Source organism: Protopterus annectens, chromosome 6.part1 (genome assembly GCF_019279795.1).
Source record: "Protopterus annectens isolate FY-2018-M chromosome 6.part1, PAN1.0, whole genome shotgun sequence".
NCBI classification, from domain to species: domain Eukaryota; kingdom Metazoa; phylum Chordata; order Ceratodontiformes; family Protopteridae; genus Protopterus; species Protopterus annectens.
The window spans coordinates 249,547,197-249,619,285 of record NC_056738.1 but is presented as its reverse complement, the minus strand read 5'-3'; positions in this window follow the sequence as shown (position 1 = coordinate 249,619,285).

The following is a 72,089-nucleotide window of genomic DNA, read 5'->3' as shown; positions in this document are numbered from 1 at the left end:
ATGATGAGGTATGCCTACTCAAACTTATTGGGGAAGGCATGCATGCTTCAGGTGAATGATGAGGTGTGCCTGCTCAAACTTATTGGGGAAGGCATGCATGCTTCAGGTGAATGATGAGGTGTGCCTGCTCAAACTTATTGAGGAAGGCATGCATGCTTCAGGTGAATGATGAGGTGTGCCAACTCGAGATATTAGTACTTGTGGGAATGAAAATAATATTATGGCTTTAATTTCTACTTGATTTATGCTTACCCCATGCCTGTCTGAGGCAAGTTAATCTCTCCTTGTGCACCTCATGGTTTACAGCTATCTCTGCTGCAGCTGTAGAGAAAATAAAATGAATATATATATATATATATATATATATATATATATATATATATATATATATATATGAAAGCATAATGAGTAACTGCATTTGATGACTAGATAGTTACTGCCATATCATAGACAGGTTATGGGTCAGTATATTTACACAGCTGGGGGAGTTCCCAGTCCTAAATCCAGCCTCCCATCAGCTTAGGAAGCCCTAATTGTGCTTTTTAAGGTAATTATAGCAGCATCAACATTGTTCCCCATTGGGTGGAATGCCAGTTGCATTGGAGACAGCCTTGCCTCAGCTATTCCAAGGCTCAGTCTTATTCTGAGACCTGGTATAATTCTTCTGCAGTAACCTATGGCTGTAGTGCTTCATGAGGATTGCCACAAATATCCTGAATGCATCAACGCCCCACTTTTTTGCTCTGAATTTAGCACCATTATCTCTCTTGCCAGCCATTTCTGCAAAACTATAGCTAACAGAATAGGTCTGAATTGGCCCCTAATTCAGATCTTGCATATTTTTGGTATTGCACAAACACACACAGCTTTGCCAATTGCATTTGCATGATTAAAAGCAAATGGACTTCTTAGCAACATATTTCCATTACTTACAGCAGATAGCAGGAAAGATGTAAAACATGTCTTTGAGCTGTGTCATATGCGATGCTCCACCCATTATCACAGATTCCAATGTTCAACAATGGACTGCTTACCAGACTGGCTTATGAGGGTTGTAATTGGAAGGTGAGAGATGTTGAATTCTGACATATTAGCATGTTGGGGCTTACCAAACATTAAAAAATATTGTAACAGCAAAGGATAAAGGAGGCAAAAATGAAACTTAATGTATTAACTGCCACTGCCACAAGAAAATGAACTTTAACACTGTGGAAATTTGACATATAGTGATATATGAATGCATGGAGATACACTTCAAAGACACCTATATGTATTTGGTTGTAATTATGCCTTGGAATGCATTCCTATGTAAAAGTCATTCTCACTGCAATTAAATATGGTTCATATGGATGCAGCTGAATGTAATAATAAATACAGGTCAGTTAATTTTACATGCATACCTCAGAAGACATAATCGGCCTAAACACATAGGATATATGATGAGCTACGATGATTACAGCAAAAATATTGTGCCCATCATACGTACGCAAGTGATTTTTAAATGAAATATATTCATTGTCATGTCTAGGAAGATGGACATATATTAGCCTGTGTATATGGCAAACACGGAACCAAGAAAACAATTCTGTCCAAGTAAGCACCCAAATAAGAGATAGAACGCTGAGGAATGATGTAGGTGAACCAGAAATGAAATTTATTAACGCTGTCAATACAAATCTGCGTTTTTGTATATCCCACTTCATCAGCTAAAATACAAATAATGCAAATACTGTTTAAATAGCATGACGAACATCAAAAAACTGATCTCATTGGATATCCAACATTTAAAATTTAAAATGGTAGTAACATTTAAAACATATCAAGAATATAGATATAAATTAATAAAACATCTATAATAATACCCTAGATTCTTCTATCAGAACAGTATAAATATATATAAAACTCTTCTAATAATAAAAAGTATATAAATAAAAATATATTATAGAATATATTGTATTAAAAATACTCTTACATATACAAATTCGTATAGAAGGAAAATCTAAGTCAACATATGCCCTCTAGTGGTGCATGTTAAAATACCATAAATAATTATTATTACTACAGTTTAGCTGATACCAGTTTTAAAACTGGCATAATAGACAACATTTCATTTTAACCGGGATTCCTGTTGGCCTCAAGTGTAATTTGCAAAAACAGTTCCCTGTATTCCAGTTTTGTCTCCCACATACCTCCCCTAATTTCCCTGGGTACACGCAAATTGTAATAGTTCAGGTTTAGTTTATCTGGCTACATGCAAGGTTTGTAATTCATTTTACATAGGGAAAACTGAACGGAAACTCAGGACTAGGATTCATGAACATAATTACGAGATTAATAAGGCGAACCCTAGAAATGCACTATTTCGTCATAGGATGACCTGTCCACAATCTATATTTTCCTTTTTTGTTCTTGAAATGGTTCCCAGGGAAATCAGGGGAGGTATGTGGGAGGCAAAACTGGAATACAGGGAACTGTTTTGGCAAATTACACTTGAGGCCAACAGGAATCCCGGTTTAAATGAAATGTTGTCTATTATGCCAGTTTTAAAACTGAGATCAGCTAAACTGTAGTAATAATAATTATTTATGGTATTTTAACATGCACCACTAGAGGGCATATGTTGACTTAGATTTTCCTTCTATATGAATTTGTATATGTAAGAGTATTTTTAATACAATATATTCTATAATATATTTTTATTTATATATTTTTTATTATTAGAAGAGTTTTATATATATTTATACTGTTCTGATAGAAGAATCTAGGGTATTATTATAGATGTTTTATTAATTTATATCTATATTCTTGATATGTTTTAAATGTTACTACCATTTTAAATTTTAAATGTTGGATATCCAATGAGACCAGTTTTTTGATGTTCATGCTATTTAAACAGTATTTGCATTATTTGTATTTTATCTGATGAAGTGGGATATATGAAAACGCAGATTTGTATTGACAGCATTAATAAATTTATTTTCTGGTTCACCTACATCGTTCCTCAGCGTTCTATCTCTTATTTGGGTGCTTACTTGGACAGCCTCTGCATATATCTGAAACATTAATCATATATGCTAAACAGCATATTTTCAATATGCATAACTTACTGATACATTGCTTGCAAGGAACAGGTTTAACATTATCACATGTCTTTCCTGTTACAGTCCTATTAAAAGATTTATGAGAATTGTGCTTTTTATACTTTATTTAAAATTATATTGTAGTTGGATTTGAACCCTTAATAGGTTGTATTATTTATCAAAAGTCACTGCCCTTATAACTTGCGCCATAGAGAAAGATCTATGACAGGTGGGATTTCTCCTTTCAGTACTGTCCAGAGTGCTGAAAAAAATGCACTGTTGCGAAGCATGTTTGAGCTACCTAAGGCAGCCTGAACTAAAATTTTCCCCTTTTTCCTTAAGTAGTGAAACATGTTTGCTCACTGCCAAGCAAAGAGCAAATCTACCTTAAAATAGAAAAAAAAAAATGGAAAAGTAAATCTTGCGATTTAAGACAAAGTGTTCTGTAAACAGGATTTGAATAATGCTTCATGTACCTTATTTCTGTTGATTCACCTTCAGTTACATCCTATGCCACAGAGAAAGTTACCTGACCATTGTATTTTCTTACATGATTAATATCCAGAGTGCTGCTAGCCTTGCAAAGCTGCCAGGTGTGTTTGAGCTATTTAAGGTGGCCTAAACTCAAATTTCTCCTTTTTCCTTAAGTAGTGAACCATGTTTGCGTACAACCAAGCAGAGAGGAAATGTACCTTAAAATGGAAAAAAAGGTAAAGTAAATATTCTGAATAATGGTAAAGTGTTCTGTAAACAGGATTTGAACAATGCTTTGTGTGTTTTATTTCTCTTGATTCACATCAGTTACACTCTCCCTGTTGTGGGGACTGTGCAACAATGCCATGTGTGCTTGAGCTACCTGTGGCAGCCTAAAGTAATTTTTCCTTAGGTAGTGAACTCTGTTTGCAGGCTGACAAGCAAGGGTCAAATGGAAAAGACATTAGAAGAGTAATATATGTTAGATAAATTATAGACAGTGAATGGAATGCAAGCGTGGGCACATGTAGCAATTACTGGATCAAGAAGTGCATTCAAGTGAACAATTCTTGCTTCTCACATTTCCTTGCAACATCAGACATGTACTTTATGGAACACGTTATCAACATTATAGTTAATGACATATTATATTATGTGGACAGGCTAATTATCACATGTTGTTAGCAATAGTGACAACAGTTGATTTTTATGCAACACAGTGGTATCACATAATGTGATTATCTATTCAGCAATCCTTTGTAAAAGTATCTATGAATGGATTTGAATATTGCATCAGATATACATATTCATCAGTAAACTCACTGGTCTTACATCTTGCACCACAGATAAAGTTAACTGTCAGGTGCATTTTCTTCCCTGAGTACTATCTAGACTGCTGACAGCTGCGCAATGCCATCTGGCTGGTTTGCTCTACCTGTGGCAACCTAAACTAAGTTTTTCACCTTTTTCCATAAGCTGTGAAAGTGATTTTCATACTACCAAGCAGTGTGTAAATGATACAAGAAAAATATAAAGTAATATAGATAAATAATTTACATTTAACCAAATGCGTTGCATTGCAACAGGAGTTGTATGCATTTGAACCCTCAAACAACAGCATTGAAAGCAATGATTTCACAGTATTTCACAGAGTTGCCACTGACAAAGACATATTTTAACAAGGTGGTAAATAGTTTAGATCTAAGAATAATGTGATATTATATCAAGTCACATTGAAAATGTAGCATAAACAAGTTATGAAAGTTGTCATTTCACATATGACTGTGAAGTCTGGATGATTGGAATATTGCCAATAGTCAGCAGATGCTTTAACTCACGTATTAAAAAATGCAATCACTGCAGGTGTATCCCTTTTTTCTGTCTGTTGCATTCTTTCATTATCCATGCTTTCATAATAACAACTCTTTCTCTGTTTTCTTACCATATGCTAGCCTTATCAATACTTATAGTACTTCCTTTAATATGAACAATGCTTCCTACTAAGGGGGGAAGAAACGGTGATCATTTAAGCCAGAATCTGAATGTTTTGACTGTTGTTCCCCTAAATCAGTCAATGTACTTGCAGACCTTGTTTAAGTCTCTTCTCCTTGACACGCTTTTAGTATGTGCATGTCAAAGAAGGGAGAATGTGAAAGTTGATTGCTGCTCCAGTCAGGGTAATCAAAGACACCTGCAAACTATTAACGGGGAACACTTCTCGGTGCTGGTCCTTGCATTTTTAAGGACTGTGGATGTAACTGTGTAGGTCATTACACCATGTTTCATTCCCTACACCTAGTGTAGCTTTTGGTATTCAGGAAAGCTAATGGTGTGACACCTCATTTGCATAATTACAGTGCTCACAGAGGTTACTCTGTGCTATATATGAAGGTAATTGTGTAGCTTATGTCCTTGTATTGTACTGGGGAGAGTGTTCTGAAACACAGAGCCTGATACAGGTAGTGAAATAAGACTTTGCACGATTTATCTATTTTAAATAATGCTGTATTGTCAATGTGTGTTGCTATTTCCTAAGTAATGCATTTAGTTTAACATTAAAAGTTAAAGTGAATTGACCCCTGAAAAGCCTTTGTATAATTTTTGACTTATTTGCACTTATCTCTTCCTTTTGTTACAGTCATGTCTCCATTTCCAAAACTGTGCTACAAAATGCTACATGGCAAAATGTATTACTATTCTTAGTTTTTATTTTTTTGTTTTCACACATATTGCAGTTTATTGTATTCTAAGTATGTAGTAAGGTCTTATGTTTTTATCTGTGTTAGCATGGAAAGAAAAAAGTGTCCTGTTTTTGTATTCCTGCTGAACTGAACTCCACAGAGGTGGATTTTGCAGTTGCAACATTTTGGTGTTACTTTTCTAAAGCTGCATTTATAGGGGACTGGGGTTGATTGGGGGGGCTGATGGTGGATTGGGGCCTTGGGGAGGTCTAACTTGTGTGTAGTCATAAGTGAGCACTTCACATGTAGAAATTGTTTGTGTGCATATTGGTTGCATATAGTCACACAGAACTGAACTCACAGCCATCATGTCTATTCATTATATATGCAATTATGTGTGTCTGTTTTCTTTTCCTTCTCATACTGGGATACAGCACCAAAAAAGACATCTGTACCACATAAGCCACCAAATAGTGATGCAGAAAATGAGGTAATTATTTAGGCCTTACATCACCATGGAGCATTACTATTAGGCAGAGATAGAGGTGACCAATCTGCCCTAGACAGGATATGGCAGCAGGTCGTCAATGACATTAATGCAGTTGGAGGCAATAGGAAATTCTTCTTCTAGATAAGACACCAGGCAATTGACACAATAACCTCTGCCTGGTGCAGGACCACTGTAATGTTCCAGGAACAGGTGGCTACAGGGGATGGTCCTGTTACTGAACCACCACTAACTGAAACTGAGAAACTGCTGTCCACTATCAGAAATCAAGATAGATCATCAGTGGGTTCCACCAGAATCCTTGACATTGGTGCAGATGTGGATGACAGACCCAGAGTGCCACAAGATGACCTTTCAGATATACAAGAAGCAAAAGTGTCATTGTTATATCTTTATATGGATATCTCTCTGATTTCTGATATATATACACACACACATATATATATATATATATATATATATATATAGAGAGAGAGAGAGAGAAGGAGAGAGAGATAGAGATGACTGTGTGAGTCTGACAACATTCATACAGAAAGAGTGGAGTTTGCTTCGGGTTTGAGGATGGGGCAGCAAACTGTTCACTAACTTTTTTATAAGAACCTTTTCAATCTGCACTTGTGATGGGGACCATTGTATTTTTCATGCTTAATTTGCATTGTGATACTTAGCACACTTCTTTTTTTTCATTTATTTCATACATGCACTTCTGCGTTGCAGACTGCCAGCCAGTCTGCACATGGTAATTGTTTATTGGTAATACTGTATATAAGGTAGATTCAGGTGTATGAATGTAACATTTTTGGAGCTTTAGCATCTGTCATGTAGTTTAACATGCCCTTATTATAAGGAAAATATGCAATTAATGTTACTCTCCATTTTTCTCTTTGTTGGGTTTATTGCTTGTTATCACAGGCGATCCTGACAGTGGCACTGAGGAACTCCTACAACCTGATATTAGTAGCCTCTTATGATGATGGAGCTGATGAAAAGGCACAGTCTGGGGGTGCAGAGGGTCAGTCTGACACTGATGCATACCTAGGGCACAGAGACCTCTGATATAGAACAAGTTAAGGTTGACACAGGTGATCATGCTAATGTGGTTACTCTCGTTGCAGAGTCAGTTGCCTCTCCTGGTAGCCATTGTGAGGGTGTGTTGCCACACATGAGGGTTGGTAGGGGTGTTTGGAGGAGGCCTGCTTTCCAACATCCTCCTGATGCTGTCATTAGGTGCTGCCAGATGTATGTGTAGAAGCATAGAGGAGGCATAGGCATGTTCCACCAAGGCCTCAGAAGAGATAGTACAGCTACTAAATGTCATGCATTCTGACATGAGTGACTCTCTAAGCCATGTGGGAAACTCCTTAGATAGGATGAATGACACACTGGATCGGGCAGTTTCTGTGATGGAATGTCTTCTGAGAGAAGGTGGTAATCCACATGGCTGGAGAGCATATCCATATCCTGGTGTTAGCAGGCAGGGCCATTCAAGAACCCACTCTCACAGTGATACTGCATCCACTGCTCCATCAGTGACTGCAGTGTACAGACAAGACATAGGATGCCACGGGGTCATGGTTCTGGATGTAGTCCTGCTGAGACCTCATCCAGCAGACATTGCACACATTCAGGTACCAGGCCCGACTTCTAGTCAGGGCTATGGAAGTACCAGTGCAACTTATGGCAAAGGTGGGTCTTGTGATCAGGGGTGATGACATTGAACTACGTAGTCTGCTATGTATGGCTAACACTTACTTGTCCAAGATGCCATGATGTAGTGCAAGCATAGAGTTGATCATGTTCATGCAAACACACACACACACTCACACACACACACACACACACACACACACACACACACACACACACACACACACACACACACACACACACACACACACAAGCACACACTTACCTACCTCCCTCTTACACATACACACACACACACACACTTAAACACATACACACACAGACACACACACCCTTACACACACACACACACACACACACACACACACACACACACACACACACACACACACCTACCTCCCTCTTACACACACACACACACACACACACACACACACACACACACACACACACACACACACACACACACACACACACACACACACACACACACACACACACACACACACACACACACACACACACACACACACACACACACACACACACACACACTTACCTACCTCCCTCTTACACATACACACACACACACACACACACACACACACACACACACACACACACACACACACACACACACTATCTAAACAGTACTGGTGAGTGCTATACATCTGTTGTTACTGGCCCTGAACACTGTATACTCTGAGAGATACATGTGCTTCTTACTTGCACATGCTTATGTCTTTGGTGTCAGCCTTGACACTCAGCCCCCACTATGTGCAAGTGATGACAACTGTTCCCTGCCCTTTGTACATGTCTTTGTGACTTAGGGTTGCATATTAGTCTGATTCACATAGTAGATAGCTGATGCTTATTCACAACATCAGATTTATCAATATGCATTGCAGAGCTAAAGTTGTTTAGTTCGTGTTGTTGTTTGAATGGCTTACTGCTATATTTTTGTACTGCATCTTATTTCAGTTAGTATTGTCATTAAAGCACTGGAAGCATTAGGCACTTCATTCTTGTTTCTTGGTATAGTCGGGCAATTGAGGGTATAATTGACGTATTCCATGTTTTATGGACGGTGGTCAATTGAAATGCTTGATGCAAACTGTTGCTTCTAACATGTACCTGTTATATTGCAAACATCTTCCAGAGGATATATTAATGACATAATTGTATACTTCAGAGAAAAGAATTTGCTTAGAGCCATATATATATTGCCTTATGAGAGAAATCAGTTATATAACTTTTTTTAAGGTTCCACATTTACTTTGTCATTACTGCAGGTAACAATTGTGTCCTTGCTGGTTGCACCTGTCTGATGCTATCAGATGAGAACCATTATATGGTTAAGTAAAGGTTGTGGTGTCTGACAGGCATCAGTTTTCCTATATGTATGTGCATGGGATCTTAAGCTTTGAACTAACTAGTGGGTGTATGCTATCCTTTGCCTCTTAGCCAGAGCCAGGGCACTCTGTGCATGCCTCGTCTGTCAGCAGTATCTGCAGCTGGTGGTTCCTCTTCAGACTCCTCATCTGCACCTGCTGCAGCTGGCCCTGCCAGTTGTCCTGTAAACTGTGGTCCTGCCCCCTGCTGTCCTTGTTGGAGCTGTTTCCTGAGAATAATATTGTGTAACATGGTACAAACTGTAAGTATCTCACCATAGGTGCCCAAGTCATACTGCAGTGCACCTCTTGATGCCTCTAGACACTGGAACCTTAATTTAAGCAAACCAAACATATGTTCTGTGATACTCCTAGTTTGAGTGTGGGCCTTACTGTATTCTTGCTTGGTGGGATTGTGCAGGTTTCTCATGACTGTCATGAGTTGGGGCTCCAGTGCATAACCTGCATCTCCTACTAGATGCCCTTGAGAAATGTCACCCCTGGTAAACCTAGTGTAGAGCTTACAAGTGTGCAATATGTGTGAGCCATGAAAACTAACTGGGTTACTTACACAGACATTTTAGATGATTCCCTGGGCAGTGGTAGCCTTTTCTGTTGATATATGACCTTCCCAGTTCCCCAGGAGGGGCTTTTATTTCTATGTATGCACAATCTATGGCACCCAAACCTTCAGGGAAGTATGCTATTGAATGAATTGCTGAATGGTTCTTGCTCTCACTCCTGTGGTCTTCATGGGAAACATATATGCTCCCTTGCATGTAGTAGAATTGTATTTAGCAGCAGCACCAAGATTTAAAGCATGTTGCACATATAGCATTTTAAAAACAGCAGCAACTCCTAACATGTTTTTTTTTCTAAGTGTAATCATGCCTGTATTCCAAAAGGTTTTGGTGTTCATGGCAAAAGCCTACACCAAGTGTACTTGATTGCATTATAGCTTACTGAATAACTCCACCATATTGGATTGGTTAATTAGCATGTACTTCAGCTCTTTATGCTTTCATTAGCATATTCTGCCATTTCTCATTGTTTGGTGGCTCCACACATTGCATAGAGCCACTTAATGAATACAAAATAGCACTGAATTCAACACAGTCACTGTAGTTAGAGGTTTATAGGATTTTACTAGGGTAACGGCCCTAGAGCCCTTACAAGCCTAGCCATATTCATCTCAAGTTGCCCCAATTGTCAGTGGTTAGGTGAGTGAAGTTCACAAAGGTAAAGGTCTATGGTAGTTAATACCAACTTCCTCTGTCCAAGAGGGACATGGGCACCACACCAGGAATGAATTTGTGGTTACTCATCCATTAATCTATGATAGGTTTGAAGACAGCCAAGGAGCGGCTCTGTTTCACATGAATGGGAAGCTTGTTCCAGAGAAGTGTCAGTCTCTGAGAGATGTATCTATCTCTCCAGCGTTACCTGTTCAAGTCAGAGGCTAGGTTAAGATCCCTGTAGCGAGCGCCCTCCTGCAGTTTGATTTACAAATGTGTAGCATTTTCATCAGGGCTGGGTCAGAGACTGCCCTGTAAGCCAGGCACAGTTCACCCCTTAGCAAACTGTAGTAGTCAGAATACAATACAGTGACAGGGCTTTCAGTTTTTCTGCATAAGACTTGTTTTGTGTACCCTGTAATTTCTTGGTGGGAAACCTCTGTGGGCTCTCCAAGTGTTGCAGGTGTATGTTGAGGTACAGGCAAAAGGGAGCATTGTACTCAATTATTGGTCTGATAAGGGCTGAGTATAATGAAATGATAACATTCTTAGATCTAGATGCGATGCCTTTACTTATATGATGTGCCATATAGAAGGATTTCCTTACTACACTGGATATGTGGTGGTCAAAGTTCAGATTGCTATCAACCTGCATACCCAGATCGGGTACCACGGGTACCACTGGGTCTACACTTAAGGGGTTGCTGTCTATAATGTAATTTACAGGGATGTCAGTTTTCTCAAAGTGAACAATAATGCATTTTTTGCATTTAGATTTAATCTGTGGCTTTGGCACCAATCATTAGTCTGCGATCTGCAGTGTATTAACATTGGTGGGGGACTCAATGATAGCTCCCAATTTGTAATCATCAGTGAAGTTGGTCATTTACAGGCGTCCAGGTTTGCCTGGACTTCTGAAAAATAAATTCTGAACAGTAAGGGACCCAGCATAAAACCCTGGGGTACACCACTGGTGACTAGTTTTTTGTTAGAGGTGAAGTCATTCACTTTGACAGCATGTGTCCTGTCAGTGAGCCATTTGGATACCCTTCTGGTAATGTAGGGCTTAATTCCTAATTTGGAAAGTTCCTCTATAATACCATGAATGGAGGATTGTGTCAAATGCCTTGGCTAGGTCAAGATAGGTGGTATGCACTGTGTTTTCTCTCGTCCATGAAAGTGAACCATGTTTAACAGGCATGATCTACTTTTAACAAGTCCAAACTGGGTTAGGTCCAGAGTTTGGACATTACTTGTGTCCTTGTTAATAAGGTCCATAACAATTCCTTCCATAGACTTGCAGATGGGGCTAGTCAAGCTTATGGGTTTATAATTCCCAGATCCCCCTTTGTGAAGAAGGATTACTGTTGCTGTCCTCCATTCCACTGGAACATAGACAATTCTCAGGCTGTGGTTAAACAGGGATCCAAGTGGGTCTGCTAGGTCATGTTTTAAGTTGTTTAAAACTAAGGCAACCTGGGATGTTGCCTGCTCTCACTAATACCATGCTTTTGGCCTTGGAGAGTACTGAGATGACCTTCTCTTTTGAGACAATAGGTTGAGGAATGGTGGCAGGTATACTTTGGTGGATGACTGGAGGGGACAGGTGGTGAAATTTTCTCCAAATCTGTCAGCTAGCAGGTTGGCTATTGCCTCCAGTTGAGTATGGGGGGAGCCATCCCCAAACAGTTGAGCACATAGCTTGGTATTCCCTTTTAGATTTTGGACATAGTTAAAGAATGCCTTGTGATTATCCTTAGATAGGGAGGCTATTTTGCTGCATAATTAGCTTTGGAGGACTTGACAAGATATCTGATTTGGAACTCACTCAAAAGGGCTTAAAAATGTAGACAGCAAGCAGATTTGTAGCTAAAGTTCTAAATAAAGGTAGTCACATAATCTACCAAAAAAAAAAAACACTTTATTAAAATAGTCAAGCATTTTCTTCCCTGTAAAAGTGGAACTTCTTCAGAACAAAATCCCCAAACAAAATGCTACTTAAATACATTTCAAACCATACATGTGACTTCAATTAATCAATTAGTAAACACAATCCATTTTAAAGTTACATCACTCAAAGACAACATAATATAAAAACAAAACTGGCAAGAAAACTATACAATGGTCTTAATATTTTTTTTTAGTAAAAACTCAATGTCCCCATTAAGTCTACAGTTCTTGGGCTATTATTTATAGGTTTATAGATTCATAGGTTGGTACTAGGCTATTGGCCCTAGGGCCTATAGAAGTCTAGCCATAACAATTTCCTGGTTATTTCTTCCCACAATATTTACTTCCCTGGACCCCTGTCTAGCAGTGCGACTGATGTGATCCCCGGGGTGAATTTCCTATCTCCCATCCAATCGTCAATGTTCCTTTTGAAGAGGGCCGAAGAGGCACTCTGCTTGACATGTATGGGCAGTCTATTCCAGAGTCTGGGGAGTCTCTGGGTCAAGAACCTATCCCTCCAGCATGTTTTGTTCATTGTGATGACAAGGTTTAGATCCCTGGAGCATGTGGCTCTCAGGGATTGGGATTTCTTTAAGTGTAGCATGTCCAACAGCTCTGGGTTTGACAGGGCCTTGTATGTTAAGCAGAGATCACCTCTGAGTAGACGATATGCGACAGACTATAGCTGGAGTTTTTTTAGATGATCAGCATAGGGTATCTGCTTTAGGCCTGTGATTCTTTTAGTGAGGTATTTCTGCGGCCTTTCCAGTTGTTGCAGATGCCTTAAAAGGTACCATACCAAATGGGGAATTGTATTCTATAATGGGTCTAATGAGGGATGATTACAGTGGGATAATGACCTCCTTCTTTCTAGATGAAAAGACCTTAGCGATGAGGTGTGCCACATAGAAGGATTTCCTGACTGTTGTGGCGATGTGGTTATTGAAGGTGAGACCACTGTCCACCTGTGTCCCTAAGTCTTTTATCACACTTTCAGTATTTACTGTACTGCCACCTATGTGGTAATTCATGGGTACATGTTTTTTCCCAAAGGGGATAACTATACATTTCTTGGCATTGAACTTGAGCCCATGACTCTGGCACCAAACATCTGTTTCTGTAAGGCCCTTTTGTAGAATATCCACATCATTTGGGGATTTAATAATGGCTCCCAGTTTGCAGTCATCTGCGAACTTTGTTAGCCAGAGTCCCTTAGTGTTGGCCTGTACTTCAGAGAACTAGATGCCAAACAAGAGCAGTCCCAGGACTGAACCCTGAGGTACTCAACTTGTCACTTGTCTGGAGCTGGATTTGGAGTCTGCTCCTTTTACAGTGTGGTTTCTGTCAGTAAACCAAACCAAACATAGTTCTATGCACGGGGGAATGCACAGTCCAAACCATTTCCACGAAAAACAAAAGTAGACCAGCAGGAGCAGATTCAGATGAAAAATACAATCCTTTATTACAAACAGACCGGTTTCGGCATAACCTGCCTTCTTCAGTGTAGGACAAAACCAGTTGGCAACCCATCGAGTGATGTATGGATTAATGTCCAGCTTAGTAAGTTTATCTATGATTCCAGAGTGGGGGATGGTGTTGAAGGCCTTGGTGAGGTCCAGATAGGCTATGTGGATTGCCTTACCCTCGTCCACAGCTCTGGAGACTGATTCAAAGAGGTCAATCAGATTCAGGAGACAAGATCAGCCCTTCATGAACCCAAACTGGGTGGGGTCCAATGTTTGAAGGTTGCCAGTGTCTTCGTTTATACGTTCCATGATAGTATGTTCCATGGCCTTGCAGATCAGGCTTGCTAGACTGATAGGGTGGTAGTTCCCAGGATCCAAGGTGGATTCCCCCCTTGTGGAGTGGGATAACTGTAGCTGTGTGCCACTCAGTGGACATGAAGCCTGAGGTGAGACTATGATTAAACATGACACTTAGGTGAGGTGCCAGTTCATTTTGTAGGTCATGTAGTACACAGCCCGGGATGTCATCTGGTCCCATGGATGCTATATTCCTAGCTTTGGAGAGTGTGTTTTTTACCTGTGTGGTCATTATTACCAAATTTGTCAATCTTTCGGCATTGAGATGGGCCCTTTAAGGGGTGAGAGGGGGATGAAGTTGGCAATGAATCGATCTGCCAGGATATTGGCAATATCCTTGGGATCAATATATTTAATGCCATTCTGTTGTAGCTCAGAGCAGATCTGAGCATTGCCATTTAGATTCTTGACATAGCTATAGAATGCCTTGTGGTTGTATTTGGAATCTTTGGCAATTTTATTTTCGTAACTAGCTTTGGAGGATTTTATGAGAGATCTCAGCTTCTTACTGAGACTGGTAAGGGAATTTTTTGCATCCTGGGATTTTCCTCTTTTCTGCAACAGTTTCTTCCTTTTGTTGTAAAGTTTGTTTATGGCAGGGGGCCACCAGATTGGCTTCCTTTTTTTGGAGGAGACCATCTTGGTTCTATTTGGGATGGCATGATTCATGCACGAGTAGATGTGTTTGTACAATGCCTTAGTGTAGGATTCAGCAGTCGAACTTTCAGTTCCCGTCTGCATGGGTGTCATGACGTTTGTCACTTCTGATTTGAGTAACATGAAGTTGCCTTTGGAGAAGTTTTTTATGGAGGTTTCCTTACTGGGGGGTGGGGGAGGGATGTGGATGTCAAGGGTGATTAGCTTATGGTCAGACCTTACCAATGAGGGGGTGACCATAGGTGTGGAGAATCGATTTCCCATGTTGGTAGTGACCAGGTCTAGGATATTGGAGCCCCTGGAGGTACTATGGATTAGTTGATCCAGAGCATTGGAATTTATGAATTCCAATACCGTTGGGCAAAGGTGTTGTTACATGAGTAGTTTTCCCAGTTAATGGCAGGGTAGTTGAAATCACCCAGTATTAGGGTGTTTGGTTGCATCTTAATATTTTCCAGTATGTTTAGAAAGGTGTAGTGAGTATCTTGGGGCATGGTGGGGGATCTGTAGCAAGCTACAATTTGGATTGCAGTCTTACCTAGTTTTAATTGCGCCTGGAGAATTTCAGACGCATTGTGTTGGGCAACTAGCCTGGTGGTGTAAATATCCTTGGTGAATATGGACACTCCTCCACCTTTAGTGTTTTGGCTTGGTTTAGTGGCCAAAAAGTGTGGTAAGAGTTGTAGCTTGGTATTGCAGGGGTGCTCTCTGGAGCCTTGAACCAGGTCTCAGTTACTGCACAGATATCAATGTTCTCCATTTTTAGGAGTGCCTCGAGAGAGTGCATTTTGAAGTTTAGACTTCTGGCATTAAGTAGCATTACCTTCAGATTTTGCATGCTTGTACCTGTTATGGTGGTGGTTTTGTCCTTTGAACTTTGCCTAAAATAGGCACTATGGGGTGGCAAGAGCCTTAGCCAGTAACCTGAATCCCAGGGACAACAGGTGAAGACCATCTCTAGCAAAGCATTGTGGTCTGTTGATCATGTCATCCCAGGGAGATAGCTATTTGAATGACAACAGAAGCTTAGCCAATTGTTGAAGTCAATTATTTTATCCTTATACTGTGGTATCATTCTGGGTGAAGGTAGGATGCTACTCATGGCTAGGGTCATACCTGCCTGGGCCACATAATCTGAGAGCTCTTCCATGTCTCTTTTCATGTAGTCCAGGGAGGTATGTCTCAAGTCATTCACTCCAAGATGGACAATGACTGAGTCATATTTGTAGTTGTGGAGTGACTTGAGTGAATGCGTTCTGTGGCATTTCCTGGCACCCGACAGGCAGCTGACTGTAAGTTTCTCCTTGTTCAGCCTGGTGAGTGGGGCATTAGTGTGCCTGACTATAGAGTCACCTATGACTAAAGTGTTGGGTATGTTGTCTTGCCTTAGGGGCTGTTGTTGGGTGGCACACTGGTGTTGTGAGCTATATGACACTTTGGTTGTGATTGGTGTTTGTTTGTGTTTCAGCTTCAGAGGTCCTTGTTGCTTGTGCAGGTTACTGTTAAGGGCCTCTGCATATGAGGGTTTAGTGTTGCTATGTGAGGGTGTTGGTCATGTGGGTTTAGAAGGGCTAAGTGTTGCTTGAGGTGTAGTGTGGGTGTTAACCTTCTCCTCTTGACTGTCTAGCACAATCTTGGGTGGAGAGAGCTTTGCTTCCAGCTTGGCTATGTAAGTGCATCTCTCACAGGTTGCAGTGTTGGGTGGTAGGAGGAGAGGGTTGTCTGTGTACATGAGGCAATTGCTGCATTGCCCCAGTATCCCCAGATTCACCAGGTAGACAGGAAAAATTACTGGAAGTTGACCCTTGGACATGCCTGGTTTGGTGCTTTTTTTGTAAAGTACAAGATTCATAGGTTCATAGGTTGGTACTAAGCTATCGGTCCTAGGGCCTATACAAGCCAAGTCATAACAATTTGCTGGCTATTTCTTCCCATACTATTTACTACCCTGGACCCCTGTCTAGCAGAGCTGTTTTCCCTTACCTTAGCAAGGTTCTTTGCAATTATAAGCTGTTTAGTGCCTACAATTAATTTCTCCTTATTAACAAAGAGAGTTGAGTGTTTGTATCAGTTTAAGGCTTCCTAGTGCTTTCCAGCAGGTTTTAGAGCAAGTGCTAGTCACAGGGATGCTTAAAGGTAAGCTGAAAAAATGGTTTATCCTAAACACTACAGTGTGGACTAGAGGAGTTAGATGTGAAAGTAGGTAACTTAAGTTTTACCTGTCTAAAAAGTTAGGTTTTAGTGGAGAGTCACTATTTTTAAAACAGCAAGATAGATTGAAAGGGGGTAGTCACTTTTGTATTCTGGTACTATGGAATACAGTAGGATGGCAAGAGGGGTTATCTTTATTTTTCAAAGCAATTAAAAGTTTGAGTACATTAGACAGTACAATGTTGAATTTTGTTATGGAAGTTATGGAGATCATTTTAGACAACAACATTTTTACTTTTGAAGAAGAGTTTTTTAAACAGACTGAAGGGGTAGCAATGGGTGCTAGCTGACCCCAATTTATACTAACTTAGTGATGCATGAATGGGAAAATAAATATGTTTTTAATTCTGAGTTCAAAGACAAATGGGTGGTGTACTTCCATTATTTGGATGATATTTTTATTCTTTGGAGGGAGACATAACAGGGATCCATTCAGTTTGTGGAATACCTTAATATCATTTCTACAGTTTTAGATTCACAGGTTCCATACCTCTCAACCTGGAAACATCAACAATCTGGACAAAGGACCATGAAAAATAGGGACAAATCTGTACACTGATTAACATAAGATTTGCATACATAATTATGTAACCCCACCCACTCTAATGGAATTGTAGGATACCAGCTTTTACATGCAAACTGAAGAATGGGCAACCCAAATATGATCATGAAACACAAAATAAGCAGAAAATTAGGATACAGAAATGTAAACCTTAGATGTTAAATATAAAACATAACTAAGAATATCTGGGTAAGCATAATAAATGGTATAAATAATGTATTTGTAATATTTACTGGAATGATCTAGCAGAAGAAGAAAACATAATTCTTAACACTGATCGTGGAACTTTATTCCTTTGCTTGCATATTCAGATTAATAAGAAAATAGTAAGCGTACCCCTCTGATTTAAGTTGATTTTTTATACCATCATTATTTAGTGACTTAAATCCCTAGTAATTTGCCAGAAAACCACAAACTTTTTTTGTTGAACAGGCCAAAAGTATGAAGCAAAAATGTGGACATTCTGTGAAAATCTGTACAGTTGAGAGATATACCTATATACTGTTATATACATACTTTTTTGCCTTTCTTTTTGATTGTTTACACAGCAGCAGACTTGAGGAGGGCAGGGTTGTAGCACACATTTTCTATTTTGTGTTGTATTAAATGAGAATACTTCATCAGGTTTAAATCACATATTTTGGGCACTGTAACTAAAGGACTATTAAACCAGAAAAATTATCTGTCCCTCCACCCATTATAAATGCTGGGGAATTTTAACATCCACGTGTTTTATCAGACTATGCAAACAAAACCTGAGATTAACATTTCAATCCATCGAAGGACAACCCCATCACCTCTATACTGCAAAGCAAATGCTACAATAATAACAGAACTTTGTACTCCCATACTGTTTTACACTCGTTGCCGACATGCTCAGTATCAGCAGAAAATCATATTTTCCACCATTACTGTTAAATTCTACATAGCAGTAGTGTCTTAAAAAGTTAATAATATGCCTGCTCTGGCCAGTAAATATTATCATTCCTCAATCAAATGGAGCCAAAAGGCTAAATACTGACATCTCATAATGAATCCTGTTATGTCCGTTTCAATGAATGAACACACACACTTTGTCAGCTTCGTTTCAATGAACTGAATACAGAATACACCACTTTGACAGCTCCATTTCAATAAACTGAATACAGAATTCACCAGCTCCATTTCAATGAATGAAATGAATACACCAGCTCCTTTTCCAAACTGCACCAGCTTACTGCCGTTTCATACACAACCAGCTGGAATACTAATACACCAACTTAAATCTGCCATTTCAGTTGCTTGAATACACCAGCTCCAGTTTCTTGAATGAATTGAATACACAAGAAACACACACATTTTGAATAAGAATACACCGGCTCAGCTTGAATACATCAGATTAAATCTGCTGTTTCAATACACACCAGTTTAAAACTGCCATTTCAATGACTGAATACACCAGCTCTGGTTTCTGTTTCAAATTAATGAATTGAATACACAAGCAACATGCACAGTTTGAATATGAATACACCAGCTCACTCCACTCAGCTTAAATACACCAGCTTAAATCTGATGCCATTTCAATACACACCAGCTTAAAACTGCCGTTTCAATGAATACACTATCTCCAGTTTCTGATTCAATGAATGAATTGAATACAAGCAACATGCACAGTTTGAATATGAACACACCAGCTCACTCAACTCAGCTTGAATACACCAGCTGAAATACACACCAGCTTAAAACTGCTGTTTCAATGATTGAATACACCAGCTCCATTTCAATGAATAACTGCACCAGCTCCGTTTCTGTTTCAATGAATGAAATGAATACATACGCAACAGAGAATTAAGTATAACTGTTTCTCTAGCGCATATGATGGATGGTGAAATGGAAAAAATACACTTATTTCTTACCTGGAGGAGCAGGCTCTCTGTCTGCCTTGTGAAGCTGACGTCATTGCACATGCCCTGCATGTGATGACATCAGGAACAAATCTGTAAAAAAAAAAAAATATAGGAAATTCAGAAATTAAAGGGGGCACTTGGAAATTCATGGAACCCCAATATTTTGCTCTCAAAACTGGTATTTACCAAGGAATTTGGTATGGTTGAGAGGTATGACAGGTTCTCATTCTGAAAAGGGTATTGATTATTTGGACTTTACTTTGTATAAGGATGAGTTAAATGGTTGTTTTGCACCAACAATTTTTAGAAAGGATACTTTTTCTAATAGTTACTTAGATTATCAAAGTAACCACCCTGATCATACTAAGAGGAACATTTTGAAAGGGCAAATGGTACAGGCAGCCAGGGCATGCTCCAATTTTTTCAAAATTTAAAATTGAAATGGGTAAGATTGTGCAGATGTTCTTAGAAAGGGGGCACCCGAAAGATTTAATTGTTAGGATATGTGAGGAGGTTCTTAATGGATGGGGAACAAGGTTTAGACCTTTGTTAAGAAGTGATTTCCCTGTGGTTCAGTCAAACAGTGGCCAGAATATGGTAGCTCCATTTGGAGTTTGTTTTAAAGATATAAAAGATATTATCACCAAAGAAAATGGGTTATTTTTTAGATCAAACCCAGAACTGATTGCAGTGTTAGGGGAAACACCCTGATTTATACACAAAATGGGGAGGAATTTAACATTTATTTTTGAACATCCCCCACCAGAGACACCCCTGAACGTCAAAGGTATGACCCATTGTGGAGCCTGCCAGCAATGCCCCTTCATTTTTGAATGTTTAGCTCTGACCCTTCAAGGCATACCTTTTTTATTTATTTTTAAAAATGACAATTGTTCAACCAGAGGTATTGTGTATATTGCTGTCTGTGACAAGTGTCAATTTTTATGTGGGTAAAGCAGAGAGACAGTTGATAAAAATAATTTATGAACATTAATATGCAATTTCCATGGCAAAATTGAATAATGGACTTTACAAACACAGAAAAAGTTGCAAAGAATCTAAAAATTTTAGGTTTGGGATTTTAAATATTATTCCCAAAAGTCCTAGGGGTGGCTGGTGGGAAACAGAAATTGAAATGCGAGAATTGTTTTGGCAATTAAAACTAAATACCACAATGCCACCAGGTATAAATGAACAAATTTCAATTGTACCCATCCTAAAAATTAAAGAGATCAAGAACGTCAGGTTTTAGTGGGGACACTGAGTTTTTATTAAAACCATTTTATTAAGAACAGTTTATAGTTTTCCTGCCAGTTTTGTTTTTGTATTATGTTGTCTTTGAATGATGTAACTTTAAAATGGATTATGTTTACTAAATTATTAATTTAAGTCACATGTACAGTTTGAAATGTATTTAGTATTTTGTTTGGACATTTTGTTCTGAAGAAGTCCCAGTTTTACAGGGATGAAAGCGCTTGACTATTTTTATTTTAATAAAGTGTTTTTTTTTTTATCAATTCCGTGATTACTTTTATTTGGAACTTTAGTTACAACTCTGCTTGCTGTCCACATTTTTAAGCCCTTTTGAATGAGTTCCTAGTTTGATTTGTTGGGCTTTGAAGTGCTGTTCAAGACCTCAAATTTGTTTGTTTAAGCTACAGAGGGATTCCATCCTTTGCTGATCTGAGTTCCTTCTTGCTCTTGGGCATTATTTTCTTTCTCTTGTATAGCCTGTTTATAGTAGGGTCCACCAGGTTGGTTTGTTTTTTTTCGGTAAGTCATGGTTTTAATCCTGTCAGGTACAACAGATTCATGCAGCTCTTTATGAATCCAGCCCATACACTCTTAAAACTATGCTTTCTTTCTTTTTTATTTCTGGCACCATGCAATAATTGGATGTTCAAAGGGTGTTTGTTAAACAACACATACAGTCTTGGTCTTTTATAAACCCATGAGATCTTTGCACTGACTGTATTTTGGCAGAAGAGTGTTACATGATTTGTACTTTATTTAGATTATTTAAAAATTCATACAATCCCAGAGCTACTTAATAAAATTGTACTGACCAGTAAGTGTCCTGTCACACTTTATGATTTCCTGTTAAATGGCTCATGATAGTGATACCTTCAGCTATGATTAACAGTCATATACAAAATACACATAAGCTATCAGAGTTTGTGAGAAGCATATAATGTGCTACAGAAGCAGTTTGATTTTAGAGGTTAAGTAGATATATCCTGCATGAACTTGAATTGGACTAAAGAGCCTATATTTAAGAATAAAGCTGCTGAACCTATAATAATAATAATAATAATAATAATAATAATAATAATAATAATAATAATAATGATAATAATAATATAATAATAATTTGGCAGAAATTATGTGCAAGGTTTTGTATTTTGGACAATAAATATTGCCACTTACTAGTGGACTATATTTTCTGCCTTATGGAAATTGCAAAACTAATATCTGTATGACTAGTATATATGGTAGTGTATTTAAACCCACTGTTTGGTAGACATTACATCCAAAAAATTCTGTTCCTGACAATAGACCCTAGGTTTTGTTTGAAGAAAGCTATGATTTAGACAGATTGGTATTAACTTAAAATTCCCCAACAGGAATGATGAGTCTCAGCATCACATGTATCCACATATGTGTGTGTGTGTGTGTGTGTGTGTGTGTGTGTGTGTGTGTGTGTGTGTGTGTGTGTGTGTGTGTGTGTGTATATGTATATATATATATATATATATATATATATATATATATATATATATATCTTAGAATTCCAAACCAACTATATACACACACACACACACACACACACACACACACACACACACACACACACACACACACACACACACACACACACACACACACACACAAAAAAATATATATATATATATATATATATATATATATATATATATATATATATATATATATGTGTCTGGAAATTTTAATAGCAGTAGTTCTGATGAAGTTCTTTGCAATGAAAGCACTTAACTAGTCTACTGCATTTTTATTTGGAATAAAGTGAAGTGTGAGTTTACCTTCTGGTCTTGGTGAATTGATATATATATATATATATATATATATATATATATATATATATATATATATATATGTATATATATATATATATATATATATATATATATATATATATATATATATACATATATGTATATATATAAATATATATATATATATATATATATGGCTCAACTTCAAAACATTGAAATCTCATAACATTGAAACTCAAAACATTGAGACCATAACATCGAAAACCCAAAATACTGAAAACCCAAAACAACAAAAACTCAGAACACTGAAAGTGTGCATCATAACATAGAAACTACAAAGCACATGTAAATCACATCCCCTCCACCTATAACAACACCAAAGTGAGAAACCCATTTTTTACTACAGTGGGAGGGCTCTGCCCCCCACACCCTCTGTAAATTAAATATGCCAACTCCAAGATCGCACTACAGTGGAAAATAATTAATTTCCTAACTTCACTTTAACATGATCACCATACACAATGTTAACATATGAATGTGTTGGTTTCATGAAAGTTAAGTTAGTGTTCTGAGAAGTGCTGGGAGAAGTGATTAGGGTAAAAAGTGTTTATTTCGCCAATCTGTATGTGTTTTAGGCCATACAGGTAAGTGACTTAGACGTTATGTTTACATTCTGTATGGTGATCACGATACAGTGAGGTTAGGAAATTAATTTTTTTCCACTGTAGTGCGATCTTGGAGTTGGTATATTTAATTTATGGGGGGGGGGTGCAGGAATGTAGTAAAAAGTGTGTTTGTAAGTTTGGTGTTGTCATAGGTGGAGGGGATGTGATTTACATGTGTGTTGTAGTTTTTAATCTTATGATGCAAAGTTTCAGCATTCTGAGGTTTCATTGTTTTGGATTTTCAGTGTTTTGGGTTTTCGATGTTAATGGTCTCAGTGTTTTGAACTTCAATGTTATGAAAGTTCAATGTTTTGAAGTAGACCCATATATATATATATATATATATATATATATATATATATATATATATATATATATATATCAATGGTGTAAATCTGCTCAAAAGCACAGGATCCTTATTCGGTAATTAACATTTACAGTGACATCTTTGGCAGATGGATGCCACCTAGCTTAACTTCTGATAGGCATATTTTTCATACTATGGTGCTTCTGCTTCTGACACTGATGGCACTGGAGCTCCCTGACCATGTACCCCCTAGGTACTATGTAAAAGCAGAAGGGATGGGCGGGGTTTTGTTCTACAGGCACTTGATTACCAACCTGATCACACTTAATTTTGGAGAGGATGTGTGGATCACAGATGCCAGGACCGGGGAAGCTGTGTAATTCATGACATTATTTGTTTTGGGATTATGAAACTAATGTTTAAAATGTCTATAAAAACAAATTCAGGTCTTGTGGAAGAATATGTAAATGAGATGATGTGTTAGGCTAGTAACACTCTTTGGGGAGGAGCAACCTATGGTCTAATTTAAACAAGTAGCTGTTCAGCTTGAGGTGTGTGTGTGTTTGTGTGTGTGTGTGTGTGTGTGTGTGTGTGTGTGTGTGTGTGTGTGTGTGTGTGTGTGTGTGTGTGTGTGTGTGTTGGTCTTGTTATTGCTTATTACAATATAAAAAACACTTTAAGACTCCATCATTTGCATGGTAATCATGAATCATTTAATTCAACAGACTTTAGAATTTAAGTTTCATTTGTTTTCTAACAATGCACGGATCACTGATAGGAGCATCACACCTACTACACGACAATTCATATTTTGTAGGAATGCCTATCAGATTGCTGTATTTTTTTTTCTTTGTATTATATACTGCTACTTTATTTGTGCCCAAGTCATATCGGAAGCATGTCTTTGGGGGGGGGGGGGGGGCATGGCCAAGATGCTAACAGGCTAGCAGCAGATTTTTCCTGCTCTGCTATATTATTTTATTTCTGACAGGAAATTTTATTGCTAAGTTATCCTATTCATTTTTTATCAAATATTACTAATTTGAAGTGTCCTGAAGGATAATATTAAAAACATTTCTTTATATATTTTCATATTTCCTGTCAATTTTTCATCTTGATTAACTCTTCACCTACAATTCAGAATGAGTCACACAAAAGTAAGCTCGCAGGACTCATCTCTAAAAAATGAATTACAGTTTGTTCTTACCAGCATACAAGAACTCTCTCTGAAGATGGACAAAATGGACAATAAAATAGACAATTTTAAAGAAAAATGCTCCAAGCAAATAGGACAAATACTGGAATCTTTAGACCAGCAGAGAACTCAGATTTTGGGGATAGAGGATGACTTAAATGACATAGAAGGGAGACTGTCTGAAGATTAACATAACATAGAATTCTCATTGAAGCAAAATACCTTACTTTTAGATAAAATAGAGAAATAACATCAGGATCTTTGGTTTACTTGAAGGAATTGAAAGGGACATTATGGCAAACCTTTTAACATCTTGGCTCCCTAACGTCCTGGATCTAGCTGAAGCTATGTCATTTGACACTGAGAGAGCACATAGGTCCCTGGTTAGGGTCTATATTATATAATCGAACGCTTAAAAAAGCGAATGATGAATAATCAACCTCATGTAAGTGAAAGCTTACAATCTTGAAAGCTCTGTTCCAAAAAAAAAAAAGAAAAAAAATGAAAGAATACATAAATTGGGGGGCTTCTCCCCCCAAACCCCCCTACTTAAATATATCAACTCCAAGATCGCAGTACAGTGCTAAAAATGGCAGAGTAATGGAAGCGGCCAAGCAAATTTTTTTCCCTGGGAATGAATTAACTTAAAAGCCGCTTCGCTATTTTGCCTTTTCGTTGTTTTAAGTTCGACTAAGACACATTCGATAGGATGTGTCTTCGGTCATCTAATAGGAACACCATGGCTACTGCTCCTTCTTCTGCAAAAAGCTTAACTCTGAGATCCACTATTGTAAGGTTCTTTTCAACACAAGACAAAGAACTAATCCTAAAACAACTTGGACAAAGTCTGCTATCAAACTACAGGACAAAACAATAAGATTTGGTAATGATTATTCCTCTACTGTGATGTCCAAGAGGAAATGTTTCTTGCCTTTATTAAAGATACTTAAAATAAACAGATTAAAGTCCACTTGCTTTTTCCAGCCGGACTAAAGGTATTTCTCTCAGATGAAACTAAAAATCTTTGAAGACAGACAGTGCCATAATATTCTTGAAATCAAAGAATGTATTGGATCAGCTAGAAAATATGGAGTGGAATAACAGTTCATTGAAGAGACACGCTGAAAGAAATAACTGGAAAGTGAATGAAAAAAGAAGAAACCAAGAGAAAAGTCTCTTTATTTACTGTCAAATGCTAATTAAATACTTCTACAATATTGCTTATTCAGTCATAACAACATATTTTTTAATATGAATATATTGAAATAGAAGTCATGCTACATCCTTCACTAAGGTAATATATATATATATATATATATATATATATATATATATATATATATATATATATATATATATATAAATATATATATATAGTCTTGTATCTGGGCTTTGTATGCAGGCTTTTTTCTGTATTTCTCTTTATATATATATATATATATATATATATATATATATATATATATATATATAAACTATATTTATAATATTATTTGTCCTTTTTGTTCCTCTCTTGTATTTCCTTTTCTTTCTTTTATGATTGTAGCTGGTGTTATTCTTATTTTTTAATTTAATGTATATAATAAACAAAACATATGACTTTTAAAAGTATTTTATGACACTTGATATGGTTACATGTTGGTTATATTATGTGCCGGTCATTTAGGAGATAACAGGACACCTGAGCTGGAGAGAGAGTAATTTAAATGTGGCCAGTGATACTTCTGTTGCATATTGGCTTTGTCTTCTGATGATTTATGGACTGTGCAGATGTCAAATGTTTTTACTTGAATCTTAGTTATACTGATAGCTTCCTTGTTATGATCGGATTTGGGAGATGGTGCTTATTTGCAGAGAGGATTGCTTTATGTACTCTGCATTTCTTTTAATGTTGTTGTTCCTTTCTTTTTTGATATGCGGGCATTTGTGGTTTGATATATGGTGTTCTGCTGCATTGGTGTACAGTGGAGTTACTTAGCTGATGTGGGCTGCGAGCATGGAGACAATTGACAACGGTTGAGATGGTATGTTTCAGTTATGCTTGTTGTTTAACAGCCTTAACTGAAAAAGTGAATTGTCAGTGCCAGTGTATGCTTTATGAAACAAGCTGGGCTCTCATACATTGTTTTATAAAATTTTGATGTTTGTCTGTTCACACCATAGTCACAAGCATATAAAGTAAACTTTTCTGTCCTATGCGAGCTCCTGGTGTTTACAGTTGATTTGATGTGATCTTTGAACCTGATGTTATGATGTAATAATTCAGTTATATCTGTCAGACTGAAAGGCACAGTAGTTTTTTTTTTAGTCATGCAGAAAACTTGAGAAAATTGGAACAGAAACCTATCAGTGCTCCTTGTACATTACAGTGTCCAAGGAATGGGGAATATAAGTTACAGTCAGTTCATTGAAGGTTAACTAGCAAAACACCGAACTGTCACACAAACTACCACACAATCAAAGAGAACAACGAACCAGTGGAAATAACACTTTATTTTCTCTGAAGGTTGTCTTCTCAGCTTGGTTGGGATCATTCTTAAGAGTCGTACTGAAGTCAGGCTGGCTGGGAAAATTTCCACTAACAAAGTGATCAGTCATTCTGAGAGATGGCTAACAACCGATTCATGCAGAAAATGGATAAATAATTTAATCTTGTGTTACTATAAAGCTATCTGCTGTAAGTCTGAAAGTATCAATCCAAATAACTTTAAGGAACTCAAAAATTACAGTAAGTTAAACTTGAGAGTATATTTTGGAACCGAATCATCTTATATGACATAACTTTAAATTATGACTTTTGAGTCATTATGAATTTCATATACTTTAGCATTATGCATCCATATATACCTTGACCACCAATGTAGCCCAATAGCAACATTAACTTTTCAGCCATATCTACAGTCTTTATTCCACTAAGTAAGATATTGTATACTACAAGTAATATTTTATTATACCATTTTCTCAGCTCTAATACTTTTCTTTATGCTCAGCTTCACTGAAATGAATACCATCATGCAGAACTCCATTCTGCATTGCCTTAAAAATAAGCCCACCCCCCTTCTCAGTCTTTTGTACTGTAAGAAGTAAAGTCCAAACTTCTCAGTTCTCTTTATGATAATCCTTAGGTACCCAATATTTTCTTTGTAAGGTACTCATGAATTATTTTAGTTTTGTTGTTCAGACTTTTACTTCCATGATGTCAAACTGTACTATAGCTTCTTAAAGGGCCTTTTGAACTGGGACTGACCAATGGGATAATATTTAACTGGTAACAAGACTTATCTTTTTCATTCTTATTGTTTTGATCATATTTATTTTAAATAAATGGGACTCCATAGGGTATATGACCAAAGGCTATAAAATCAAAAAAATATTTTTTCAGTAAATGGAACTCACAAGTATTGTCTCCAGCATGCCCTGCACTATGCAGTGAACTTTGGAATCCAGGTTGATGAATACAGAAATATATATTTTTTAACTTCTATGGAAGTATTGTCATCTCTAACTAAAAATGTTATTTCACATGAGCATTAAAAATATCTGTCTATAAGTCAAATGAGAGAATTATGGTATTCATTAGGAGAAGTATGTACAACTTAAACATTTATAGTACATTGTAATCTCACAAAAAAGTTAAGAGGCTGATTTTAAAATCTAAACTCTTTGTGTTATTGAAAAGGAAGCGTGAATGACTAGATTCATGTTATAATTATATAAGATGCAATTTATTTATGAATTTCAAAAATGCAATTAAAACATTCTTGGTGTGTTTAGTATCCACATAGCTCAGTGTATGTGATCAGAGTTGAGCATTCAAAACAGGAATAGAGGGTGAAGTTCCAACTGTTTAATGACAACTAAACAACTGCAAGTTAAAAAATTTGGATGTGACAACTATAGTAGCATTTAACGTTTTCAACTCTTGTGTTACACGATTTTTTAAGACAATCATACTGCATCAAATCCCACATTTAAATGAGAAGAATTATACCATCACAAGTTAATAAAATCAGAAATCAAACCAAGTATCATAAATATATGCATCAAGAAACTGTATGTTGTAAGGGCTTTCATTGTAAGCTCAAGAATGCTAATTGCAATTCTTAGAACTAAGATTATGTAAATAAAACTGTGGGAAGTACATGATAAATCTGAATATTCTTTTTTGGTTATTATAATACACCTTCCCAATTGGTCATCAACTAGTCAGATTTCATTTCTATAACTTTTAGTTAATGGTCTGTAATAACATTGTATGGGATCAATTAGATGAGTGGATAAAGTAAAGAGAGAACTTCATGTCTTTGTAACACCTGGCTTAGATAGTTACAAGCTAAGTATATGAAATGGATTAAATGTAGAGGTAGACAATGGCGGTATCATATATGCTGTCTATGTGCTACAGCATTTCTTAATCTCAGCCCTTGACATTATGGCATTATACTTTTATGATAGCTAGATAATGAGACTTGGTATCTGAGGTTGTGACTGTCCTAATCTGTATCATAACCATATATCTTAGGCCATTCTGTACCTAAAACCTGTTGATGGTTTCAAACCCTGAAAAATGACCTAATAATGCTGACATGGACTCTCCCTCCCAGAGGGAGGATGTGGGGGAGGGGGGAGGAAGAGGAGAATAGTAAGAAGTTATATATGTATATATCTAAAATATTTTAACATACTTCTGTTTTCACAGCTAATATGGAGAGTGCTTTACATTTATATTTTGTTTATTTTATACTTTATATGTTAGGAAATTTTATTAAAATTATAGTGGAGAGGAGGTTAGGTTCTTATCTTTATTTTCTTTTGAATGAGTGGAATTGTTTGGATAGTTTTATTATCCAAGCAAGGAGTTTTACACTCCATGCGACATTTGAAGGACTTTGTAAATAAAGGTTTACATTTAATGAAAGTTAGTTTATCTTTTTGGATGTTTGCTATTTTTTTTTTTGCATCTATGCTCATCAGATTTTTTATTAATATATATATTATACCTTATAAGGTATATTTACTATTTGGAATTTATGGAAAATCTTTTTGTAAAACTAAAACTTTAGCTTTATGTCTGGAAACAGTTGCATATCTTTTAACATTAATGACTTAAATAATAGTTGTAAGAGAGGAAATTTAAATAGGTTTTTGAGACCTTTTTAATTCTCAGATTATTTTCTTACAGAAGACTCACTTATTACAAACTGACATTGACAGACAATATTAAAACATATACTATATTGTCTCTCTCATCATAATCAGAGAAGAAGAGGGGTGACAATATTATGGAAAAACACAATACCTATACCTAAGATAATTAACTCTTATAAAGATAATAAATGCTTGTTATATTCTGTAACATTAGAAATTAATAAGACATATTATACCTTTGCCAATTTGTACTGGTTTCCTGGTATAGGAATTATAAGTGTTAAGAAACAATTGGAACAAGTTGTCCAAATTACAATAGGCAGCATTGCAACAGCAGGGGACTTTAATTGAATCTTAAAATATGAAGATTCTAACTTTGCTAGAAAGAGAAGGATATCTCCACCTGTTAAGGAACATAAAGCATTTATTGATTTAATTTAAGTCAGGGATATACATTTTTCATAACCAGATACATTTTTTGCACACTATTCACAGAGACATAGAACATAGGCTAGAAGTGACAGAGTATACATATCTACTAACTTAATAAACAGTTTAGATAAGGTTAAGACTGTATCATATTCACTTTCAGACCACAATGCAATAACTTTTCAATTAATATTAAAACAAAATTATAGTAATCCTATAAAATGGATGCCTTCTTATATAACTATTTTGAAATAGTTTAAGGAATATTTCCAAAAGAGAAGTTGAAAACTTTATGCTTAGTAACTATATGGAAGAAATGTCTATGATATACTTATGGGATACTTTAAAAGCATATTTATATGGCAGAATTATATCATTATTATTCAAAGAAAAAAACAATGGAATAAAGGATTGATAAAATTACAAGAACAAATAGATACATTAAAACTAGATAGTCAAAATACTAATACATATATGATAAAAAAGATAAATAAACTGAATGGTAAATGCCTAGAAATCCTAAATCATAAAACAATGATCAATTTGGAATGAATTGAAATACTTAATCATTCAGTTAATCCTAAGTACATGCATAAACTAGCTATCAGAACTAAAATATATAACAAAGCTAATCATATTAAAAATATATATTCTCATTCAAAAAAGAGAGAGAGAGACACTGAGCTAGAAGATATTTTAAAAGAATTTAGAGATTACTATAATAAAATAAAAAAATAATCCTTTAATGGGGCCTCAAGAGAAAATTAAAACATTATTTAAGAAAGATACTAAGAAAAAAATTAACTGTAGACCAAATTAGTTTTATTGATAAACTTATTTTAGATTCTAAACTAAAGGCACATACTAAAAAAGCTAAAAATAAACAAGGCTCCTGGTAATGATGTTATCATACCATAAATGTATAAGCTAATGCCAAAAGATCCTTTGGGCATACTACTTACCATTTTCAACAGGTATATAAACCTAGAAAGTATTCTCCCATCTTGGTAATACTCACATATTTTCCCACTTTTAAAAGCAGATAAAGATCTTGTAAAATTTTCTTATTATAGACCAATTTCTTTGTTAAACATAAAATTATTTATGTCCATACATGCTGATAGATTGAAACAGTTTCTGCCTCTTCTGATTGATAATGATCAAACTGGTTTTATTTCAAATATAAATTACTATGATAATATTAAAAAGAATAGTATCCTTGATTGATCTTACAAATAAAGCAAAATATAATTTAACCATTGTAAGTCTATATATTAATTATGCTTTTGATTCAGTAAATTGGAACTATCTTTCATTAGTACTTGAAGAAAACTTTTCTAATAAAGTTATACAGCTAATTAATCTTTTATATGTTAATTCTCAGGCATTTGTCAAAATAGGCTCATTTACTTTGAAACCAATTAAAATCTCCAAAGGAACTAAACGAGGATGCCCACTTTTACCTTTACATTTTACATTAGTTATTGAGCCATTTGGTAATATCATAAGATCACACCCACACATTAAACATGTTTTTAAAGATAAAATTTAACAGTTAAAAAACAGTTGTTTGCAGATGATATTCTTCTGACATTAACTGATTATAATATATCTCTCTTGGCTCTCTATTTTAATGGAAATCTTCCAAAAAAATCTAGACTTAACTTCAATGATAATAAAGGAAAAACATTACCTATAAATTATAGTCCTAAAGATATGGGGGGAGATTTCAATAAATATATAGTTTAAGAATAACGGTTAAACTACTTAGGAATAGTTATTGCTGAAAATATTAACAAAATAATAGATATCAATTATTATACTAGTTTATTATCTATAGAAAAAATCTTATAAATAAGTGAAAAATATATATTTTTACTATGGATGAGAGACTTTCTATAATTAAAATGTTTATTCTCCCAAAATTTTATATATAGTAAAATCATTATCTTTAATTCCTTCTAAAGCCTTTATAAAAAGTTTAATTCTTCAATTTTAAGATTCTTGTGGTATCCTAATATGCCTAGGATAGCGTTAAGTAATCATACTAGAAACTGGTCCTTTGGAGGTATTGGGCTACCTGATTTAGAATTATACTCCTTATCATCTATTATCAAAACAATAATTCTATGGTCAAAAAGTTTTCATACTGCTAAATGGAAAGCATTCTAGGAAAATTCTTGACTCAATCAAGCTTCTCAAGACAGTCTAATCAATATCTAACCTCAAATAATTCTCTGTACTTGCTATTAAAAGAATACTTCATAACTAATCTTAATTTAACAGTTAAATCTGATATTATTCCATAACAGTGAATGCTTTGAGAAGTTGTATTGATAAAAACCCAATCTATAAACCGTGTTTTTTTCTTATTTTTCCAATAGCCTATACCCAAAATAATATTTCTTCTTTAAATCCATTGATGATGCCTACTTTTAAAGAAAAAAATCTGATATATTGGTCCCAGTTATTAAATAAAAAAGTATGTATTCCACTTAATATATAATTAAGAAGTTTAATTTAGATGAAGACCTCTGGCTACATGTACAAAACTGTATACAGTTTGTAGAACGTAGAATTGAAGTTATGCAACCATCAGTGAGAAAGACTGTCCCTAATTTTATTGATCTTTTAACTATCCTTGTGCAACAACAATAAAAAATAAATAAATGATAAAGGCCTATTATCCAAAATTTATAAGGTGATAAGAAAAGAATTGCAATATATCAAGGAAAACTATTGGAATTAATTTAAACATATAGAGTCCCCCAGTGATAAAGACAAATGACTATTTATTTTATCATCTAAACAAACCACACCCAGGATTTAGTAAAATCTGTGTAGGCACAGTGTAGAGCCTACATGGAATGCATCCATGTACATGGGCACAGTTCCTCATCAGCAGACGCTATGCATATTATTGATGGCATGCTGCAGAGGGAAAGCCGAGGAACATGGATATTGAATCAATTTAGGGAGAGGTGTGGCAGTTACCCGTGGCTGCAGATTAGTGTGAGTCTTCTTGTAATGCTTCCTGCCACTGTTGTAATGTTGTAAAGTGTGTCAACTGTCTAATAAGTCATTTTTATAAAATGTTATTTTTTTTTTAATATTTTTTTACTGCATGTTTGTGTGGTGCAGGGTGGAGCACAGCAGTGCCAAGCTGTGCTCTTATATAGACAGCTGACACCTGGCAGACATCTAAAAATAGAAACTGGATGTAATTAATTATCATAATTAAATTAATTAATTAATTTATTTTTTCCATTTACATTTATGCAGCATGGCACGGAGCACAGCAGAGCCGAGAGGAGCTCATACATACATGGCAGACACCTGATGGACATCTAAAAATAGCAACTGGATGTGAATAGTTATTTATTTATTTATAGATGTGTTTAAGCATGTTTTCACAGCATGGCACAGTGCTCAGCAATGCAAACAGGTAGTCTAGTAGTATATGTGAAGGTATACTAGTATTTGTAACATCCAACTAGCTACATGGGTAGAGTTATGGTCTTATGTGTAGTAGGTCTTTGGTTTGAGTCCATAACAGGCATACTATATCTGAAAATGACTGTACTATTTTTGTTTAATTTCATTACAGTATTGTGAATTTAGGCACTGCTGCACTTAAGCACTACTCATTCATGCTAAGCAGTGCATAAACATGGTAATGGCTACCAATTTCTGCATGGTGCTAAGCTTCACTAAAGCTATGGTTCTGTGAGTTTTTGTGCAGGTTGATCTCACTTTAGTTTGTGCACTGCTAAGTGACATGGCACTTTTTTGAATGTTAATGAATGATGTTAAGGGTGGAAAAGCAGCCTATATTAAGCCCAATAGGTGGGAATTCTGCAACAGTCATTGCAGTTCAATCAACTGTTGGTATGGCTGCTGGTATTTGTGCAGGTCTGCACTTTCAGATGCAGCAATGGGGCATTCAGGAGTCCAGGTTCATGGTCAGGCTCCTTATTAAAAACCATGAACCCCAACTGATATAGGGCAGATTCTAGGGCTTAAAGTGCAAGGCAGAGGCCTGGGACCATTTGGCCATATAATTCACCAGTGTTACTGGTATCCCCTGCACAGATGAGCAGTATCATCACCATTTTGCAACCTAAAAAGGAGGAAGAGGGGCACCCTGGACACCTGGGTCCAAGAAGCTCAAGGTGGGAATGCCCCACAAGTATGTAAGTATGTCTTCCTCTGTCTAACCAAAATGCAAGCTGAATGTCTGCAAAACTGGTATGCATAATGGTTTACTTCTCTCCCAACAGCTGCAACTGAGAGGGCTTGCAATGTTGAGTTCCATGCCAGGCATCTGACCAGGTTGTGCCGTGAGCATGGTAAGTATGGATCTAGTATGCCAACTATAGTTCTATAAGCAAGAAAGAGTAAAACATTTACTGCAATAAAGTATACACAAGAAAAACTGTATTGCAATAAATGGGCATGTGGAACTGTACTGTAACAAATGGGCAATTAGAGCTGTAGAGCTATAAATGAACAATAAGAACTGTATTTCAATAAAGCATTAGCAATACCAATAACAGTAAGCAAAACAATGTTCAGCAGGATTGCATTGTCAAAACCATTGCAGCAAAGCTGTATGCATTGACTGTCTATGTTAAGGTTGCTGCAGTCAATTGTAACACTGTAATAGCTGTAGCCAGCAAATCTAATAGTCTGTAAACTGTATTGCTTAACTCATAGTACTGTCCAAGGCTGTCTCCAGGCAAATATTGATCACATAGTACTCTCTTTTCTTCAGAGATCAGATGATAATAAAGGCAGTGGCGGCTGGTGACTTCAAATCAAAGGGGGATTGCAGGAGATAGCTGAATGGGTGGGGTCAATGGGAAGGGCTGTGGCCAACTAGAATGGGGAGGAGCTATGCTCAAAACCACAAAAACTAACTTTAATTAAATATGCTGCCATGGGTGCCAAACCCTCATTATGAGAGTCCAATCAAGACAAACGAATTATAAAAGAATAAAAATATTTCAATGCATTGGCTGCATGACAGCTTACTTAATATCTAGATGGAAACAAAAAGGTTGTGAGGCATGAAAAAATAAATTACTTTTTAAATACATTACTGGAATGCCAGTCAAAATCAAGTATAAGAAAAACAAGCAGCACTCAACTCAAACAGCTTCTCCTTGCACTGCAGTTCTAATTATAATTTATATTCAGCTTTATTAAAGTATGAAGTAACATGCTGAAAGTAGCAATCTCTGTGATGCCCTCACTTGTAAAAAATGTTTCTTATCCAAAAAAGACCTGCTACCTGACAACTATCTACTTGTTTCATGGGGAAAACATGATCAAAGTAAAAAATGAAAAGCAAACAAGAAACAAGTTCAAGATACATTGCTTAAATGATTACTGTACAGGTTATGGACCACACATGAATGGCATTCTGTTTAGTTTATGGGTAAAGCCCTCAGAGATCTCTGGAAGTCTCCAACAAGTGTAACGAGCTTCTTAAAATAATGTAATCCTGTCCTTTATTACAAATACTGTCATATACATTTCAATACCCAACACTTATACATTATCTAGTTACGTATACTCTGCATGGCAACAACAGAAAGGCTTTCAGTGTTGGCAATTCTTTAATAGTATGCTTATTAAAGCTTACTTGCATGTTATGATCTCAGACAAGCTTACCGGATGGTCATTAAAGCATTGCTACTTAAAACAGAGAGCAACAGGCACTTTCTGAGTAATAAGCATAAATCAACAGTACAAAAATATGACAGAAACCCGACCATTCTGCAAAATCAAGAACAGATGAAAAGCCGCTGTAGTTCTTGTGTCTACCTTGGATGGGGGGATACCCTGCACATTTACACCCTGCACATTTACACTGCATAACTGCTCCTTGCCTTGCTTGGACACATCCAGAGTCACTACATGGGCGAGTGGGGTGCAACAAGTATGTCACAATTTGAAATGTCTTTGGCTGACTGTGATGGCCCTGACACATTTTTCATACCTCTCAACCTCAGAGCAAGTAATCTGGACAAAGCCATACACAGAAGTGGGACAAACGCCCAAAAATAAGGACAATTTTTAAATGTTGCTCTTATAAACTTAGAAAGATAACAGAATAGTAGGTCTTGCATTTGTATGAATTTTCTGAAGGATATGAAATCTGAAACTCAAATGTCTCATTATTTTCTAACTTCAGTCTTTAATGATTTACCACTAATTTGCCAAAAAAACACAATTTTATGAAAATGGACCAAAAATGTGATGCAAAAATATAAAATAGCCACACAATACAGCTGGGAACCTGTCAAAGACGGGACACCTTTTTAATATTAGTACTGCTAACTTGAGCAGCTGACAAAATAAAAGAATCTACATGCATTTCTGAAGTAAAAGTAATCTATAACTCTGATTATTACAGTTATTTCTTAATTGTAAACCCTCCATGTTTTCTTCCAAAATTGCTATTTTGCGGAGGGAGTATTAGGGGAAGAGCAACACTCTAAGCCAAATTTGGGGACAGTTGAGAGGTTTGGCTATGCCCAATTCTATAAATCAATTTATTTGCATGCACCTCTCAACCTGTTAATGCAATAAATCTGGACAAGGCTAAATATATTGGGGAACATATAAACAGTACTAAAAATTGCTGTTGTATAAACTAAGAAAGTTGATAGAATAACAGGTCTTACTTTCGCATGCATTCTTCTGAAGGTTATAAAGTCTGAAACTCAGTGTGTCATTATATAATGACTTCATTCCTAAATGATTTTCCAGAAAACCAAATTTATGAGAAACAAACCAAAAATAAGAAGCAAAAATCTATTCATTCTGTGAAAATCTGGAAAGTTGGGAAATATAGTTCAGCTGGGGCTGTCTGAGTTTGCCGCCCTTCCCCCTCACAAAATCATGGTCGAATGGAGCCCTCCCCCCTGCAGCCATTCCAATGATCCATTACTTGGCTATTTCACTCCATTTACCATAAACACTAATGTGCATACTGCTTTACCTCTATGATGATTTGGATTTCATTTGAAAGTTTTATTTTGCATTTTACAGCACAAACACTAAGACATCTGCTAAACAAAGCAAGGCAGTCTCACAATGAAAACAGGCTTAGCATTAAAACTTCTCTGCCCTTGAAACTCACATTCAATGAAACAGCATCGAAACCCACATTCAAAGAAAATACATTTTGCCAGTGGCAGATAAAGATTAACTTTGGGCTGTTTTCAAATCATAGGCCCCTTGCACATGAAACATACATGTGCTCTTTGATACACCTTCCTGATTGTACTAAATTATATTTCTTGTGCAATACAGTACAGTTGTTAGACAGCATTTTAAATTTATTGTTTTGAACATTTTTCCAGTAAACAATTAAACAAAATGCATGCACCAGTGACAAAACTACCCAATTCAGAACATTTCCCATCATAAAAGTCTACTCAGCCTTCTACAGTCCACCAGTATCAGTAAATATGCACAATCTCTGAAGTAGTAAAAGTCATCTAAATAATTCCACATTAAAGAAATCTGTAACAATGAAGAGGTTGCTGCTAGCAAACAACTTTATACGTCATTGTTTATTCATCTATAAATAAAGTGCCTGTTGCCCTTGAGGAATAAATTGCCTATGTTGCATGCATTAAAAAAATGATAAGCTAGTAATATCGCAATAGGGACTGTATGGCAAACTGATAACAGGTTCATAGTTACTACTCTAGGTATCTGCCAAAAAGGACTGCCGCATCCACCCACTTTACAACACAGTACAGTATCAGTAATGCATTTATTTACTGTGGGAGTAGAACCCACAGCCTTCTGCATCAAAAGTGAGTATACTACCTGTTGTGCTATTAACAATGCAAGCAGACTCAGAATAAGCAGCACTAAAGTTTTGTTCCCCTGCAGCTCTCAGCTCCTTGTAAAATCTACTTGACACACAATTGTATCGCTGAACTTTGTAGCAGAAGAAATCTGGAAAAAGTTGACATTTATTGGAGGGGACATAAGCCCAAAAACCAGGGACACATTTTAAACATTGCTTGTATAATGTTGGAACGTTGCTAGAATAAAATGCTGTGTTACCACCATACATTTCACTGCCACGTCTTTAACCCAGGGGACCCTGTGCAAAACAGTCAGAGAAACATACCACTATGCCAAATCAGCTGTTTGTGAAAGACAGGAAGACAAACTTAAATGGCTATCATTTAGTGAATTCAGTTCTCACCATAGCTGTCAACCTCTTGGCTCAAAACACCTGAACAAAGCCAATAATGGGGGAATACAGCCCCCAAACATATTCAGTGAATTCAGTTCTCACTATAGGTCTCAAACTCTTAGCAAAAAAACATGTGGACAAAGCCAGTAATGGGGGGAATACAACCCCCAAACATTCAATGACTTCAGTTCTCACCATAGATAACTCTCAACCTTAGCACAAAATACCTGGACAAAGCCAATAATGTGGGGAATACAGTCCCATAAATAGGGGCACATTTCAAATATCCATGTTATAAACTTAGACAACTGCTAGAATAAACAGTTGTGTGTTACCATGTACTTTCTGAAGAATATGAAGTCTGAAATTCAAATGCCTATTATTTTTAAACATTTAACCAAGAAACTAGTCTGACTTGGAACAAAAGACCATTTTCAGCAGAGCAGGGAGAAATGTCAGACACATCTTTGTAAGATGGGAGGACATACAGACACCACACAGAAGGCACCCCAGCCAAGAATCAAACCAGAGAACCTGGAGCTGTTAGGCAGCAATGCTACCAGTGCACCACTGCACTACAGACTTTGCAAGGAAAAATGTAGATACAGAAACCACAGATTTTATGAAGAACAGAACAAATATTAGGCAAAAATATGCAATTTTTTTTCTTTAGAAATGGTGGTGAATAGGGAATTTAGGTCTTTGCCACCTGCATCCAAGGTACAGGGTTGAAGCCTGAGTATCTCTACCCACCACCATTTGTTCTCTCTAGCCACCAGTATATAGTAACTGGGGCATTTTACACACTTACACACACACCTTTAACTGAAACATGACTAAGCCTTAGGTTAGAACATGCAACAGTAAATGCATTCACAGACTGTTATAGGTGGCTTTACAAGCAGGAGAAAAGCCAAGAGTAAGAGGTTATAAAACAGTCTTCAACCCTACCCACTAAAGAGTTAATAAGGGCTACAGTCTCAGCAGTGGTCATAATTTGGACAGCAGCAGAGTCATAATGTTGTCAAATATCAGTGATAGCAACCATTACTTGTCTGGTGTCTCATATGACTAATGAATTGACATAAAACAAATGGACAGAACTCCTTCCTTAATGAGAAATTCAGTTAAACTCCCATCACAATAGCTTACACTGGCTATCAGCATGCATATTGTTGCATCTGATGAAACACTGAGAGACAGAGAGAGAGAGAGAGAGAGAGTGAGAGAGATAGAGATAGAGAGAGAGAGAGAGAGAGAGAGAGAGATACAGAGACACCCAATGTATTGAATATCTGAAGTGTGTTATGCTCTTCGTAACCTAGCTATAAGATTTTACCACTTTACATTATGAGAAATGCTCTTGTCTTGCTGCTATCTTCCTTACTTTTTACAGTTGTTGTTATGGGTCATCCAGTTTTTGTGGTTGTTAATTTTTAAATAAAACTAAGTGCTAAACATTTTTCAAAAATACATACACATTATTTTTGTTCACATTATCTTTATTCTGTGTCTTTCCTACTCTTTTTTAACCTTAAGTAACTATATGTACTATAAACCTTAGTATGGCTACCGTACAGCAGTGAGACATAAGCACATTAAGTACATAACTGAACAGCCTGCCTCTCTTGCTGAGAAGAATGGTGCCCTGACTGTGACCCATGCAAAAGGGTTCTAGCACTGGAAGGGAGGTGGGGATGGAGAGAAGAATGAATGGGAATAGGCCGGTGCTACCCCCCCCCCCTCGGAGATGAGAAGGGTTGGATGCACCTGAGCTGCACTGCGATGGCGTGATTTCCATGGTAGAGACACAGAAAAATCACCTCCCATGTTTCATGCTTTTGGGATTGGTTGTAAGAGGTTAATACCCCATATGAAATTGAGGGAGCCATTCACATTCAGCCTATTGCACATTTCCTTCCTTTGTGCCCACTCTTTATGTGTACCTCTTGGAGCTGTTTTCGGATTTCTTTGAACCTCTCTTTTGTATACTCAGTAATTATGTTTCTTTTTTCCTTTACATTTATTAACTACGGAGTGTATAAGTTTAACAACCATGTATGTGTTCCTGATTCTTTGATAAGTACTAACTGATAATATTCTTTTTAGATTAATCCTAAGACAAATATGTCTTTGCCACCCCATGATCTTGCTTTTCTCTATTCTGTTATCTAGGCGACTTGTTAAATATTTGCCTTTTCTTTGAGAGACTGAGATGAAGAAGACAAGTATGAATCTGAATGACTGAGAAGGGTATATGATAAAAAAACAAGACTTTTTGTAGAAATTAGCAAATCTCTGACTCAATCTTGAGTTTTTACACTCTGCCTCTACATTTTTCTCATTCTTCTCATTCTTCTCTTTCTTTCTTTTTACTTATTTAATCTCTTTACTGAGGGACGATAACTAGTTAATAAATGCTGACACAGTTAAAAAGTAAGACGTAACCCTTCCAGATGTGTGCAAACATGCAAATACACATGCACACACACACACACACATGCACGCGCACGTGCACGTGCGCACAAGCCCAAACTCCAGCCAGTGATATAAAGCCTTCACCTACCAGCCCAAACTCCAGCGACCAACCGAACGAACACGTACCCGGTTTCATGAAGCAAGCCTGGCCAGAAAGTAATCCAAATCCAGCGACCGAAGCAAGCCCACATTCCGAACACCTATCTGAAGCCTTTGTCCAATAATCCACAAATCCCGTGCACTGAAAGTACTGCGAGAGCAGCTCAGTCCTCCTCATTGGTTCTGACTGCGGTTGAAGCAGTCCGGAGCTCCTCTGTTCTGTGTGGTCATCACCGCACAGATTCCTGGTATCTCACAGCAATGATTGCTGGGTACCTGTTTGTCCATATCCGGACTGCCGATAAAGGCAGCCTGAGTTCTCCTCGTGTGTCCACGCATGCCCAGAGGATCAGGACTCGTGATTTTTTTTTTTTTTTTTGTGTTTTACAGATTTTCTTTTGTTTTTTTCTAGGTGGGAGGGCTGCAGTCCGGCAGTCCGATAGCACGAGCTGCCCCTGAATAAAGGTATATGGGTGAGGTAGCCCAGTCCATGGGCAGATATTGTGTGTGTACTTCACAGATATTTCAAACCAATAACAATAAAATGTGTCCACTAGCATTGTTGATACTAAACTACAGCTTTTTTTCATATATGCAGTATGATTGTATTCCATGCATATGTGCTTTACTGTCACTGCAGGCTATATAACACTGTAATAGTACTAGAATGCCAGAGGAATGTCCTGTAACTTGTATTGCTCAATTCATAGTATAGCTGCAGGTGGTCTCCAGGCAATTATCAGTCACTCAGTAGCCAACAATGCCACAGTAGCTCAGTCTGTTAAATGCTTTGTATACGGTACATTTTGCCACACACACATTCTGGGTTTGAATCCAGTGGTACGTAGCACTAAATTTTCAGTATCAGTCACATAATGATCACATTTTCTCTCTCCCCAAGTACAAAAGGTATATTGGTGAGGCAGCCATATTATGAACATATATTGTGTTTAGATTTTACAGAATGTTAACATCAGTACCAAGAATGTGTTCATCAGCATTCCTGAGTCATAATTAAAAGCTGTGTAATCCCAGTATGACTGTATCCCTTGCATGTCTGCACAAAGTTGCTGCAGTTAATTACTACATTATTTGCAGATGTCCTCTGCAGTCACAGCTATTGGGTTCTACTCCCATGCCTGTTAACTAAGGCATGGCAGCTGTCTAGTTTACTTACTGTAGACAAACATACCTCTGAAGTGTCACACTTTCTCATAATGGAATTAAAACTGCCTAATCTGACTGTCACATGATTAGCAGATAAAGTATTATCTGGAATGCAATGCATTACCAAATCCATTTACAGAAAACCTGGGTAGTTATTTAAGTCCATATTATGTGGAACTGCTCTGTGTAGTGGTGTACCTGCATTTGTTACTGCTTGGCTCATACTGACCCATGCAAACAGCTTGAGAGGTATATACTTGCTACATCAGTTATAGGAGAATTGTAGTCACTGTACTCAAACCTGATGCTACACACATATATTCCAGTGTTTTCAGTGATATAATCTGCAATGTCACTAATGGAAAGTTTCTGTCTCTCTCCCCACCCCTTATCTACATTTATTTATTACTGTTATTTATTATTATGATTTCATATTAACATATTTAAACTAACTATATTTTGTAAAATGTGTTTCATTATTAATATGTTTTATTATAATTTAATAACATATTTTATTAAACTAACTATAGTTAGCTTTAATAGCTATTTTCTATTGTTTCTGCCACTTCTATTGCTAGAGTTTGTAAATATCTGCTCAGTAGATTGTTGTTAGAATTGTGTTGAATAGCTGTATTGTTCCACTTAGTGCAGCTACATAGTGACTGCTTAGGTTGTTGTGTCTTGTTTTATTCACAAGGCTATAATATTGTTGTAATTTTTCAACTATTTTTGATTCATAGTTTTTAAAAGTTGCACTGTTGTTAGGACTTGCCAGAGGACTATAGAGTACTATTTGTCTGCCAAGAGTAGCAATGAAGCGGAGTGTGTAAAAGCTTTGGTTTCTTCTATTTTATATTAGGAGATATTAGCATACTGAACCGAAGTACATACTGCACTTTGGTGTACTGTTTATGTGGTAGTCATACTCTTTAGTCTAACATTCTAAGAGCTCACATTATTACTTTGGGTAATATCACTAACATTCACTTTATTACAATGAACTATCCCATACTCCACCTAACCTGGTTATTTCTTAGTCTATCTCTTTACAGTTCCCTTTACTAAAATTTCTAAGCTGACCACCCTTGAATTGTGGTTGCCTAGACCCAGCATCACCCACTGAAACACTCGGGAAGTTGTAACTGAGACTGCAGTATATGTACCTTTGTATGATATAGCAGCATTTCAGGCATTTACTCTGTATCTTGTGTTACCTTTTGTCAAATGGCATGCACACAGCTAAGGCTTCTCGCTTAGGCATCATGCCCCTCTAGCATTTCCTAGTGGTGCCTTTCCCCTGTGCTATTTTATTCTTTTTTCTATTTCTTAAAAGAATACTGACCAATAGAGATAAAGTATCGGTCTGTAACCAAAGGCAGTTCCTGCAATCAAATCTCCTCTCTGCATACATAACAGAGGCTCATGTGTCTTATAACAAAGACATTTTGTGCTGATAAACTGACCTTGGCAAAGTTACTAATCTGGACCTATAGATTGTTTTCTTTGAGGGAGTGTGGTTTCTGCCTTGTGGTTCAACCCGCTTGATCCGCCCTTGCTCCATTAGGGCTCACTCCACTCCCCTGCCCTACCCCCATTCCCACCCAACCAATCTCCTGTATGATATTCCTACCAAGCCACACCCTCATTCTATTTTTCTCCAATCACAACTCCTCAATCATATTCTACTTATTCAATCACCATACCAAATTACTTAATGAGGACTTAATACTAGACAACATCTCCTCACTACACATATAACAAAAAATAAATCCCCTTAACATTTTAGCAACCTAACAACACAGTCTCAACTAATCTATAATAATGACTATCTCACTTTCTCAACTCCCCTACATCAGAATGTTACTTTCACGAATCACTACCCTTACATTTCTACTACTAATGGCCCACATAACCTCCTACCACTCCACCATTAACCAATCAAACCCACCCACACTACCTCCACTCACACTCCTGTGAATCTCAAACCTACTACCATAAATATATCACCATTTTCAATACATCTATACATCACTTCACTCAATACTCTCTACACCTCAACCCCAACACCCCCACACCTACCCATAAATATCATAGGCACATATTGAAAATCTTAAAAATGCTAGTTAGTATTGGTTCCAAACTAGCTCTTAGTGGTAACATTCACCCAACTCCTCGTCCAAATACTAAACTATACAATACGACCTCCACAACAATTCCCACTAGAAACAAGTCTGACCTCCTAATCATAAATATTAACATAAGAAGTATTTGTAATAAAATTCACAAACTACATGCCAACCTACATCTATACTTCCCTGACATTATCCTACTTACTGAAACATGGCTTAAACCCAGCATTCCTAATAACATACTTCTCCCAATGTATAATATCTTACGCATTGATAGATCAGGCAAAAAAGGTGGCAACATTGCCTTCTTATATAAGAATCACCTATCCCTAGAAGCCTCAAATCAGTACATTCCAACATTCAACAATGCAGAAGTACTACTTACCAAACTTACCCCTAACTCAAAAAAAATATAAACTTTATTGGAACCTAAATTCCACCCGATGACAATGCTCAGGCATTAGAAAACATACTAAGCTGGTCTGAAAAATCTCAAACCTGAAAAAATATTATAATGGGTGACTTTAATATTGACTGGAGATCATGTAGCACTCAAAACCCCACAAAACACATTAATCTATATGATTTCACCCAGGTCATACAACCCCCCACTAGGATCAATAAATATTATAATAAACAATCCATACTTGACTGGATCTTAACAAACAGACCAGCCCACTCATGCCACTCTGGCTGCCTTTCGGACTGCCTGAGTGACCATCTACCAACTTATACAGACAAAGAGCAAATTCAAAGAAACAAACTACTTACCAACAAATAAGGAATACAAAACAATTTAATCCCAGCAACATCATACGCTCCCTAAAACATTCCAACTGGCTCCCACTTAAACATCTACCCACAGAAGATGCTATCCATCACTTTAAGAACACCTTCCTCTCTGTACTGAACAATCATGCTCCTACCAGAACCATGAGTCAAATCCAATTATGCCCCATGGCTAACAAAAAAAACTAGGTCTATACTAACAGAAAAGATAAAGCCTGGAATAAATGGCACAAAACTAAATCCAATGAAGCTAAACAAAACTACCATGAGCTTACAAACAAAGCAAAAACAACTAATTAAGCAAGACAAAATACATTTCTACACCAACAGCCAAACTAAACACCAAAAGAACCCTCAAAATTCTAGTCAGCAATTAACAACCTGTTCCAACCAGTTAAAGCTAGCACTCTCCAACCCACTATCCCCAGTAAGACTGAAAGCACTGCTATCCAATTCAATAAATACTTTACCGAAACCATATCAGCCTTAGCTAGAAAGCAGCCATCCTCCTCAACCACAGATACACTAAGTCTAAAACAAGACAGTAACACCTTCTCCCTACAACCCATATCAACATTAACAATAAAAAGATTGCGTAAAAAATTAAAGCCCACTACTGTAGCAGCAATCTACCTGCACATTTTCTAAAATTCACAGCCAAAGTAATAGCCTATCCAATCTCAATACTTATAAACAGATCCATATCAGAATGTCACGTCCCAACTATGTGAAAGACTGGCTACATAATTCCACTTCACAAAGGAGGCAACTCTACAGAGCTTGCTATCTACCATCCTATTGCTATTTTACCCCCCTGTAAAATTTTAGAGAGAATTTTACACACACAGCTCATGCATTATCTGCAAACAGCCTACTAGCCCAAACACAACATGCTTTCTGTCCTCACCAAAGCACCTCTGCAGCTTTATCTTTTACCAACACTATAAATCATCATAAAAACAATCGCAAATATGTTTCCTCTATTTTCCTAGACCTATCTAAAGCTTTTGTCATGGTTTCACATAACAAACTGCTAGCCACCCTTTCAGACCTAAAATGTTCCCAAACTACTCTGGCTTGTTTCCAGAGCTATCTGACTGAATGCCAGCAAGCAGTATGTTGGCAAGGAGATCTAGCACCCCCTTCTTCCTGTGACCATAGGTGTTCCCCAGGGCTCCATACTAGGCCCCCTATTATTCTCATTATTCACAAATAACCTTCATATCTCAGCCCCGCAGTCATCCATTATTCAGTATGCTGATAACTCTATGGTAATATGTGCTGCCCCTTCATTCCATGAACTACAATCGCTAACACAAGAGTCCTTTCTAGCAGTCAAAACATTGATTACTAACTCTCATCTTATCCTGAACCCCATCAAAACAAAACATATGCTCTTCCACCCAGCCAAAACTCCTGTCCCCTTCCTCTCATCCAAAATTGAATTATCAAATAAGACCATTATCACTCCCAATAATCACACTAAACTACTAGGGGTGGAAATAGATAGCAATATGAGATTTGATATTCACATATCTCAAACTATAAAAAAGTGCATAAAAAACTAGGTACACTGTACAGGAATAAGCTATACCTCACAAATAACACAAAAGCCACTATAGCTCAAACCCACTTGATCTCTAATCTGCCATATGTATCACCCATACTCACCAATCTGAGAAAATATGAACTTGCAAAACTTGAGACATGCTATAACAAAATTGCTAGATTTACCACCAAGTCAACCTCCAGGACACATCACTGTATAGCACTCAAGCAGCTTAACTGGCTAGAGCTTCCCCAAACCTTGCTTTACTCCCAACTAACCATGGCTAAAAAATTCTCTGTCACAAAGAAAACACACCTGCCCTGCACAACCTATTGCAGCCATACTGCAGTAGCAGACCTCTATGATCTAGTAACAAATCCCTGTTAAAAGTCTCCATGGCCAACAATCAGGCTGGGGAATCTCTCTTCTCCTATTATATAGCTAACATTTGGAATGCACTACCCACCAGTATAACATCTACCACTTTCTCATCTCAGTTCAAACTAATACTAAAAAATCATCTATCTAAAAATGGATATGTCCATGTATGGCTCCTGATTAAACAGCTTATTCCTACATATGCCTTATAATTAGCAATTCTTTTATCAGTACTTTGCAATACAAATGGTATCTAAGTCTAGGAAAACTGTACACAAGTAGTCTTGTATATTTTCTTCTGTCTAGAACTGCTCATGTGTTTTATATTGTACCTGAATCATAGTAACTTGTATGCTTTACTTTTTACTGGTATGCTGTTACCATACTGACTATTATGTTACTTAATGTTGTGTTGCACATGATATACATTAATATGTATTTGGATGAATAAATATGATGTTCGATTCTGTTAATACTAACATTGGTTTGGTTATTACTACCCATAATTTATTGCTATTGCTCATTTACCACAGCACATCAATGTAGGCCAGTTCTGGCTGATCCCCATACCTTGCCTCAACTGGCTGTGACACCAGGTCCCAGCATGTGCGGGACCTATACTGCTGGTGCCCTCTCTGTTGACCCTGCATTACCTGTGGAGTCAGGTAGTACTGTCCAGGGGATAGGGCCCAACTCCCCTCTGGGAGCGGTGGCAGAGGAGGTGTTATCACCCACACAGACCTGCCAATTTTGGTGCACAGGATAGTCCACCATGGCTTTGAATTCCACCTGTGCCAGATTGAGGGCATGCTGGCCATCCTGGTGTGGCAGCCTCGCCCTGGTGCCCAGCCTCCAGCACAGCTCAACCTCAGGGCAGTGATGGAACAGTGTCAACAGTCCCATGGGTGGAGACGTGAGTCACACTGCTGCAGTCTGGAAGCATGTGAGACTTGGATTCCACAACACCCTCCTTATCCAAGGTGTTCAACTCCCTCATGTACCACACGTCTTGTTTGTCTTTGTCCAACTCCCTCATGTACCTGTCTGCTGTCTTGTTTGTCTTGTCTGCAAATGCATCCTCACCTACTCAACTTACCTACCCCACATGTACATATGTCCCTTCCCCAACATTCTACTCTCACTTTAAAAAAATTGGTACCTGTCCCCCAAAAAAATATTGTCCCATGCATAGCTCTCCATTTCGTACAAGTGTCCACTACACACACATAATTCAGTCCAGTTGGCTTGACAACACAGTTATGTTGTCCTCACCCCTTTATCTGGGGTTTCAGAATCCAAATTCATCTACAAATTCTGTCAGAGTGCACAGTTGTTGCTGTACAAGAAAAAGATAGCTATGGTTCTTTCTTAGACCCTTCCTGCACATCCCTCCATGCTTTTAACCATGTTTTTCTCTTTGCTTGCCCCAATTTCACCACTTTCCTATCTCCCCTTTTTTTCTTTATATTTTTTTAGAGCAGAACTGAGTAACACAACGCTTTGCGCAGTTTCGCTAAGCTCAGATAAATATAGGTATAATGACTATATGTGTTTCTAACATTGTAAGACACGTGCAAAATAACCACATCTGCAGTGTTTAAAACCCAAGCCCATCACACCTGTAGCATACTCCATTAACCCACCATGCCATACAACTCTTATTTAAAACAGGTGGTTTAAACAAAATATAGTAATTGCTAATTGCAGTCATTAGACTTGTTTGAGCAGAGCTGCATGCCTTGCCACACTGCGCAAATTGGAATAAAAAGTAATATTAAAAATGGGAATGTACCTTGGACTCTGGTGCAATAGTGCACTACTAGACAGCTGAAGACATGATAATGGATGTAACTGAGACCTGTGATAAGAGGTAAATTTGCCCTTTTATCAGCAACATGTAAAAGGTTACCTGCTAATGCATTCATGGCAAAATACATATTCAGCTGGGACTCTGGTGCAGAAATACATCATATAAAGCCATGCACATATTGACAGATGTAGTAAATGTATATCACAGCCTAAATGTATGCACATATATCTTGAAAATACACCCATTATAGCAGTGACTCAGTAGCTCAGTCTGTTAAATGCCTTGCATACAGTACATTTTGCCACACACAGTCCTGCATTCAAATCCAGTGCTGTGTTGTATTTCACTTACATTATTGTGAAGGCATCAATTAATGAATGACTCATGCACTAATTATCCACACAAAGCATTGCAAAGTAAATAACTGCTTTTCACTACTGGAAGTCACAGGCCTGCAAGTCGGGCCACACATCACATATCCATATAGCATTACTATATGTTACCTAGTACTCTGTTATTGACACAGTTGCCTAATAAACGTACCTTAAACACATGCCATAATTGGAGTGTAAAGGGTACTCTCACCCTCTAAAACACAGCTGGCACAGCTGACACAGATACACCTATAGCTTGATGTCCTCCAAAGTGTTCACACTCATTGCCTATGTCTATTACCTGCAGCAGCAGCTGCAGCCTGTGGTACACACAGCTCTATGTAAAGGTTTCTGCTACAGACCTACCCTCTGTGACAATGTAGTCTCCTCACTCCAGTAATGTCCATTTCAACAGCTAAGAAAGGGGCCATGTTCTACGTGAAGGCCTTATATATTGCACAGTGGTTGCATGTCATTGACTAATGCTAGTGCAACTCAGCTGTTTTGGTTGCAATTAGCATATCCGAGTCACAGATTGGCTTAGATGTAATTACCTGCTAATGAGGAGCATGTTAAAATGCAAGCAGCTGGCTATGGGCAAACATTCTGTATGAGACTTTCCTCACACAGAGCACACCTTTGCGAAAGATTACTAGTAGCACATTTCAACAGAGGGGTACTGCACTCCACCAGGTATGTAACTGTTTTTTGTGTATAATAGGATGCTGATGGTAGAATAGAGGTATTTGGAATAGGGAGTACAGCAGTAAGCCTGTCTTAGACCTGTGGTAATGACATGTTATTGATACCCTGCTGTCTTACACATACAGGGGACGTACAATATATCAGGGTTGCATTTGTCATTGTGGCACACTGATGTTGTTGGACTGTCCCAAAATAGTGTTCATAATAGCACACTGCTATTTGTTTGGCAGTGGTCTTACTTATGACATATTGGGTGTCTGCCCTTAGGGGACACACCACAGTGGACTGGAGTGCTGGGCATATGATCATACAGCATAATCTCTCATGTCACACAGGGAACTACCTCAGTAATGATACTATCTTGGTTGTATCCACACACATAGTATGTTGTCACATTGTGAGGTATGGCATACGTGAGCAAACAGTGGATAGTGTTGGCCATTTTATTCTCACTGTTTCTGTACATAGTGGACATCCATGCATTTGATCCTGTAATGTGTTTCCCTTTTTGAGTGTTTCAGGACTAATGTATCGCAGAAGGCATACCCCCTTCTCAGATGCAAAGAATGAAATAATACTTCAAGGACTACAACAGCATCATCACATCCTCCTATCCAAAGGAGGAATAACAAGGAACAGCAGGCTGCATTTTGGGCAGATCTTATCCGGGATGTGAATGAGACTGGCCACCAGAACAAGACATATGAGTAGGTTTGACACAGCACTACAGACAAGTTGAATGCTGCATGATAAAGGGCAGCTGATGTAGCCAGGGTTCATGCCATCACTGGTGGAGGGCCTGCAATGGAACAACCACTCACAGCCACTGAGGAATTCCTGGTGAACCTAGGGACTCATGACATCTCCCAGGCATCCATCACACTATACATCGGGGAGGTAGGTGCCACAGTGTCTACAGCAGAGGAGTATGCAGGTAAGCTTACTGTGATCACCACTGTAATACTGTAACAGTAATTCCGTCAGGCTGTACATACCTTTATGTGGGTGTCAGGTCTGTGTGGTGTGGGAGTTTATCTCAGTTGTACACTCATGCTTAGAATGTTAGCAATACATCAAGTAACACAGTAGCTACTGTACATGTGAGATCTATGCAGGTTTTACCTTGTTGTGCTGTAACATGTGGTGGTACTGAAATTACCTCACCCTCACCTTTGTATAGGCCCATGTGGAGTTGTCCAAGGCCATAGTTCTGTATCTGGCAGCTTGATACTCTTTTGTTATGGAACATACATATGTTATTAAGGGTATGGGCCAGGATAATTCCTTATGTACAGGTAATGTTGTGTATAACCAGAGTAGAATGTTTGTATGTTCCAGTCTGGAACAGTTACCTAAGTTTCCTAGAGTGGCGAATCACAGGACTGTAGTCAAATGAGCAGAAAGACTTTTGCAATTATAGTTCATAGAGAATAAGCCTCCTGGTGTACATGAGGCAATTAATAAGACATGCCTTGTGCATACAGAAAGGTTGATGGTACATACTTTAGGCATTGAAACTTGTATTTGTATATATTTAAGATAGGTGTATTGGGTTTTATGTGCTGTTTTATCAGATATAGTATCATATTGCATACCCAAAAGGTACACTGTACTGGCCAAGTGTCATGTGATTTACCTGACATGCTTGTTATAAAGACCTTGAGTCAAATGTGCATGTTGTTGTGAGGAAGTTGTGCATGACAGCAGAGATGAGAAGATGTGAAAGTGGTAATGAGGATGTGAAAGTGGTAATGCAGTTGTAGATCCTTATTATTATGACTCTTTGTGGATTTCCCATACATAATAGTGCAGGTAGTAATGTACTGCTTTTGTCTTGGTTTCCACAGGTGATGGGGGGTTGGGGTCTTTCCCCCACACCACCTGATGTCAGTGTCTCTTTGGACTCTGATAATGATGGTGGCCACAATGAGGCATAGGTGGGGTTGTTAGCGGCTGAATCTGTGCCAGAGGTTGACATCCCTCATCTGCCCCCATTGTCACTGCACACAGTCAGTATAACCACACATACCCAGTCCCCACAGGCCTCATATATGGGACAGTTAGAGGGTGGAGACACTGAACAGGTCAGTGTAGCAACTATGGCTTCAGTGAGTGTAGGCACTAGACATAGCCAGAAAGCTGTCAAAGTCCCACACAGGCAGATTGACAGGGCTGGTCATAGGAGGACTGCTGTCTGTCCACTACCTGTTGTGGGTGTCAAATCACAGGCCACTTGGTGCATGCTTCGAGCCATCATAGAGGCACAGGCATATCCAGACATATGCGTAGGATTATGGATGTGACATAGTCTGGCATCTGTGACTGCCTCCCCTGCATTGGGGACATCCTGGATCGGCTCACTGATGCAGTGGACAGATGGTGGGCTGAGACAGTACCTGTCTTGGACTGCACATTGTCTGTGCTGGAACATGTGATTGGAGTTGGGCGCTGAACCCGTGGATGTAGGTCAGCAACACCATCTGCTGAGAGTCCATGTGGCCATGCGCAGTTACACTCCCATAGTGGCAGTACTTCCAGCGCTACAGAGGGGACTGTGCTGTCCACACCACAACATGGCAGGCCATGGGCATGTGGTCCTGGGTGGTCCCATGAGGGACACGGTCATAGCAGACATCAGTCACTGTGAGGTACTAGCACCATATCTGTCCTTGGGCATGATGGTACCAGTGCAACTCCTGGCAGACCCAGTTCCAGTGTTCAGGGCCACAGATGGTGAACTGTCAACTCTACCATGTACAGTCCACAGCTGTCAAACATACAAATGTAGGACTAGCACTGAGCTTGACTGTGTACATGCACACACTCACACACCACTATCACATGCAAGTCACCTACAGGCACACATGGCACCTCCCATGTTCCATTTAACCTGCTCCCCTTCCTGACTCACACACATGCTGTCAACTGTTTGGGCTAGCCTAGGCCTCCAGCACACCCACATATAGCTCTGTGCAAGTGATGATACCTTTGCCACATCCCTGTCATCCTTCCCATCGATGCAGGGGAATTAAGCTATGTGTCTGATGCACAGGGTAACTATATTACTTGACATGTACTTGTGCAATGCAGTATTGTTTTGCATGCCACTTGTAGTGGTCACCAACATATACTGTATGTTGGGATGTGTCATGAGTATGCAACATACTTTTGTGGACCTTAATTTGTAAGATATTGTACTAGCTGTATTGTTACACTATGACAGGTATGTCACAGACCTGTGTATATTTCTGTTGCAGGAGTCTGAGGGGATAACCTGTGGACACATGGTGGCAGTGAAGTGGCACAGCATGGCATGGCAGCACAGCAGAAATTTGACTTCTGCAAGGTACAGCAGTATATGTGCATGGCTCCATAGGGTCACATCTGCGGGACAGTCTACCAAGGACAATTGTGGCAGTCAGCTTACTCATGCATTCATAATTTGTGAAAAGGTCTGCTATATGGCAAGGTGTGACCTTCCTGGAGTGCATATGCTGTCTATCTGTAGGGAGCATCATAGATGGATGACTCACTGTAAGGACATTAACCTACTACATGCTCGTGTGAGAAATTTGTCTAGCAGAGATAAACACACCCTTGAAAAAGACCCTGCCTAATGGTACACAAAGCATCTGAGTGCACCTCAGCACATGCTATCTGTTTGGCTGGCTGAGAGGCCATCATCTCAAAACATGGCATCTGCCTGAGTCCCTCTTGGACTGTGGTAATATGTGCTGGTCCTGTGCCCAGGGGTATACAGATGTCTCTGATTGTGAGGGCTGTATGACCATTATGTTAGTTAAGTTCACATTTCCTATGGCCCCACAACATGATGTATACTGCTATAACAGCCTCACACACAAACATGACCACACTGAGGCTAGCACCACTTCCACTCACTGCATACAGGACACGCCAACGCACACACTTACTGCAAGTTGGCTGTATGTAGATAAAAACAATTACCTATGTACTGGTACACACTACATGTCACAGTACCCGATGCACACAGCACAACTCATGTCTGCTAGTACTATCAGTTTAGAACATATAATGCTTGTTGATAGCAAGCCTTGTTGTGGTGAGTCATTTGGGGATCCACATCACCCACTACAAATAAAAGGATGCAAAACCATAACTAGGTCTACTTACAAAGGTTGTCATATGTATGCCATATGGATATAAACACACAACATGTTGGGTAGAGTGAGATTAGAACCCCTAGCTATCTTGGCTTATACCCTATAGATCACACTTCTTACCTCACATGCCACAGCTTAAGTCTTGTTACTATATTGTCAGCTGGTAGTCTTAAGGTGGCTGACATCATCAGGCCTTATAGAATAGGGCAGTATAGAAGCCAGCAGCAAGTTATGGGCCCAAAAAGTACCTAACCTTTGCAGGTGGATAGCCCATGAGGGCATGACTGCTGTTTTGCAAGGGTATATATACAGACACACAAACACCAAGTGAGCTTCAGTGAGATTAGAACCCCTACATATCTAGTCTTATACACTGTCAATCACAGTACTTATTGCATGTGCAAAAGGTTCAGTCTGTCCTATATGTGATTGCAGACAGAATACTTGTACACTACACAAACTAGGCTTGTGTTGAACAGCATCTGTGGACTGAAGAGTGATATAGGTTTGTACTGTTATTTGCATCCAGTATCCTAGCAGTGAGATAACTGATGTTATCCTAGCTATGTGTGTACAATTACCAGTATGGCCATATGTGGCTGCTTGCAGTTAGATAGGTGACATTGTGGGCATGGACAATGTGCCTTGTCCATACGTGCATTGACACCAGTATACATTACATCACCTGTTCACCTGTGTCTGTCTCTGTGGTGACATCCAGCAGGCATAGGGGTCTGTAGCTAAGTGGATTATGTACTGCTGCACCCTTACTTTGGATCCTTTGAGCAACATTATGGCTGTGTGATAATGCAGTTTACTCACCATTATTAGGGTATGTCAGACAATGCAGACATTCACACACATACTTCTGTATATGACAGGAATGTATATGCAAATGTAGCTGTGTGTGAGTATGATATGTTTATGTGTTCTGTAGATAAACAGGGATATATAGCTACATATATATATCTACTTGACACTACATAGCAATGGATATACAATGCATGTGACATACAGATACTGAAAGATTTATATGTATACATATATTTCTGTATGTATATACATTTATACATACTAGGTTACTTCAATAAAGGGCTGACAGAATTGATCTCATTTTTATTAAGTATATGGGCATGTCCAGTAGGAATGTCAGTACTTATAATGTGGCTCCAGGCCACACCTACCTGTATTCCAATCTGGGATTTTGTATTTTACAGACATTAACATCTGCCCCTGTTTCTGCAGTAATGCACTTCACTCAGAATGACCACAGCATTCCCCAGCTGTCTGCTGTACTGAATATGTGACTGGGGTTGTTAATGTTACACCACTAACAGACTGACAGTCTGCATACCTCTCAACTGTCCTGATTTTTAACAGAATGTCTAGAGTTTTGCTTCATATGTTTGGCCTGTCCCTCACACATTTGTGGATTTCTGGTGCTTTATTGAATGTTGACATTAATACATTCTACTAACTACAGAGAAACAATTGTGTGTCAGACTTTATAGCCATTGGAATATATGCACTACTGCAACACCTTTACTTCCAGCAAGGTTTATGCGACCAATATTTAAACTCAGCCCCTATGTTTGGGCCTTTGTCCCCCCAATATTTCTGGCTTTGTCCAGATTTCTTGCACTAAGAGCTTGGGAGGTAGGACATTCTGTGAAAACATCAACATACTACTACCTCACATGCAAAAAATGTGAATAATTCCAGATTAGAACCATCAATACCATCACCCATGCTAGCTTCCCTAGGCTCCTGAGCCACACAAGTCGCTAGACAGAGAGGGGTCATCCATCACACAATCAGCATACATACGTACAGTGTAAAACACAAATACCTCTTAGGAAATAGCCCAAAACCACTTGTAGTAGGACAAGTTTAATGGCACTTCACAGAATAGAATTCAATACAAAAAGAATACAAATCTCCAGTCAAGCACTTACGTCCATGGAAATTCAGGACTTCATCAGAACAACATACAAAAAGCTGCTAATGAATTAAATAGTAAAACCAGCACTTCTCATCAATTAAAATTAGTGACATCATCACAACTTAAAGGGCCAGTATGGTTTAAACTCAGGAACTAAAACAGTCATGTAAAAATAATAGATTTATATTTCAAAATAGGCATTAGGGAACAGCAATCATTGATACTCGGACTAGTGTTGGCATTTAACCTTAGTTGCCAAAAAAAGTTCCATTGTTTCCAATTTATTTTGCCAATGCATAGCCGGTTGGTGAGAAGGTAATATTTAAGAAGTTTTTTGAAAGTGAAAGTTCTGTTTTGTAGTCTGATGTCAAACTATAAAACTAAATGGATGCTTCTCTGGTATTGTTTGTTCTGCAGGTCACTTTGCCTCATTTTATTGTTGTAAAGTAGTATTTTGTGATCTCTTGTGCCTTTTTGAGTAAGATTAAGTGATTTCCATCTTGACTACATTTTCATGATATTTAGGATTTTGCACTTTACACTCACTAACCAGCAAATCTCTTTTAAGACACACACACACACACAAATTTCTAAAAGTACAATATGCGAAGTATTCCATAATAAAGAACAAGTAAAGGAACTTTTTTTTTTAAAACAGAAGCAAAGAAGCAAACAAAAACATGTCAAAATTAGAAATCCATGCAATAAATGCTGAAAAACAAACACAGAGGCCATTCACTAAACTCAGCTCTCTCCTGGGCTGGCATTACATGGACTTACACTTCCAGGGACTGGGATTGGGTGCCCTGTATCAACAATGTTGGGCCTTACAACACTCTTAGGCTGACCATAATTTTCCTTTAGAAAATAGATATATGTAATATTTCCAGCCTATTGAAGAACAAACATTCTCCAGCAGGTCTACAGATAATGCCTGCTGAAAAAGAAGTCTGACGCTTCACAGCAGCATATTAAGGTGCCTAAAAGCTCTGATACACAGAAAAAAAAATAAAAACAGCTGCCATGTTTTACACTTGCTTAAAAGAGATTTGCTGGTTAGTGAGTGTAAAGTGCAAAATCCTAAATATCATGAAAATGTAGTCAAGATGGAAATCACTTAATCTTACTCAAAAAGGCACAAGAGATCACAAAATACTACTTTACAACAATAAAATGAGGCAAAGTGACCTGCAGAACAAACAATACCAGAGAAGCATCCATTTAGTTTTATAGTTTGACATCAGACTACAAAACAGAACTTTCACTTTCAAAAAACTTCTTAAATATTACCTTCTCACCAACCGGCTATGCAACTGCAACATCCCACCATAAACTCTAACTTCTCTGTAGGACTGCTGTTTTCCTTAAGCTTCTTGTATACTTAAGTAATGTGCTCAACAATGGTCACTCCCTTGAACCTCCTGTGAATGCTACTAATGTGCACCATAAATGCTCTTTGTAAGTATTGCACATATGTCTGTCATTGTTTTTTCTTTTTTCCTCTTACAGTCTAATGCTATGCTCACAAAGCAATCTAATAGTAATGTATCTCCTAAGTTTAAATAGAGTTCTTTACAACATTGTTTTAACTTCTGTAATATATTATCAACTACTGTCTAAACATCAAACTCTGTAACCTGTAACTATTACTACTAAAGAGTGTTACTGTTATAATTTGTGATGCTTTTCTCCCCAGGTCTCTGCTGAAAATGGACACTTGTTGTCCAGTCGGACTATCCCGGTAAACAAATGTCAAATAAATAAAATAAATAAATAGTTATTCAACTAAGTTAAGAATATGTAAGCTGGCGAAGGAACAAAACTAATTCAAACAATGCAAAGAAATATAAAGAATGACACCTAGTGGGCAAAATTAACATCAGCAAATGCCTTAAAATATATAATTATACAATGACTACCATTAATATTCAAAAACCAGCATGCTGATTGGCCAGCCCAACAGCATGCCCATTGTAAATCCAGAAATATACTAATTGGAAAAGGTCCAGTCACCAGGACTTTTTCCTTTAGTATATCTCCTGATCTTCTTTTACTTTTTTTTTTTTTGCTCTACAGAGGTAGCAAAGGAGAAAGGAAGATCTCTGTTGCTTTTTTTTAAGATATCTTGCTATGTTATATGAGTTGAGGAACTCGTATAACATAGCAAGATATCTTAAAAAAAGCAAGGGAGATCTTCCTTTCTCCTTTGCTATCTCTGCACAGCACTGATGTACTGCATAAGTATGGGAACCAAGTCCCTTACGCATGTGCGGTACATCAGAAATGCTCCAGGAGTCCAGAAAACTGTGCAAGGGCAGCATGGAGGCATTATACAATGACATTATTTAAGAGAAGTATTTTTTTCTTAAATAATGTCATTGTATAATAGCATTAACCCATGGCTGGGTGTGGGTAATGTTGGATTTACCCACGGTTGGCTTTGTTTGGTCACTCAGGCTTCCCCCTTGTGACCAAACCACACCAACTGTGGGAAAATCCAGAATTACCCACACCCAGCCATGGGTTATTGCTTAAATATCAACTAAAATGTCACAGTCATCTCTATTCTTATAGATATATATATATATATATATCCATACATATATATATATATATATATATATATATATATATATATATAAGCAAAGAATATTAAACAGCCAATCAAAATATAGAAAATAGATGGTCATATGACTTCATAACCTAGCAACATGTAAATTACAGCAGCAGACTACACAACAGAAAAGAAGAATTACAGAGCCAAAAAGGTCATAGAAAAAAAACAAAACCAGCTTAAAGGAAAAAAAATGTTAAACCCATTAATTACTACATTTCAGGTATTAGATACAACCAATTTAAATAAACTGCTTGATGATATTAGTAAGAATGGAAATAAGAAATAGGGCCTACACAGAAGAAAACTAAGAAACAATAACCTATACTGTTGACAATGAATATTATGAAGAAACACAACAAAGGTCAACTACTGAAAATATAGACAATACCACTGTCTCTGAGTGAAAAAGAAAAATGAAAATGAATAAATAACAGAAAACACATAGGGAACATCAGAAGCAGGAGAAAACAATGAAACCTAGGTAACAAAAAAGCTACAACCAGTGGTGCAACATTTGGCATTGTCACCTGACAGCAATTGGTTCTCTGCTTCAATACTTGGCCGTGGTGCCTTCTGTGCAGAGTCTGCATGTCCTCCCTGCATTCGTGTCGGTTTCTCCTACATTCCAAAGACATGTGACTGGAGCGTTTCTACCTGGGCCACTCCTGAAAATGGGCTCTGTACCAGTCAAACTTTCCTGGTAAACAAATGTTAGATAAAATACATGCCAAAAATTTAGACAAACTAGGATGAAGACAACTATCAACTTATTTTAGTAATATAGCTGGTAGCAGATTCAGAGCAGTAACAGATGAACAACTAAAAGTAATAGAATGCTATAATAAAGAAGAAAAAACTCACTGAAATACAAAATGGGCAGTGTCTAAAGTATACAAATGGGCTCAACACAAGCAGATAGAAATAGACTTAAAAAACTGACAACATACATAAAATTGTACACTGAATAAAACTATTATATGCTAAAGTGAAAACAACAAAGGGCAAACAATATTCAGTTCAGAGCTACATATCACTAAGAGCTGGATTAAAAAGAGCATTGAACAATACAAATAATGACAGAAAAATAAACATTTTAATCCATCCATCATTTAAAATAGCGAACAAGTACTACACTCCAAGATAAAAAAAAATCTAAGAAAAGAAAACAAAGCTTATGCCACCCATCATCCTGCAATTTGAAAAGAAGACATGCAGAAAATAAAAGACAGAAAAGCACTGTCTCCAGTCCAGAAACTCCTCAAGGACTTGTTACAAAGGTATGGTTCAATAAACAGCTCCACATGGCTCGAAGAAGAAGGGAAAGAAAAAGGCAGCTGACACCAGCATGCTTCACCATACTATAAGATTCCACAGGAGCAAGATATTTAACACTAACAATGAATGAAGAAACAAAAAACACACACACTCACACACACACACACGCACACACGCACACACACACACACGCACAGATGCACACACGCACACACACGCACACACACACACACACACACACACACACACACACACACACACACACACACACACACACACACACACACACACACGCAAAAACTCAACTGAAACCAACAAAGAAAGATACAGCAGTCAAATATATGAACAAAAGACAATCCATTATGGCCAGTAGCATCATGTGAGAAATACATGGTAAAATTACCAGAAAACCCACCAGCATTATTCCTGTAAAAAAAAAAAAAAAGCAGAACAGCATATTTTGAAACATGCTGGTGTACCAAACAAACTATAGAAAAAAATTACCTCGCAGGTCTGATGCCACAAATAAAGAAGTTAGCACATTAGCAAATCTTTCAAGAAGATATACCAACCATAGTATAAGAGTGACTGCTGTATAAATCCTTGTAGAAGCAGGACTGACACCACCAGAAATAACATCAACAACAAGACACAGATCAGAAGCAAGCCTTATAAACTACACCAATAATGAAGACAGAAAAAATGGAGCAACATACTTATCAAAACAGAAACACTGCAACAGGAACAAAAAAACAACAACCATCAAAACAATTAACAATGAATAAAAAGAACAAACTCTGAAAGAAGAAACAACTTACTTTAAACAAACATCATACATTTTCAATGAACCTATAACATTTTGTGTAACAGAAAACAAAGAAAAATTTATATTGCATAAATAAATATTTAATTTCAATTTTATTAAAATATTCTAATTTTCATCATCATTTAGTACGTTTCACTTAAAAATGTTATAAATAGAAAAGTAATACATTAAAATAATGCAGTTCTGCGAACAAATAAGATGGGCTTAGCATAATGGTTAAAGCATTTGCCTCATAGGCACAACATAAAGGGTTTGATGTTAACCTCAGGTTATTGACTAGACCAAGAATGGCTCTACATGGTATTTAGCCTAACATTCACCTATAAATAAGAGATTAATTAATTAATAAAAAAAAATGTTAAACTCCTTTTTTAATTTAACCAGTAGTTGTCCATTTTCTAAACATAATAATGCCCCCAAGGGTGCATGTTATTGTAAAAATAATGCCCTTCCAGGGGTGTAGAGGCTCTTCACCTGTAGTGTCAGAACTTAAAACACCCCTGGGCATGCATTATTTCCACAGTAACACACACCCTGTCAGGCATTATTGCCCGCACAATGCCTATCATATCTGGCATTCTCTCTACTTACATATCAGGTTACACAATGCCTATCACAGAATCCTGATGACAGAAAAAAATACAAGTCAAAATTCTGCAGCAGAATGCAATAATCCCACCATCCCCAGAAAAAACAGGACAGTTGTTTAGCCAAGGATTCAGTTATTTAACTTCTTGGGTAGAGAAGGAATTAACTGATAACAGAAAGTGAAAGAAAAGAAAAACGACTGCTGAAATGCCTGTTATAAAGTGCCCTCAGTGAAGGTTGGGTGTCGAGCTGGCACCTTAGCACTCGTAAAAAAATCTACTGCCAATCATTAGCAGACCGGAGATCCACTGTGGTGACCCCTAACCTGGAAAAGCTGAAAGAAGAAAAAAATAAAATTGCTAGCTACTTGCACATCAAATCTCTTCCAAGAAAAGGAAAAATATAATGCAGGCCACTTTCCCCACACATTCAGTTACAAATCTGTGTTCCCCTCACAGATCTCAAAATCCAATGGATTGCAGCCATCATCTAAATGTATGTATGTGTGTATTTATTTTTTTCCATTTGTTGACCAAGAAAGTCGGCTCCCTATTACAAGATCGCAGACGCAGTTTGTCGAAATGCATCTTGATCGAACTGAAAAGAGCAAAAAGGCAAAATAACGAAGCAGCTTTTCAGCGAATTCTTTCCCTGGGAAAGAATTTTCTTGGCTGCTTTCATTACTTTGCCATTTTCAGCACTGTAGTGCAATCTCGGAGTTGATATATTCAAGTAAGGGGGGTGTGGGGGGCATAGCCCTCATGTCGGGGGTGTGGGGGGCTATTATGTAATGTTTTAAAGTTTTTTTTTTTTTTTTATTTTGGAACAATTTTTTTCCCTTGGAAAAAAAAATCGCTGTTCTGAGGTTTCGACGGTGTAAGCTTTTGCTTACATGGGATCGATTAATTATCATTCGCTTTTGTAAGCGTGCGATAATATAATATAGATCCGAAAGTCTGACTGGGCAAAGAAATCATTTTTAGTGGAGGCCTGGGGAAAAAGCTCCACACAAAAATTATGCACTGTCATACATTATTACAAAGAATAAAAGTCACACAAAATAACAGTTTCAGTAGAAAGACATAGGATTAAACAAAAACATGCAATATAGTACATGAACATAATTCAAAACCTGCAATATCATAATGAATGTGCATTGACATACACAGGATAAATGTAAGTTTCACTACAATACACTAGTAGATATTTGTGAGTAATAAAACTGGGTATTTTGATTTAATGTCAAAGATGAAATTGAGATGGAAAGAGAGAAGGTACTGCAGATAGATTTGGCTACATGAATATGAGTAGATTTTGGTGACTGATGGTGTCAAATGCTTTTGATTGGTCAAGATATGCAGATGCTACTAACTGGCCAGACTTTCTCATGTGGTTTTATGGTGTTTGTGAAACTGAGAAGGGCAGTTTCCTTACTCTGTATGAGATGAAAGCCATATTGTGTGTTGAAGAGGAGATTATTATTGATGAGGTATTTTAAGAGTTGTGAATGGATACATTTTTCCAGGATTTTTGGTATAGGTGTTAAGACAGCTACTATAAGTCTATAGACGGTGAATTCTGTGGATGTGCCTCATGTGGATAGCCATTTAATAGAGAATATCAAATACAGAAATACTGAAAAAATTGAACTTGGTATCCTTAGGCAGTGTAGTAACTACATGGCACTCACAGATAATGAACTTTTACTTAGCACAAGACAGTCTGTTTGTGAGAGATATAAGTATTTAACCAACATGGAGGCTTTGCTCTCACAGAAGAATGCAGACTGTGAACAATACATGCTTCCACAATATTCTATATCAACCCACACAAAAATGTCTTACTCTGAGACCATGAAAAAACCTTGCAATCTTCATCCTAGATATGACTATTTTAAGCCCACTTATCCCTGAAGCTCTCAGACTACAATCATCACTAAAGATCGTGCACTGAAGGCAAAAATACTTGTGATAATATACCTGGTTGTTTAATAAACAGTACAAAACAAGCCCTGGAGGAACCATTCCTTCAACTATTTAACTTATTTTTAGTCATTGGTTTCATCCTTAAAGTTTGTTACACAGCGGTATCAATGCTACTCTACAATGTTGGTCCCACCACTGAACCCAGGAACTACAGGCCCATCAACCTGATAAGTCTTACTTGCAAAGCCATGGAGCATACTATAACTGATGTGATAAGCTATGACATTAAAAATCTTATCAGGCTAGACACACAGCAGTCTGGTCATGTCAAGCAAAAATCATGTCTAAAAAATTTAGTTATGTTCTTTGAAAGAGTAAAGCAAGCTGTTGACAGTTATGTCCACATAGCATACCTTGAACTGGCCACATCCTTTGACATCATACCTTAATCTGACATGGTTAGTAAGCTTAACACATTACAAACAGATCCATATGTGGTTAAAACCCACGTAGTGCAGGTAGCAGCTGCCACAAGAGTATGAAATTAACAAGTGGTGTCCTGCAGGATTCTGTGATGGGACCCTTTGTGTTTGACCTTTACTTTTCTGATCTTCAGACCATGATTCAAGACTTCTGGCTAACCAAGTTTGTAGATGATTGTAAACTGGGAGTTCTTTTTTCAAGCCACTCTGACACCCAAGCCATGCAATAAAAAACTTTGTTTGTAATAAATACCTGGTGTGCTAAAATTGGCTTAAATTAAGTGCTGAAAAGTGCAGTATTGTCATATTTTTGTACATTACCCCTCCCTCCAGCATATGGCATATACAATACCACACTCCAAAATTAAAATGTTGTTAGAAATCTTGGTACTTTGGTTGACAATTCCTCTCCAGTTATTGAATACAGTGTCCCCAAGGGTTGGGAGGGTGGCCTAATGGTTAAGGTATTTGCCTTACAAATACAAAGTGCAGGGCTTGAGTCTCACAAGGGATAATTGGCTATGCCTAAAATGGCTCACAAGGTCATCTAGCCTAGTACCAACCTATGAACTTTGGGTTGGGAGGGTGGCCTAATGGTTAAGGTGTTTGCCTTACAAACACAAGGTGCAGGGTTTGAATCTCACAAGGGATAATTGGCTAGGCTTAAAATGGTTCGCAAGGGCAGTTAGCCTAGTATTAACCTATGTACTTTAGTAAATATATCAAGCAACTAGAAATACTTCCAAGTTTCCAAACTAAGAAGATCACTGGCATAAAAACTCAAACTACTAGAAAAAAATGGAAGCGCTATCACTGTACTCATTATCTTATAGACCCCTGAGGGGAGACCTTCACCTTGCCTTTTAGGCCTGTTTGGGTCCCAGTTGTCCTGGATCTTTTGTGTCTGCACAAATTGAATAGCTCCACAAATAACAGCATAAAGAATCTAAAGCTTCACTAGCAGATAAATAAAAGAAATGGAAAGAAAGATTCATTACACACCTTCCACACCACGAATAAACTCCCACTGCAAATTAAGCATGTGATACATTTTCTTCATTCAAACAGGAAGTGGGGTGGCTGGATTTGTATTCATAAGTTCACCTCTGGCTTGACTGGGCTGGTTCTCCTTGAAGAGGATGGTTGGTCTCAGGGTGGGTGTTGGCAAGGTGTAAATGGTTATATAGTTGAATTGCCTTGTATTTTGTATGATCCTATTTGGACAAAATGAAGTAAAACAGTGATCCCACAAGCAAAAAGCACTAGTTGTACTTAAGATTCAAATTACATGTACACACCAGCATAGAGAAAATCTGCCAGATACATCTTGACCCTGAGAGGTAAATCTGAAGGTACAGTATACAACAGTAAAATACTGCATTAATAGAGAAACATATTAAATTAGACATAAAACACACATAAAACATTTCCACAGGAGCTCAAATAAATAAAGGGAACAAGCTAAGTCAGTTTAAGAAAAATAATGGTGGTAGGGGAGCATTATTGCTTGCAATAGTGTTTTTCAGTTCTTGGAAGTTGCCTCCAAAATGATTACCCTTGTATATATTTTCACGCTACAACAAGCAAATAGTCAGCTAAACCAAATTACAAATGGTGTGTGTGTGTCTGTGTGGAGAGGATTACTAAATGTGCTTTTCATTTTTTTTGGAGTAGCCACCAGCCTCATTTACGCTTGTGAATATTTTTGAGGCAATGTCACCTAGAAAACAATATACGTTTTTATGAGTTGAGGCACTTTAACTGATATTTAAGTCACCTCACTTGGATTTATTCCACTGCCAGAACTCATCTGAGGTGGTATGTAGTGTTAGGACCTGTTTATATACTTGACTGTGCAACAGAACACAGCTGTATGACATGTGTCCCTTAAATGATTGGCTCCAAATACAAAAGTAGGTCCAGCAGATTAATTCTGAATCAAAATATACATTAATAAAAAAAAATACAAAGCCGGCTCAAAAACATTCCTGCTTTAATCTACCTGAAGAAGTACTCTATGTGTGAAAACTTGCACCTATTATATTAAATATGCATGCATTAATGCCTGACAGGGTGTGTGTTAATGTGTAATTAATGCTGCAGGGTCGGGCCTCTACACCTCTGGAAGGGCATTAATTACACATTAACACACACCCTGAAGGTTATTATTGCACTTAGAGAATGGGGTCTCTGTAAAATTGTTATGTTTTACTTATTTTTAAGTACTATATTATTTTTTACATATATGTTTGATGTAAAATAGTTCCTCTGTCTAATGTTTCAAACTTGCTAGTATATGTTAATAGTGTTAGAGGAAGCATTTTACATCCAAAATATAACACAAAAATATCCAGACATTTACTTTATTTTTTGGTCTCTTACTCCTAAAACATTGGTTTGTTGCCAGTCTTTGGAGACTGAAGTTATTAAATAATGGCATGCATTTGAGTTTCAGACTATTATTTTCTTCAGAAAATTCATAGTGACATAAACCCTTTTAATTAAGCAAGTTTGTAATTTTATAAGAGCATTAATTAAAATCTGTTCCTATTTTTTAGCCTTTGTTCCCTCTTTATTTTAGGCTTTATCTATTTTTCATCTGAAAGGTCCAGAGGTATGCAAACATCTTTACTGTTGCTCTCACCCACTCTCACACACACATCTCTCTGTTTCAGAAAATGTATGCTAACACAAATCCTAATAATCAAGTAAAATATGTTCCTATTTTGAGCCTTTTGTCCTTATTTGTTTTAGGTTTATCCAGATATTTTGAGTTGAGTCAACAGAGCATACCTTTCAACTGTCTAGATTTTTGCAGAATGTCCAGACTTTCGGCTCGTCTGTCTGGCCCTATCATCATAAAATGTATAGTTTTCTGGCAAATCACTGGGGATTGAAGTAATTAAATAATGACAGACATTTGAGTTTCAGACTTCCTTCAGATAATACATGCTAATGGAAACCCTATTGTTCTAGCAACTTTCTCAGTTTATAACAGCAATATTTAAAATCTGCCCTTATTTTTGGTCATTTGTTCTTTATTATTTGTGGCTCGGTCCAGATTTCTTGTGCCGAGAGGTTGATAGGTATGGTCAAGTGGTACACAAACCTCTTAACTGATGCTGTTGCTGCCAGGGATTGCTCTCACTCTTCACTCTCACAGACACCCACACAGACACCCACACACACACACACACACACACACACACACACACACACACACATACACACACACACACACACACACACACACACACACACACACACACACACACACACACACACACACACACACATATGCATACACACACAGTCTGTTCTGCTTTCATGCACACATTCTTCACTCACATACACACAGACAGAAATATAAACACACATATACAGAAGCACACAGTTTTTTGGTTTCATTTATTTTACACTTGCTAAACAACAAAAGCACTGCTTAAGTGAAAGATACAGCTCAATCGATCTATCACTGTCATACACACATGCACTCTCACACACAGACAGACACATACACATGTTTATTTTTATTTTTTTCTTTATTATTTTACACTCGCTAAACAACAAAAGTCGTGCTTAGCGAGCATAAAATAATGGTGGCCGTTAGGTTTTTTCAGTCAGAGCTCCACAGCAGCTTTCTATGCTGCCATGACGTGGCAGATTTGTTTTTCAGTGGGCATTACTTGTACATTAATACACTGTTGGAGAACGTTCATTCTCCAATCAAGGTGCTGATGTATAATTTGCCCATTCTCCAATTTAGAATAAAGTAGTACTTCCTTTTGCTTTATTTGTAGCAGTTTTGTGTTTTTCACATGGATGACTGCCACTAAAACTTCATATCAAAAGTCCTCACAGACAAACATATAACCAAGTATAACACTGCTCAATGATCAATTAATTAAGCTGAAAGGAGGAACTATATTCCATTAAGGTACAGTACAAAGAGTATAGTTATCATAAGTAAACTACCATATGTAACATTTAAACTGCAAAAAAAAAAATACATATGCAATTTTATAAGTGCACTTTGTTGGTTGCATGGAACAGATATTATTGCACATCTGAAGGGGCTGTGCTTCACAAAACCCCTGGAAGTGCAGAAATATGTTCCATGTACAGCCCCCATATGCCTTACTGCATACTCAAGAAATGTCTGGAGCACTTAAACAATGTTTATATTTGCTTACCATGAGAAAAGGTGTGCCCATAACAAGATGATGTTTGATCTGTTTTAGGTTATATTTTTCATAGATACATTAGTGTTGCAGCTTTAGCACACAATCACAGTTCACTGTGCAAATGGCTTTCATTTAAGTCCATTACAAGGACCTTCAGGCCAAGTGTTATCCCTTCTGTTTCCTTTTGGGACACTCCATTACAATTTTTGACCAGCAGTTGCAAAAGCTTTTTCTGGCCTAGGACTTAATCTTTGGAACTTACTTCGACAAAGAATATGAGTTTTGCAACTCTTTCTACATATAAGCATGATTCAGACACTTTTTAGCAAACCTGCTTTAAATATTTTAGTGCTGTTACATAATTTCTTTACTAATAGCTCTCTACTTCCTACTATGGGATTGGATTTATTATATTACTTTGAAAATATCTACTACCTCCTGTTTATTAATGTTCTCTCTTTGTAAATCATGCAGCACTCTGATTATGCTCTGAAAATGAGAAAAATAACATATTGTTATAGTAAGGTACATAATAAGAAAGTACAGTTGTGTTACATGCACCATAATTGTAGATATTCAAGTAGATCAGTTTTGCAATACTAATCCTTGGGTCTTCTTGCCATGCAGAAGCCCACAACTGGCTTGAATCCCAGAGTTATTGCATCATCCTCAGCTGATGGACATCTCAAGACTGATGTGCAGATGTTAGGGTATAAGACATCTATATGCACTATCTTCAGGCCCCTTCTTGGCTGTGGAAGTCAGTCAGAAGCCATTGAAGGTCAGATAGCCAGAGGGAAAGAAGCATAAGAGTTGGTAAAGCAATGCTGATCTAGTCAAAGATGTACAATTGTGATAAGTGTAACCCAATAGTATTATGTTCTTCATAGTCAACATTGCAGTAATAATCCTTGAGAGGACTCCCAAAGCTACAAATTGGGTCATTGGCTATCTGACGGCTCCTGGGATAAGAGATTCTGTAGAATAGCAGTAGCAACACCTGCAAGTCTAAATGGTAGTGCTTGGTAAGGTGTGGACAGAAGACCAGGTGGCAGCTTCCAAGATGGCCTGAGTAGAGACACCTTTTATGAAGGCAGTTGTGGCCACTTAGTGTCTCATGGAATTTACCCTGACAGATGCTAGTAGTTGGTTTCCCTGATGAGTACAGGAAAAAGTAATACAATTAGCTATCCATTTTGAAATTGTCTGTTTGGAAACAGGCCTGCCTTCTTTTCCTTCTGCAAATGTCACTAAAAGTTGATCTGCTCTATGTTGAGACTGTGTCTTGCTAAGATATTATCTAATATGTTTGTGGAGATCTAGCAAATGCAGGATTTGTTTAGCTTTATTCTGCAGATTAGGGATGGGCACTAGTAGGTGTATATCTTAGTTTAAAGAAAATTGTGATACTACCTTGGGCATGAAGGCAGTGTTAGTTCTCAGAGATACTCTATCCCTATGGAATACAGTGATGGGTTCTTTGCACATTAAAGCTTGCAGTTTTGAGATCTGCCTGGCCAGAGTAATTGCTATCAGCAGGGTGGTCTTCCATGTGACCATCTTTAGAGGGGCTGAGGCAGGTGTCTCAAAAGGTGGCAGGCTAAGCTATTCCAATACATAGTTCAGGTCCCAAGAGGGTACAGGATTTCTCCAAGGTGGTTTCAGGTGTATTACCTCTTTAAGAAACTATTTCAAATGAGGTTGACTATAGATGGGATGAGAACAAGATATGTGAGCAGTAATGGCAGATCCATATATCTTAATACTTAAATAAGAAAAGTCCTGCTTAAATAAATCTGAAATATATTCCAGCAGTTGATTCATTCCAACATTAAGTGGCATCATACCTTTAGCCTGATGTCAAGTAGAAAACCTTTTCCACTTTGAGAAGTATGATTTTCTGATAGCTGGTTTTCTTGCCTCTCTCAAGATAGATAACACTTTTGTAGAATTAAAAGCATTGTTTGATGTTAGACTCCAATCCTCCAGGCTGTTATAGTGTGCTCAAGTGTGGATGAATGTCACAGCCCTTGTGTTGTGTGAGTAGATCTTTCATCAAAGAAAGAGTATAGTATTTCCACTCACTGAAGGTCAACAGAAGGAAGAACCAGTGTTGTGTTAGCCAGAAGGGAGCTATATGTATCATACTTGGCCTGTCTGAACTCACCTTCAGTAGTACCCTAGGGATTAAGGGTAATGGATGGAAGGCATACAGAAAGAGGCCTGTCCATCGGAAGGAGTAGGTATCCATACTCCATGACCTCGTTTGAGTGGTTCTGGAGCAGAAACTTTGTAACTGCCTGTTCAGAGGAGAGGCAAAGAAATCTATACTGGGGTTCCCCTTCAGTGGGTGAGGTCTAGAAAGATATCTCTCTTCAGCATCTATTCATTGGGATCCAGAAGGCCCCTACTCAGGGGAATCTGCTGTGGTGCTGTTCTGACCCAGGATGTAGGATGCTACTAGCGTCAGTTGTAGTATTTGTGCCAGAAGCCATACTTTTATTGCTAAACTGCACAGGGGGCATGAATGAGTTCCCCATTTTTATGTACAACATAACTGTGGTATTGTCTGCCTGCATCTGAATGATTCTGAGGTCAGGTTGCTTTGGAAGGCTTTTATTACAAGAAACACTGCCAGAATTTCTTTTTGGTTTAAGCGCAGTTTCCTTTGTTCTAGAGTCCAAATTGCTGGTACCTTCAGCTGTCCTAAGTGTGCTCCCAAGGTTGTGTCTGAGCTGTCTGAGGTGATAGTTTTGTCTGTCTATGGAAGACAGAAGTTTGCCCCTGGGTTCTGCAAAATGTTCTCTTTCCACCAAATTAGTTCCTTTTTCAGACAGGGAGGAATGGACAAAAGGGTTTATAAAGGTTGTGAGTGCTATTCTGAAGTGTTTTTTTGGCACCATTGGAGTTTCCTCATGTGCAATTTTGCAACAGGTTTCATTAAGGTGCAAGATGCCATATACCCTGAACCCCCTTAGGAATTCCTGTGCTGTGATTGCCTGCTTTTCTTCTAGGTTCTGCAGACAGTTTGTTTTGGGTAAGAAGGTCTTCTGTTACACTGAGTCTATCAATGTGCCCAGAAAGAGAATTCTTGTCTGTGGCTGTAGTTGTGAGTTGTGGAGGTTGAGCATGAGGCCTACACTCTGGAAGCAGATCATGGTGATTTACAAAGCTGTCCGGAGCTCCAGAATGGATTTCCCCAGATGTGGCAGTCATCCAGGTAAGGGTAAATGTGAACTCCTAGAGCTCTGCAATGGACTATAACAGGATCTAGACATTTGGTGAATACTTTAGCAGCAGCAGACAAGCCAAATGATAAATCATAGAACTGGTTGTGTAATCCTCCTGTCAGAAAACAAAGATATTTCCTTGTGTTCCTTGGCAACAGGAATATGATGGTAGGCATCTTTTAAATCTAGGGACACCATATAGGCTCCCTGGAAGATCTTGGGCGGTAGTTTTTGTAGGCTAAGCATTTTGAACTTTGGTTTGTGAAGGGACTTGATTAACTTTGACAAGTCTAAAACTGGTCTCCAGGTGTCTTCTTTTCTTGGGATCAGGAATATTCTCGATTATAGGATCATAGGAGGTTACTAGGCTATTGACCTGGAGGTCATTTCAAGCCTAGCCGTTTCATCACAATGTAATACCATAGATACTCTAGTCAACACCCAGAATTGTATTTATTAATGCCCATGTCCAGGAGGGCTGTGGCTGCTATTCCTGGTAAGAATTTACAGTGCCCCATCCACTCTTCCAGGTTTCTTTTGAACAGTGTCATACTGGTGTTCTGCTTCACATGAATTGGCAGCCTGTTTGTTATAGTTGCTGGGAGATGGATCTGTCTCTCCAGCATGTACTATTCAAGTTGCAGGCCATATTTAGGTCCCTGGAACAGGCAGCGTTAGTCCTGTTTGATTTACAGATGTGCAGAAAATTCATTAGGTTTGGATTGGAAATTGCTCTGTAAGCCAGGCATAAGTCTCCCCTAAGAAGTCTATACAATGCTGAGTATAGTGACAG